General features: G+C 45.8%; 1 protein-coding gene across 4 annotated transcripts; it reads right to left on the reverse strand.

Annotated features, from left to right (window-relative positions):
• Positions 1–13,343: 13,343 nt before the first annotated feature.
• LOC106565701 (myoD family inhibitor) lies at positions 13,344–57,155 on the reverse strand. 4 transcript variants are annotated; one of them, XM_045691696.1, is made up of 5 exons: positions 56,610–57,155; positions 54,300–54,450; positions 33,815–33,952; positions 16,302–16,685; positions 13,344–16,118 (listed from the first exon to the last, which is right to left on the reverse strand). In XM_045691696.1, the coding sequence occupies exons 2-5, from the start codon at positions 54,436–54,438 to the stop codon at positions 15,862–15,864; spliced, it is 918 nt and encodes a 305-aa protein (XP_045547652.1). In that variant the 5' UTR covers positions 54,439–54,450; positions 56,610–57,155; the 3' UTR covers positions 13,344–15,861. The 4 variants fall into 4 exon arrangements, with proteins under 4 accessions (XP_045547652.1, XP_045547651.1, XP_045547650.1 ...); XM_045691695.1 differs by having other exon boundaries at positions 54,300–54,483; XM_045691694.1 differs by having other exon boundaries at positions 54,300–54,504.
• Positions 57,156–72,089: the final 14,934 nt, after the last annotated feature.

Below are 72,089 nucleotides of genomic sequence, written 5' to 3' on the forward strand. Positions count from 1 at the left end.
AGCTCCCCATCCAACCTGACAGAGATTGAGAGGATCTGCAGAGAAGAACGGGAGAAACTCCCCGAATACAGGTGTGCCAAGCTTGTAGCGTCATAACCAAGAAGACTCAAGGCTGTAATCACTGCCAAAGGTGCTTCAACAAAGTACTGAGTAAAGTGTCTAAAGACCTGTTTTTGCTTTGTCATTATGGGTATTGTGTGTAGATTGATGAGGGAAAACAACGATTGAATCAATTGTAGAATAAGGCTGTACCATAACAAAATGTGGAAAGTCAAGGGGTCTGAATACTTTCCGAAGGCACTGTAAATAAAACTAGTCTGCAATGGATATTCCAACCCTGAGCCCCGGCCCGCTCTGCTCTTTTTATGCTGCTAACCAATTCTGTGCTGTCTAGGCCTAAAGTGGCAGTTCAGGAGGAGGGTCAAAGAATTCTTTAGATGTTTTTATTTTATTAAGCCTAGTCTAAAAAATGCAATATGTTGAGCGTGGACTAGCCTATAGCCTATGTTCTGTTCAGTTTGAGAAAGTAGAGCGTGAAGATGAGGAGGACCGGAGGTCAACTTTGATAGCTTGCTACTACTATAATTCATTTGAATAAAAACTAAATGTTTCCTGCCCATAATATATTTATCAGAGTTATTGATCTCACAATGAGCCAGATTTGAGTAACTTCCATTATGGTGCTGAAACTTGAAGCAGCAGTCGTGGCACAATCAATTAGAAATGGAGCTGAAAGTAGGCAAATTCAAGTATGTATAATTCATTTAAAGTCTTCATTTTAATTAGACTTTACTAACGACAAGAGGGTATTGTTTTAGAGACTATTTCTTCCTATTTAAGAAATTTGGCTATAGGCTGCTATATTCAGTACATAGATTTGTCGACCAAATCTACCCACCATAACACTCTACGTTAAAACCAGGACTCAAATGAAGGTAATATGAGTAGGTATGCAATAGACCTACCTTTTATTAAAGAAAATTGCATATGGGATATCATTGTTTAGTTTCTTTGACATTCAGAATCTGAGCTACAACCTTCTATAGCCGAGGAGACCAAAAATTGACTTTGCTTATGAAGTAATTTAATTCTGTCACTGTCAATTGATTAAGCTATACACTTTCTGTACAATAGAAGATGTTCAAACCCAGACAGCTTTTAGGGAAACACTTGTGACCTTCTCTCGTTGGGTTAAGCTATGGAAGAAGAGTAGCCAGCAGTTAAAGCTGTCATTTTTCTGTATGCCTACTCTGTCTGGGGTGGAAAGGACAGGCGGGCCACTCGGGCTGGGCCGGAGGACAGGCGGGCCACTCGGGCTGGGCCGGAGGACAGGCGGGCCACTCGGCTGGGCCGGAGGACAGGCGGGCCACTCTGGCAGACCCGGGCAGTCGGGCCACTCTGGCAGACCCGGGCAGTCGGGCCACTCTGGCAGCTCCGGGCAGTCGGGCCACTCTGGCAGCTCCGGGCAGTCGGGCCACTCTGGCAGCTCCGGGCAGTCGGGCCACTCTGGCTGATCCGGGCAGTCGGGCCACTCTGGCATCTCCGGGCAGACGGGCCACTCTGGCATCTCCGGGCAGACGGGCCACTCTGGCATCTCCAGGCAGACGGGCCACTCTGGCAGCTCCTGACTAGCGGGCGGCTCTGGCGACTCCTGACTGGCGGACAGCTCTGGCGACTCCTGACTGGCGGGCAGCTCTGGCGACTCCTGACTGGCGGGCAGCTCTGGCGACTCCTGACTGGCGGGCAGCTCTGGCGACTCCTGACTGGCGGGCAGCTCTGGCGACTCCTGACTGGCGGGAAGCTCTGGCAGCTCCTGACTGGCGAGGCTGGGCTGACACACTAGACGCCTGATGCGTGGGGCTGGTACTGGATGTGCCAGCCTGGAGACATGCACCTCAGGGCTAGTGTGGGGAGCTGGTCTGGGGCTCCATTCTTGCCCCGCAAAACTGCCCTTGTGCCCCTCCCCCCAAAAATTCTTGGGGCTGCCTCTCGAGTTTACTTAACTCTTCCATAGCTCTGGAAACGCTCATCCTTATCTCCGCCCACGTCCATCCTTCTTCCTCGTTCCTCCGCTGCTTGGTCCTTTGGTGGTGGGTAATTCTGTCACATCTGTCGTCATGGAGAGAAGTGGACCAAGGTGCAGCGGAGTTAGCGTTCATAATTTTTAATTCAAAACGGAATACTATACACTTCCAAAACAATAAAACACTGACAGCTCAACAGTACTGACAGCATAACACACTGAACAGAAACAATTACCCACAACCCCAAAGAAAAACACACACTACTATATAGGACTCCCAATCAAAGGCAACTCAACACACCTGCCTTCAATTGGGAGTCCAATAACTAACTCACACGTAACACAAACCCCTCTGCCACATCCTGACCAAAACTAATACAATTGCTCCCTCTGCTGGTCAGGACGTGACACACTGCTCTTTGCAGATCTTCTCCAAGTTATTAAGGTTTCGAGGCTGACGTTTGGCAACTCAAACCTTCAGCTCCCTCCACAGATTTTCTATGGGATTAAGGTCTGGAGACTGGCTAGGCCACTCCAGGACTTAATGTGCTTCTTCTTGAGCCACTCCTTTGTTGCCTTGGCCGTGTGTTTTGGGTCATTGTCATGCTGGAATACCCATCCATGACCCATTTTCAATGCCCTGGTTGAGGGAAGGAGGTTCTCACCCAAGATTTGACGGTACATGGCCCCGTCCATCGTCCCTTTGATGCGGTGAAGTTGTCCTGTCCCCTTAGCAGAAAAACACCACCAAAGCATAATGTTTCCACCTCCATGTTTGACGGTGGGGATGGTGTTCTTGGGGTCATAGGCAGCATTCCTCCTCCTCCAAACACCGCGAGTTGAGTTGATGCCAAAGAGCTCCATTTTGGTCTCATCTGACTACAACACTTTCACCCAGTTGTCCTCTGAATCATTCAGATGTTCATTGGCAAACTTCAGACGGGCATGTATATGTGCTTTCTTGAGCAGGGGGACCTTGCGGGCACTGCAGGATTTCAGTCCTTCACGGCGTAGTGTGTTACCAATTGTTTTCTTGGTGACTATGGTCCCAGCTGCCTTGAGATCATTGACAAGATCCTCCCGTGTAGTTCTGGGCTGATTCCTCACCGTTCTCATGATCATTGCAACTCCACGAGGTGAGATCATGCATGGAGCCCCAGGCCGAGGGAGATTGACAGTTCTTTTGTGTTTCTTCCATTTGCGAATAATCACACCAACTGTTGTCACCTTCTCACCAAGCTCCTTGGCGATGGTCTTGTAGCCCATTACAGCCTTGTGTAGGTCTACAATCTTGTCCCTGACATCCTTGGAGAGCTCTTTGGTCTTGGTCATGGTGGAGAGTTTGGAATCTGATTGATTGCTTCTGTGGACAGGTGTCTTTTATACAGGTAACAAACTGAGATTAGGATCACTCCCTTAAGAGTGTGCTCCTAATCTCAGCTCGTTACCTGTATAAAAGACACCTGTGAGCCAGAAATCTTTCAGATTGAGAGGGGGTCAAATACTTATTTCCCTCATTAAAATGCAAATCAATTTATAACATTTTTGACATGTGTTTTTCTGGATTTATTTGTTGTTATTCTGTCTCTCACTGTTCAAATAAACCTACCATTAATATTATAGACTGATCATTTCTTTGTCAGTGGGCAAACGTACCAAATCAGCAGGGGATCAAATACTTTTTTCCCTCACTGTAAATCCCGACCCTTACCTATAAGTTGATTTTGTCCACCCACACCAGACGCGATCAGGACACGCAGGCTGAAATATCAAAACAAACTCTGAACCAATTATATTAATTTGGGGACAGGTCGAAAAGCATAAAAAATGTATGGCAATTTAGCGGCTAGCTTGCTGTTGCTAGCTAATTTGTCCTGGGATATAAACATTGGGTTGTTATTTTACCTGAAATGCACAAGGTCCTCTACTCCGACAGTTAATCCATATATACAATGGTCAACTGAGTTTGTTTCTAGTAATCTCTCCTCCTTCAGGCTTCTTCTTCTTCTTCTTTGGACTTTATATGGAGGTTGGCAACCAAATTTTAGGTATATTACCACAACCGACTGGAGTGTGGACCTTAGTTCATCTTTCAATCAGGTATATGCTTCTAAAAACCAATGAGGAGATGAGAGGCAGGACTTGCAGCGCATTGAGCGTCACAAATAGAACCAAGTTGTATTTTAGTGCCTGGCTACGCAGACGCTCGTGAGCAGTGTGGGTGCAATGATTGAATAACATGTAAAAAACTGTTATTGAGAAATCGACGTCACCATCGTTCATTATACAATATGCTCTTTGCACAGTATGTTCATTATATGTTCTCCTCTCTAACAATGCACTGCACTGTTTTACAACATGTATCCATGTTTAACTAATCCAAAATTATGGCAAGCAGACAAGCTTGGAGTCGGCACAAAAATGTCTGTGTATCCAGTTACTGTTTTGTGTGCCAGTAAGACTACTGAGGAGACCACAATCCAGCAGGCTCCCGTCCTCGGCCTGTTCTCTACTGTAGCAGGGAGAAAAGAAATTGGCATGAGTCAGCCGTTTGTTTCTGCTCGGGTCTCACGGAAGCAGCATAGGCCCTAGTGAGTGGGTGGAGCAGAACTAGTAGAGGAAAGAGCCCAAGTTTAAGATAGAAGGCAGCTTGCAAAGGCAGCTTACATCTGGCATAGGGGAGCCTTATTTTACATCATCGAGCTGGCCCCACACCATCATATACCAGTGGTGGAGGTGGTTATGCATAGAAGTGCAATAATTAGAACAGACAAAAGGTGCTATCTAGAACCTAAAACAGTCATTTGGCTGTCCCCATAGTAGAACTATTTTAAGAACTCTTGGTTCCAGGTAGAACCCTTTCCACAAAGGGTTCTACATGGAACCCAAAAGAGTTCTACCTGGAACCAAAAAGTGTTCTACCTGGAACCAAAAAGAGTTCTACCTGGGACCAAAAAGTATTCTACCTGGAACCAAAAAGAATTCCCTTATGGGGACAGACACATTTATTTTGTTCATGGTCCATCTAATATAGTGGGACAATAGAATTAGCCACTTGTGTATTTGTAACACTGAGAAGGACAAAGCATTGTGAGCCGTCATTTTAAAGCATTACAGCAGAGATGGCTGGCAGTGTACACACCACGTAACATTGGTTTGGATGGGAGTGTCAGCTCTACTAATTGTATTTCTGTGTGATTACGTCATTGCACCTCCACTGTTATTCCCTCTCTGTTCTGTGGTGTGTAATCATCATATATCTTCCTTATAGACGTCTGACAGTGAGATTAATCTATCCTAATTAGCTATCCTAATGTCCCTGGAGTGAGACGAACTGTCACATAATCAATCTATTGATAAACGAACAGATAGATTCCAGCCCGGTTTTTAATTGCAGTTCTGTGGTGTGACAATACAATACTATCACTGCAGCACATGACTGGAGAACATAGGTTAGGCCTTGGAATTGGTCTAGGATCAGTGTTGTATTTTTAACAAATCCTAATGATTAGGGTTATGGCTAGGGTTTGTGTTGAGCCGGGGTGTGGACACGAAGCTAACTTTAGGGTTGGGATTACTGTTTTACTTTAAGTACAATATAATACCAATACCTTAAAATGTACTTTGAAATAATGACACAATAATGAAGGCACTTTAAAAACAGAAAGGCGGTCTCTAAATGTCACCTAGTTTATCATAAGTTGAGCCATCCCACTAGGCACACACTGGTTGAATCAATGTTGTTTCCATGTCATTTTAACGAAATGATGTTGAAATAACGTGGAATAGACGTTGAATTGACATATGAGCCCAGTGGGATGTCTTTGAAAGCATATTGGTGAATGACTTTGGACTGTTTGAATGGTTTCTGTGTGTATGCAGCCTGTGAGGATAACTAGGCAGACGCAGAGCTTAGGCTGAGGACTAAAGACAGAGTCCTCATGGGTCCACAGCAGTCATGGTCCTGTTGTTTACATCAAACATCCAACAACCGTCTGTTCTCAGTCCACACACATGCTTTGTCTTATCTTAAATGTCTACTTATACACCATCCTATACTCTCTTTCTTGCTCTCTCCATCTCCCTCTTGCTTTGTGTGCATGTGTGTGCGTGTGTCAGTGGAGGCTCCTCAGAGGAGGACCATCCTACTCAGTGAATTTCAGAAAAATAAAAAGTGAAACATTTAAAAAGTTATCCTTTTTAGATAAGACTATACTAAATATCTTCACCCCACCAAATATCTGATTAAAACACACTTTTGCAATGGTCTACCGTAGCCTCAACAGCACCCTCTAGCGTAACACCATGGAATAGCCAGAGGACAGCTATTTTCCGTCCTCCTCCGTCCTCCTCTTCAATACAAAACCTAGGAGGCTCGTGGTTTTCACCCACTTCCATAGACTTACACAGTAGTTATGACAACTTTGGAGGACGTCCTCCAAACTATTGGCACTCTTGCAGCATGAACTGACATGTTGTCCACCCAATCAAAGGATCAGAGAGTTAATCTAGTACTGAAAGCATAAGCTACAGCTAGCTAGCACTGAAGCGTATAGAATGTGGTGAGTAGGTGACTCAAAGACAATAGTTGAACAGTTTTGAACAACAACAACAACAACAAAATTTAATGAAGGAGAAGCAGCGAGAGAGAAAGAGAGCCAGCTATATTTAGTTGTATTTTTTTTCACTTAGGCTGCTAGCTAATGCAGCTTATTTAGCCTACTCAACAAACTGACTCAAACAGAGAGGAACATTATTTATGTTAGGTAGCTGGCTAAGGCTATCCAACACTGCAACTCTTCCAAGTCAAGGTAAGCATTTGGTTTTATTAATTTATTGCCACAGGGGCCTGCCGGTGTAACTGCTAAACTGCTTGCTGTACACTGTCCTGTGTGATTGTACCCATGGATATGGTTTGTGGGTTTACTAACACATTCTAAGTTCTAGTTTCTTCACTATAACGTTAATATGGTGACAACGGTGTAGGATTGGTTAGCGGTTATGGTATGAAGTTTTGGCTTGGAGAGGTTTTTGCGCCTGGTCACAGACAGCTATTGTGTTGTGCACTGAAGTCCACAAGCGAAGGGGAAAGGTGAGAAGAGGAGAGTGTGTAGATGCGAGAAGGAATTATACAACAAGCCAAGTTATGATTCTGTGGCTGCTATGAAAGTGAACTGTGTGTGCGGTGATCAGGGGTGTATTCATTCTGCCGATTCTGTTTTAAAATGTTTCTTAAACGGAAGCAAAACGAACGAAACAGGGAGGCACCTATCTTAGTTTGTCCAATAGAAACTAGTTTTAGTTGCAAATGGAACATTTTGCAACTGTTAGGACTAATGATTACACCCCAGATCAGCTAGATGCAGACAGTAGTGTGCAAAGTGGTATTGAATGTGTCACTGTGTCGCCTTGATTACGCCAATTTGTCACTCGACCTGTGCACCTACGTTATAAACTTTCATTTGTAGGTTAGGTTGTAGCAACCTCATGATGGCTAAAGGGAAAATTAGAGTATCATGTAGTAGCCTAAACCTATCGATGTTACATTGAGTCGGGTGAATTTAATAGAAAGGCCATGCTCATGAAAACCACCACTGGCATGTGTGTTCTATAATACTGGTATGGTTTGGATACAAGCTCAGAGCACTAATAGTGTCTGCCTCAGACAGAGAGCCAATAGTTGTAGAGAATATTCAGTCTCATGTAAAAAGAACAGCAGCATCTACCCACAAATTTGAGAACAAAAAAGCACTTTAAGAGTCAGATGAAATGTCAAGGCATTTATTGAAAGTAGAAGTTTAATAACAACTTTAACAGTGCTTGAAGTGGAATTAAAAAGGTGACAGTACTCAATTTAATTGTACTATTTTTATAGAGTCAGTATTCTAGAAAGATGCGGGTTCTAGGGAGCTCTCCACACCACTCTAGACTGTCCCACTTCAACCACTAGCTCAAAAAGCTTTGTCTGATGAAAAGCATAGATCTCAATACATCAAACCATTCCACGACTGACCCTAACCTGATTACATAAAGGCCCTCACACTAAGCCCTCTACATGAACATCAAGATGAAGGTTAGGGGCTGTGTTCTTCTCCACAGCATCACCACAGTGTCTAACCGTATTGTATGTATGCACTCTCTGGCCATCGTTGCATTGACCTGCACATTAATAAAACACAGAGTAGATCCTTCACCCTCGTCTCCCTGACTCCTGGACAAAAAGGGAGAGATGAATTTACAGAAGCCAAAGGCGAGTCGCTCTTCATATCAGGGGTATTCATTTCTGATTTTCATCACAGCCTGTGACCCTGTCACCTCTATTAGAATGCAGCCGCTGTAATTTCATGGTTAATATTCAATAGCCACTTGTCCCCTGCGCCTGCTGTGTGCATGGAACATCTCTAGAGGGGATGTGTGTCATTTATGGTGTGTGTGACTGTATGTGTGTGTACGTGTGAGAAAGACTGTATTGCGTGTGAGTGACTGCAACTGTATTTGTGTATGTACTAAGAAATGGAAATGGCTTCCTCCAAAACAGTTGCAGATGTTGAGAGATGTTCTCTCTCTTTCTCTCCTCCCCATCTGAGGCCCAGTATGAATGGTTTCTCTGTGAGACCTGCAGGGCTGGCATCCAGTGCTGCTTGTGGCCCTGAGGCTAGACACTCACACACTGGCCCAGTTATCTCTGACCTCTACACAGGGACAGTGGGATGGACAGGCTGGGGTACTGACCTCACAGCCAACGCACACTGTACACACTGTACACACTGTACACACTGTACACACACACACACACACACACACACACACACACACACACACACACACACACACACACACACACACACACACACACACACACACACACACACACAACACAAGACTCTTTACGTCTGTTCACATCTGTGAGTATCTATGTGGGTATAGTATACAGACGGGGTTGGAGGAAGAGAGAGAAGCATGAGAGATGGGATTAAAAAAAGAGAACAACAGAGTGAGATCTCCCCCCCTCACTTTCTAGCAGAAAAAAGTCCCAGCGTTTCTCCACATATTGATGCATTGGCCCAAACAGGCATTCCTGCTCAACGACTGTGGTCTGTTCTGCATGAGCCCAGTTGTTGATCTGTTTTCTCCACAAAGAAAAGGAAGGGGGAGGAGGGAGTTGAACAGAACAGTGCAAAGACATGGTTATGAGGAAAACAAGATGAAGTAATCATTTTTCAGCAAAAATATAGGTGTTAAGATTATTGTCACCCCTGTTTTCAATACCCCGGTAACCTCCCCTTGTGAGAATAACGGCACTGGGCCTTTAAAAAATTTTTCATGAGATTGGAGAACACATTAGGAGGAATTCAGTATGGAGGAATGGTCTAAGATCCCTCCCAATGTGTTCTCCTATCTCATAAAACATTTTAGAAAGAGGCTCAGTGCCGTTATCCTCGCAAGGGGAGGGTACCAGAATATTGAAAACAGGGGTGACAATAATTTTGACCCCTATCTTTTTGAGGATATATATTTTTTTAACTTGTTAAACAAAATCTTTCTCTGAGCAATTGTATTAGTATAAAATAATATAATTCCCTTTTTTTCCCATAAAATATAGCTCAATATTTGTATTATTTATTTGATAGTCTGTTTTGGAAAGACATGGAGGGTGCTCAACCAATGTGAATTGAGATGCTCGCCAAAAAAATATGCTCACCATAAAAAAATATGTTTAATTTAAGAAAGGTTAAAAGATTAACGTTTCAGCATTCAATACATCAGAACAGTCTTTTTTTGCTCATCTTCATCAAGGGTGCCAATAACTTCCTTCATGACTGTACAGTCGTGGCCAAAGGTTTTGAGAATGACACAAATATTAATTTTCACAAAGTCTGCTGCCTCAGTTTGTATGATGGCAATTTGCATATACTCCAGAATGTTATGAAGAGTGATCAGATGAATTGCAATTAATTGTAAGTCCCTCTTTGCCATGCAAATGAACTGAATCCCCCCCAAAACATTTCCACTGTATTTCAGCCCTGCCACAAAAGGACCAGCTGACATCATGTGAGTGATTCTCTCATTAACGCAGGTGTGAGTGTTGACGAGGACAAGGCTGGAGATCACTCTGTCATGCTGATTGAGTTCGAATAACAGACTGGAAGCTTCAAAAGGAGGATGGTGCTTGGAATCATTGTTCTTCCTCTGTCAACCATGGTTACCTGCAAGGAAACACGTGCCGTCATCATTGCTTTGCACAAAAAGGGCTTTACAGGCAAGGATATTGCTGCCAGTAAGATTGCAACTAAATCAACCATTTATCGGATCATCAAGAACTTCAAGGAGAGCAGTTCAATTGTTGTGAATAAAGATTGGTACCAACACATCCTCCGAGAGCAACTTCTCCCAACCATCCAGGAACAGTTTGGTGATGAACAATGCCTTTTCCAGCATGATGGAGCACCTTGCCATAAGGCAAAAGTAAGAACTAAGTGGCCCGGGGCACAAAACATCGATATTTTGGGTCCATGGCCAGGAAACTCCCCAGACCTTAATCCCATTGAGAACTTGTGGTCAATCCTCAAGAGGTGGGTGGACAAACAAAAACCCACAAATTCTGACAAACTCCAAGCATTGATTATGCAAGAATGGGCTGCCATCAGTCAGGATGTGGCCCAGAAGTTAATTGACAGCATGCCAGGGCAGATTCCAGAGGTCTTGAAAAAGAAGGGTCAACACTGCAAATATTGACTCTTTGCATCAACTTCATGTAATTGTCAATAAAAGCCTTTGACACTTATGAAATGCTTGTAATTATACTTCAGTATTCCATAGTAACATCTGACAAAAATATCTAAAGACACTGAAGCAGCAAACTTTGTGGAAATTAATATTTGTGTCATTCTCAAAACTTTTGGCCACGACTGTAGATACTCTATTTAGGGCCTATCAAAATAAAGTGTTACTCAATACAACATGATTGAATCTTAAAGGTAATGTTCCAGCGTTAATGAAGACTGTATTCACGGTAAAAGCTGCATATGTCGGCTCAATCAGAAATTACCTTTACATTTCTATGGTGCAATCTGTTACACTTCAGCGATACAAATTGAATAGAGTCTGTTCAGAGAAGAGGCATTTAAGTAAATATGGACATAATGGTAGATACATAGAGGAAAGACCAGTCTGCATCGGTACCTGATGACAAAAATATAGACACCGTTTCACTTCTAACACGGTCATTTTATTACACATGGTACTGGGTAACCACTAAACACATGTACTGGACATAATGTTTGTATCAACTACTTTCACCAGAGCAAGCTAAGATTTCATCTTGACACCCATGAGATGTCTCAAGGCCCATTTCACGAGACAAGACATGAAAAAGGAAAAACTCAGAGAGATTGTAGTGGAGGGGAACCTTGCACTGTCAGGGAATGCAAAAAGTCACTGTTCACTCGGGCAGTATCAAGTTGATTATATTCCAGTTGTCTCCTAACTATTTAAGAGTTAACACCACAGTTTGACTACATTAGATACGGTTCCCTGTTTGATCCAGAGTGTATCCAAAACAACAAACATTATTACGGCTTCATATACGTATACAGTTGAAGTCGAAAGTTTACATACACCTTAGACGAATACATTTAAACTCAGTTTTTCACAATTCCTGACATTTAATCCTAGTAAAAATTCCCTGTCTTAGGTCAGTTAGGATCACCACTTTATTTTAAGAATGTGAAATGTCAGAATAATAGTAGAGAATTATTTCTTTCAGCTTTTATTTCTTTCATCACATTCCCAGTGGGTCAGAAGTACATACACTCAATTAGTATTTGGTAGCATTGCCGTTAAATTGTTTAACTTGGGTCAAACGTCTCCGGTAGCCTTCCACAAGCTTCCCACAATAAGTTGGGTGAATGTTGGCCCATTCCTCCTGACAGAGCTGGTGTAACTGAGTCAGGTTTGTAGGCCTCCTTGCTGGCACACGCTTTTTCAGTTCTGCCCACAATTTTGTATAGGATTGAGGTCAGGGCTTTGTGATGGCCACTCCAATACCTTGATTTTGTTGTCCTTAAATAATTTTGCCACAACTTTGGAAGAATGCTTGGGGTCATTGTCCATTTGGAAGACCCATTTGCCACCAAACTTTAACTTCCTGACGGATGTCTTGAGATGTAGCTTCAATATATCCACATAATTTTACTTCCTCATAATGCCATCTATTTTGTGAAGTGCACCACTCCCTCCTGCAACATGATGCTGCCACCCCGTGCTTCACGGTTGTGATGGTGTTCTTCGGCTTGCAAGCCTCCCCCTTTTTCCTCCAAACATTAACGATGGTCATGATGGCCAAACAGTTCTATTCATGTTTCATCAGACCAGAGGACATTTCTCCAAAAAGTACGATCTTTGTCCCCATGTGCAGTTGCAAACCGTAGTCGGCTTTTTTTTATGGCGGTTTTGGAGCAGTGGATTCTTCCTTGCTGAGCGACCTTTCAGGTTATGTCGATATAGGACTCGTTTTACTGTGGATATAGATACTTTTGTACCTGTTTCCTCCAGCATCTTCACAAGGTCCTTTGATGTTGTTCTGGGATTGATTTGCACATTTCGCACCAAAGTACATTAATCTCTAGGAGACAGAATGCATCTCCTTCCTGAGCGGTATGACAGCTGCGTGGTCCCATGGTGTTTATACTTGCGTACTATTGTTTGTACAGATGAACATGGTACCTTCAGGCGTTTGGAAATTGCTCCCAAGGATGAACCTTTTTTCTGAGGTCTTGGCTGATTTCTTTTGATTTTCCCATGATGTCAAGCAAAGAGGCACTGAGTTTGAAGGTAGGCCTTGAAATACATCCACAGGTACACCTCCAATTGACTCAAATTATGTCAATTAGCCTATCAGAAGCTTCTAAAGCCATGACATCATTTTCTGGAATTTTCCAAGCTGTTTAAAGGGGCAGTCAACTTAATGTATGTTAACTTCTGACCCACTGGAATTGTGATACAGTGAATTATAGCTTAAATAATCTGTCTGTAACCAATTGTTGGAAAAATTACTTGTGTCATGCACAAAGTAGATGTCCTAACGGACTTGCCAAAACTATAGTTTGTTTACAAGAAATTTGTGGAGTGGTTGAAAAACAAGTTTTAATGACTCCAACCTAAGTGTATGTAAACTTCCGACTTCAACTGTATCTCTCAAATTCCCACTTCTGATTTCTAGTTTTATTTTCAATTAAAAACACTATTGTTAAGAGTAGGCATATTTCCAGGGCTTTACTCAGCAATGACTTGGATGTACAATATGACACCTCTCTCCACATTATTTGTAATCCGGAATAAAACTTTAATGCATATTTTTAATCTTACCTTAATCTCCATGTAGATGTACAGTTAGCTCTTTCATCAGAGATTCCTAGTATTCCCAATAAGGCATGTCTTTCATTACTAGTTACACCCAGTAATACAATACAGATTATCTATCTGTAAAGTCTGTAGTCTTTGGAATCAAGCAATTGGCTAGTTTGATTAGCCATAGCCTACAACCAAGTTTAAAACCTTCCACAGAATATAGGATGTAAAGATTCAGCAACAGCAAACTCTTTGATTTGCTTTGGTATTTCTGAGAGACAAAGGGCCCTATTCAATCTGCATCGCGGAAGTTCAGCTCTACAGCATGATTGACTACATTCACGGTAAACGCTGCAAATGTCGGCCCAATCGGAAATTACCTTAAAATGCATAGCGCAGAATCTGTAACGCTTCAGAGTTTCAGATTGAATAGACCCCAAAGTCATAAGAGGACCAACACAGTTTTTGCTGAGGGCAATCAGAACCCACTGGGTATAAAATATACAAACATAATCTTAGTAGAAAAAGACATTATATCTCATGAGTTGCTGGGCAGAAAAGGGTATGTGTTGGAGTGTGCAGGATCTATTCTATTATGATAAAACTAATATACTTACCATTCAAAATGCTAGCATATGGATCATACTTAGCATAATATCCGCAGATATTCTAAATCTGGGAATGAAATGACATTTTGAAGAACGACTGCTTTGCAGGGAGAGAGGTTGGAACTGATAACATAGAAATGTGATTTCACATTGGAAGAGAAATGCAAATATCTAAACTAAAATCTACACAAAATAAGATGGATTAATAGAATTTTTGTTGCAAGGAGAGACAATCCAGGCCTGGAGTAAAGCAGAGGCCTTCCGTTCACATACTATACAGTACAAGAGAATGAGGAGGTAAAAGCATTGAGAGTTTGAATGATCTCTTCCAGTCTATCTGTTAGTAACCATCTGTGATCAGTTTACAGCCAGACATTTGGACAATTACAGAAAGATGAAAGACGAGCTCTCCTTTCACATGTTTGAGTCAGATGGAGGATGTGTCGATTGTTTGGTCTGTCAATAACGCCCCTACAAACACTGCAGACTTTCGTTCCAGCCCAGCACTACTCAATTCATCAACTAACCATAAAATCTCGATTAGCTGAATCAGGTGTGCTAATGCTGGCTACGGAAAAAAAATATTTGTAGCAGTAGCTAGGTTTCCATCCAATTTGAGACAGATGTTCATGCAAATATTCTGAATTTGCATAAAGAAAATATGCGTATAAAAATCAGTGCCTGATAAAGCAGTGACACAAAATGTACTTTTCCTCTCCAGCTTTCATGTACCAAATAAAAATCTAAATCTAACATCTAAAGTAAATCTAAAGTGTTTCCATCACATTTTCAACTCTACCAATAGTTTAGTCACAAAAACTGCTGTGTTAAATAGCAAATTTGCCAACTCTGGTCTTGGCAGATGCGCTGTAGCCATCAGCTCTCAGATACTGAGCAGATAGGCTCGTCTACATGATACGGTTATTATGGATAAGAGTGAGAATATCTGTACTTGTCAAATGGCAGTCAAGCGTCGATCATCACTTCACCATTTCTCGCATAATACATTTTACCGGCACAAAAATGTCGGCATTTTTTGTATTTTTGTATTTTTTCACAGCTGTCCTGATTTTTGTTTATACGGTATGACTTCACTTGCATAAACTGTGGATGAAAACGTGTTTAGTGTTGACATATTTCCATTGGTTTGTAGCCAAGCCCCCTACTCCCAGTCCTAGTCATCTACAGTAGACACACCCTCCACACAAACTGTGCACGCTGAGAAAAACGGTTAGCACTAAAACTGGAAGACTTTAACCTTGCCAAGGACAAACTAGGGTTCTGCTCCGATCTGAGCGACCATTTTCCTATTACTCTGCTGTCTTATCTACAGAAACACTGAAATCCTGTTAAATGGAGCCTTTTCTCATTTGCCTGCGAGGTCATTTTCATGCATGGAGAGATCCATTCATTGTGCTGCTGAGCCTCTGGAGACAGGGGGTTCTGCTGTAAGAAGAGACAGCTCACTGAGGCAGATCACTGAGGGTCCAAAGGAACAGTCCAGAGAGAGAAGCCGTTCAGAACCATCGCTGGATCACAGCTATCATGCAGTATACACATCTGCATAGCAATGGGTGGTAACAAGGGAGATATCCATAATTCTCCTTAGCAAACTGACAGGCAACACAGAAGAGAGGTGAGCAGGACAAGCCAAAGAGTAGTCCATGTCCTTAGATTGGTCAATTCCAATGGATTGTCCACAACATTGACCAATGCCAGCACTTGATCTTGGTCAAAGCCAATGATATGTCCTTACGTGGACCAATGGCAACTCTCAATATGTCCTCAATATTGGCCAATGGTCCTGCCCCTCCATTACCCTCTCTACTGAGCCTGGGCTGTGTGAGACAGAGAGATATCACCCACTGCAGTTTGGGAGGCTCAGGAGGAGAAACAGAGGCCGCAGCACTCCATACAGATCTCCAGGCAGTCTGCAGACTCGCAGCACGCGTCGATGATCCCACAGTCCATGTCACACGGCAGTTCACAGTCGCCGCACTCCTCCGAGGCGCAGCAGCAGCAGAAGCACGCCGAGTCGTCCCCCGCACACGAACCACAGGTGGCACAGTCCAACACGATGTTACACAGAGTCAGGAACTCACAGAACAGACAGGCCAGGATACAGTGAACACAACAGTCTGAGAGGGAGAGATGGGAGTTATTCATCTTTATTTGACCTGGTAAGTTGCTTGAGAATGCATACTGTTTGGACAAGAGGATGGGGGAGACGGGAGAAGGGATGGAGAATAATAGGAGATGAGACACAGGAGGAGGGAGGAAGTATAGGATACAGTGAGAGACTAGATCAGGTAACAACTCACCATCCTGTACCTCTGTAGGTATCTGGGAGCTGTTGCTCTTGGAGGAGCTCTTGCTCCTCTTGCTGCTCTGAGAGGTGATGGAGGGGTTGGACTGGAGCTTCTTGGAGTTCTTCATCCCCGACGAGGAGGAGGAAGAGGCTGCCTTAGGGAGGGAGCCAGGGGCCGGCCGATCACAGGGGCCTCCGTTCCTCACTCCGTTGGTGTGAGGGGCGTGCGTGCAGTTGGGGCCGTGTGTGTGGGGCTTGGCTCCGTCTCGTGGCTGGCTGGTTGACTGTGTTAGGGAGGGTTGTGTGTGGGGCTTGGCTCCGTCTCGTGGCTGGCTGGTTGACTGTGTTAGGCAGGGTTGGGTGGGGTGGATGTGGGTGGATCGAGCCTGGGGCTGACCTGAGGACAGGAACAAACATTTTAGTCATTTAGCAGACGCTCTTATCCAGAGCGACTTACAGTAGTGAATGCATACATTTCATACATTTTTTTTTTTTTTCTGTGCTGGCCCCCCGTGGGAATCGAACCCACAATCCTGGTGTTGCAAACACCATGCTCTACCAACTGAGCTACAGGGAATAAAAACATTTACAATAGTTGCTTTCGTTGTAACCGCGGGACACATGGGAAACGTAGTCATTGATACAGCAGGCCCCAATGGCTCCTGGGAAGGGCCATGTGTATTATGATGACTTCTGACCTGGCTCGTCTAGACGCTTACACGACAACCCACAGACACTCTCCTCTAACGTCCCCTCCTCCTCTCCTGTCCTCCCCTCTCACTGCCATGAATAAACAGGAACAAGTTGGTGGGAGAAACGGGTCTTGGACACATCATCATTACAGTTAATCCCCGTAAGAAATAGGCCTTCAGTTTGGCCAGGTCAAATTCCCAGAACATTAAGAATCTATTCAAATCATTTACCAAGGACAATTGGTACTTCATGGTCTACCACTGGCAGCTGCACATTGCTAGGTGCCCCCTGCATTCATACAGTATGTAACTCATGACTGTGATGCATATATGGTTGCTAGTTTTAGGGTTTTGATTTATGTGGACAGAGGGGCTGAAATGGCCTGGTTCTCACTCCTCACAGTCTCAAATGTAGGCCACACACACACACACACACACACACACACACACACACACACACACACACACACACACACACACACACACACACACACACACACACACACACACACACACACACACACACACACACACACACACACACACACACACACACACACAGCCCTGGTGTGTTTACAGCCTACAAACCCTCTCCTGTTCCTCCTTTAACTCAGACCAGGGTTGATGTTGGCTGTCCAACATGCACCTCTTCGTATATTTTACTCTGAGCAGTGCCACCAGTACTCATTTCCTGAGGTGTGAAAGCACACCACCTCTGTCAAAACAAACACCTTGAAAAATATATCATATATTATGATAATATTTAATACCATCCTTTCGAGGCCCTAAATATTTTCTTGACCTGAACACACAGATGGAGAGAGGTGTGACTTCACAGGGTAGAAAACCACTGCAGGATGTCCAGAGAGAAACACACACACACACACACACACACACACACACACACACACACACACACACACACACACACACACACACACACACACACACACACACACACACACACACACACACACACACACACACACACCGGGGGCTGAGATGCAGTGAAGCCTAGCGGGCAGTAAAACCGTCCATTAGACAATCATTCAGAGACAGATAACCCTGCTAGGGCTGTTTTGATTGGCCCATGGCCGGGGTCACACAACCAATCGAGTGTGATTAAAGATTCTTTCATTCAGCGTTTTCTAACCCCATTCCAGATGTCTGGCAACCCACGGGGTAGTGTGTGTGTGTGTGTGTGTGTGTGTGTGTGTGTGTGTGTGTGTGTGTGTATTGCGTCTTCTGAAGTATGTCATAAGTCAATACCTGCTGCTCTGCTGTTATGTCTCCTTTTTCCTCCTTCTCTCTCCTTCTCTCTCCCCCACTCTCTCTCCTTCTCTCTCCTTCTCTCTCCTTCTCTCTCCCCCACTCTCCTTCTCTCTCCCCCACTCTCCTTCTCTCTCCCCCACTCTCCTTCTCTCTCCCCCACTCTCCTTCTCTCTCCCCCACTCTCTCTCCTTCTCTCTCCCCCACTCTCCTCTCTCCTTCTCTCTCCCCCACTCTCCTTCTCTCTCCCCCACTCTCCTTCTCTCTCCCACACTCTCTCTCCTTCTCTCTCCCCCACTCTCCTTCTCTCTCCCCCACTCTCCTTCTCTCTCCCCCACTCTCCTTCTCTCTCCCCCACTCTCTCTCCTTCTCTCTCCCCCACTCTCCTTCTCTCTCCCCCACTCTCCTTCTCTCTCCTTCTCTCTCCCCCACTCTCCTTCTCTCTCCCCCACTCTCTCTCCTTCTCTCTCCCCCACTCTCCTTCTCTCTCCCCCACTCTCCTTCTCTCTCCTTCTCTCTCCCCCACTCTCTCTCCTTCTCTCTCCCCCACTCTCCTTCTCTCTCCCCCACTCTCTCTCCTTCTCTCTCTCCCACTCTCTCTCCTCTCTCCCCCACTCTCCTTCTCTCTCCCCCACTCTCTCTATCTCCTTCTCTCTCCCCCTCTCTCCCCCACTCTCTCTCCTTCTCTCTCCCCCACTCTCTCTCCTTCTCTCTCCCCCACTCTCTCTCCTTCTCTCTCCCCCACTCTCCTTCTCTCTCCCCCACTCTCTCTCCTTCTCTCTCCACCACTCTCTTTCTCTCTCCCCCACTCTCCTTCTCTCTCCTTCTCTCTCCCCCACTCTCCTTCTCTCTCCTTCTCTCTCCCCCACTCTCCTTCTCTCTCCCCCACTCTCTCCTTCTCTCCCCACTCTCTTTCTCACTCCCCCACTCTCTCCCCCTCTCCTTCTCTCTCCCCCACTCTCTCTCTCTCCCCCTCTCCCCCACTCTCTCCCCCCCTCGCTCTTTGTCTCTCCCCCTCGCTCTCCCCCGGTCTTTCACTTGAACCATTCTCACATTTTCAAAGATACAGTACAATGCTATGTAGTACATTACAGCATAACGGTTTGGTTCTGTCTAGAGGAGGAGAGAGCGAGGGATGGTGAGTAGAGGAGGGGTCAGGATGTGTGGCCACCATTGTTCTCCAAATGATCGGTAAGGAGGAACAGTCAGACCCATCCAAACCCTGGACCCCAGAGAGAGAGAATCTGCCCTAAAAAACATGTCTCAGCTTTTCACTTCACTAGAAAACACGCACACACACACACACACACACACACACACACACACACACACACACACACACACACACACACACACACACACAGACAGAGAGAGACATAATTGCAGCCATCAACCCTAATCAGAGTCAGTTTTAGTGAAACCACACAGAGTGATGCCTTTACCCCACATCTCTGGTAGTCATTCTCTAAGTAGCACAGTGAAAGTCCATGTCTGGTTAAAAGTACATTCCTATGGTTGGTAAAGACAACATCAGCAGGAATACAATATTGTTTGTTTACTGAATGCCATTGGAGTCTTTAAAAAAGGATTGCTGGAAATGGAGCAAGGGGTAACTTCCTTCTAACTGGACAGAGAGTTCAAATGGTGTCTGGGTATTATTTAGAGAGGTAGGAGAGTTCATTCCCCCCCTCCCCTGTGTGGGTGTCTGTTACGTTCCCCAGTTTCTGTGTTATAGTTTGTGTTTCAGGTAATGGCTTCCTGAAGTTCTCCAAGCAGCTGATTGGTCGGCCCCATTGCTGATTGGAGAGCTGACCCCGCCCCCTCGTCAGGACACAGCTGTCTCCAATTAACAACCCCACCTAAAGCTATATAAGCCAGTGTGCTGTTGCTCAGAGGAGGAGACACACAGATGATGGCAGAGAGATATTTGCTGGGAGACACAGATAATGGCTGAGAGTTATAGCATGTTGGTTGTTGCTAAGACATTTGGTATGTACTGTGTAGTTGTTGCTGTGAGAGCTGATTGTAATTTTCTGTGTTAGTTTGTTGCTCAGAGAGAGCTTCTTTAATGTCCTGAGGTTTTCTCAGATTAGTTGTGAAATTGTTTGTTATTCTGTTTCATTTGTTCCCAGGGGGGAAGGGGAAGGCACCTAGGGAGTGTTTAGGCAAGAGGCCCGCGGGCATACATATACCCGTAGTAGTTTACTGTCTATGCACACTAGGAAAGACCTGGGCGGACCATCCCCTGTATTTTGGTTAGTGCACCAGGTGGTGCTAGTTAGGTAAGTAGTGGGTAGGCAGGTAAGGTAGGAGAGGGGGCTTTGATATTTACTTTCTTTGCTTTGGTTCCGTCCAGCCCCTTTTCCCCAAACTTACCGTGTCAAGGAATAAATTCCCTGTTAACGGTATTCTCTGCCTAGTTGTCATCCTTACTCACACCTACAGTCCATACCTCTTTCACACCACGGAGAGTTAAGTTGTAGCAGGGTGTTGCGTTCCCTCTTTCTAGAGGCGTGCGTAACAGTGTCAGTATGAGAGTTCATTCCCCCCTCTCCCCTGTGTGGGTGTCAGTATGAGGGTTCATTCCCCCCTCTCCCCTGTGTGGGTGTCAGTATGAGAGTTCATTCCCCCTCTCCCCTGTGTGGGTGTCAGTATGAGGGTTCATTCCCCCTCTCCCATGTGTGGGTGTCAGTATGAGAGTTCATTCCCCCCTCTCCCCTGTGTGGGTGTCAGTATGAGAGTTCATTCCCCCTCTCCCCTGTGTGGGTGTCAGTATGAGAGTTCATTCCCCCTCTCCCCTGTGTGGGTGTCAGTATGAGAGTTCATTCTCCCCTGTGTGGGTGTCAGTATGAGTGTTCATTCCCCCTCTCCCCTGTGTGGGTGTCAGTATGAGAGTTCATTCCCCCCTCCCCTGTGTGGGTGTCAGTATGAGAGTTCATTCCCCCCCTCTCCCCTGTGTGGGTGTCAGTATGAGAGTTCATTCCCCCTCTCCCCTGTGTGGGTGTCAGTATGAGAGTTCATTCCCCCCCTCCCCTGTGTGGGTGTCAGTATGAGAGTTCATTCCCCCCTCCCCTGTGTGGGTGTCAGTATGAGAGTTCATTCCCCCTCTCCCCTGTGTGGGTGTCAGTATGAGAGTTCATTCCCCCTCTCCCCTGTGTGGGTGTCAGTATGAGAGTTCATTCCCCCTCTCCCCTGTGTGGGTGTCAGTATGAGAGTTCATTCCCCCTCTCCCCTGTGTGGGTGTCAGTATGAGAGTTTGTTCCTCCCCTGTGTGGGTGTCGGTGGGGGTGGTTGTGTGTGGGTGTCAGTATGAGGGTTTGTTCCCCCCCTCCCCTCTGTGGGTGTCGGTGGGGGTGGTTGTGTGTGGGTGTCAGTATGAGGGTTCATTCCCCCCCCTCCCCTGTGTGGGTGTCAGTATGAGAGTTCATTCCCCCCCTCCCCTGTGTGGGTGTCAGTATGAGAGTTTGTTCCCCCCCTCCCCTCTGTGGGTGTCGGTGGGGGTGGTTGTGTGTGGGTGTCAGTATGAGGGTTCATTCCCCCCCCTCCCCTGTGTGGGTGTCAGTATGAGAGTTCATTCCCCCCTCCCCTGTGTGGGTGTCAGTATGAGAGTTCATTCCCCCTCTCCCCTGTGTGGGTGTCAGTATGAGAGTTCATTCCCCCTCTCCCCTGTGTGGGTGTCAGTATGAGAGTTCATTCCCCCTCTCCCCTGTGTGGGTGTCAGTATGAGAGTTCATTCCCCCCCTCCCCTGTGTGGGTGTCAGTATGAGAGTTCATTCCCCCTCTCCCCTGTGTGGGTGTCAGTATGAGAGTTCATTCCCCCCCTCTCCCCTGTGTGGGTGTCAGTATGAGAGTTCATTCCCCCTCTCCCCTGTGTGGGTGTCAGTATGAGAGTTCATTCCCCCCTCCCCTGTGTGGGTGTCAGTATGAGAGTTCATTCCCCCTCTCCCCTGTGTGGGTGTCAGTATGAGGGTGCATTCCCCCCTCTCCCCTGTGTGGGTGTCAGTATGAGGGTTCATTCCCCCTCTCCCCTGTGTGGGTGTCAGTATGAGGGTTCATTCCCCCTCTCCCCTGTGTGGGTGACAGTATGAGGGTTCATTCCCCCCTCCCCTGTGTGGGTGTCAGTATGAGAGTTCATTCCCCCTCTCCCCTGTGTGGGTGTCAGTATGAGGGTTCATTCCCCCTCTCCCCTGTGTGGGTGTCAGTATGAGAGTTCATTCCCCCTCTCCCCTGTGTGGGTGTCAGTATGAGAGTTCATTCCCCCTCTCCCCTGTGTGGGTGTCAGTATGAGGGTGCATTCCCCCCTCTCCCCTGTGTAGGTGTCAGTATGAGGCTTCATTCCCCCCTCTCCCCTGTGTGGGTGTCAGTATGAGAGTTCATTCCCCCTCTCCCCTGTGTGGGTGTCAGTATGAGAGTTCATTCCCCCCTCCCCTGTGTGGGTGTCGGTGGACAGTAAACAGGCGGGTCTCTTGGGCATCTAGCAGCCAGACAGACTGACGAGGTTTCAGAGGAGTCATGACTGTCTCCATACAAAGCCTAAGGACAAACAACAAGGCTGGCACACACGCACACGCACACGCGCACGCGCACGCACACGCACACGCACACGCACACACACACACAGAGAGCGAGAGACACAGAGAGAAACAGCTCAGACTGCGATAGAGTGTGTGTGTTTGTGAGATAGAGAAACAGACGACAGTGTGTGAAAGGATATACAGCCCTAAGCTTCGGCTGTCTTGTCTATTTTGGGTCAGGAGTGATGTAAGGGCGTGCCACACAAACACAATGATTCAGCAGCCCATAGTTAAAAATAACAACAAATAAAAAGCCAAACGACTGTGGGCTTAGCATGATGAAACTGGCACACCACAAACTGAAGGAGGGGAGAAACACAGAGCAGGAAGGAGCGTGAGTCAATAGTGTAGTCTGGGCCAGAGAATGCAAGAATATATACAAAACAGTGTGTGAGAGAGACAGAGCGAGAGACAGAGAGTGTTAATTTTGATTGTTTATTTCACTTTTGTTTATTATCTATTTCACTTGCTTTGTCAATGTTAACATGTTTCCCATGCCCATAAAGCCCTTGAATTGAATTGAGAGAGACAGGGTGAGAGAGGGTGAGAGAGGGTGAGACAGGGAGAGATAGGGAGAGACAGGAAGAGAGAGGGAGAGACAGGGAGAGAGAGGGAGGGAGAGAGAGGGAGAGACAGGGAGAGAGAGGGAGAGACAGGCCCAGTGCCCAGCCTGTTGCCTGCAGCGATGGGGGTGTGGTATGTCTGGCCTGAGAGAGGGTGAATCACAGTCGGCTGAATGCTCACCTCCTCCCCCCTCTCTCCCCAAATCCCTCCATTCACTCACCTCCTCCTCCCTCTCTCCCCAAATCCCTCCATTCACTCACCTCCTCCTCCCTCTCTCCCCAAATCCCTCCATTCACTCACCTCCTCCCCCCTCTCTCCCCAAATCCCTCCATTCACTCACCTCCCATTACCCTCCTACTGATCACTGCACCTCTCTACCTTTCCAACCTCCTCCTCACTTCCTCCCCCTCCCTCTCTCTCCAAATCCCTCCATTCACTCACCTCCCATTACCCTCCTAATGATCACTGCACCTCTCTACCTTTCCAACCTCCTCCTCACTTCCTCCCCCTCCCTCTCTCTCCAAATCCCTCTCCTCCCACCACCTCCCCTTCAGTCACCCCCCTCCCACCACTCTAGACTTGAGGCTATGATTACTACTGATCACTGCACCTCTCTACCTTTCCAACCTCCCTCCTCCTACCTCCCTCTTCCCCCCCTTTTCCTCCCTCTCTCCCTCAGTGACTCAGCAGTCTGACCAGTAGACAGTAAACAGAGTGCTGTTTATGCCAGCTCATCGGCTCAGACCAGGCCAGCTGAACTCGGTCAGAGCTGTGAGGGACCTGCTGGGCCCCTGTTTTCCCTCCCTACATATAGAACAGAACAGAACTGTTACTACAGATCACAGCTAATCACAACTAAGTGCTTTACATGGTAAGTACTGTCACCTTGTCCTTCCACTGTCACCTCATTCACCACCAATGGGACTTGATGAGGACTGGGAGGTGGGGGGGGGGGGGGTGTTAAAATGGGTGACCCCTCAAAAACACTGACCTCATAAGCCCCTGGCTACTTCAGCTCATTTTAATAACAATCTCTACAGGGATGGGGAATCTAATCTCAGAATAACAGAGTGTGGTATTTCTAAAGACTGGTATTCCAATGGAAGTGTAGCTTATTTCCCTATACAGAGTGGGCAATGGGGGCTGAGAGAGGATAAACGCTCTACTTAACTGGGAGAATGGGGTGAAAATAGGGAGAGAGGGAGGGAGGAGAGATGGAAGGAGGAGAGAGGGAAGGAGGAGAGAAGAAAGGTGGAAAAGGTGAAAGGTAAGACAGAGGAGAGAGGGAAGGAGGAGAGAGGGAAGGGGAAAGAATGGGTCAGAAGTAAAGTTGGGGTTAGGTGCCACTCTTTCCAGACTGTGTGTGTGTGTGTGTGTGTGAGAGAGAGAAGAAAGAGGAAGAAAAGGAGAGATTAATCAGACTAGTGTGTGCGTGCGTGTGAAGGAGGAGGAAGAGGAGGATGAGGACAGATTCATCACAGACTGGTGTGTAATTAAAGGCACTGTGTCACGATCCTGTTACATTTTACACCGGCGACACTCTAACCTGGTCCACATCCCCTTTAATGAGCCCATCATCATACTGACCTCACCAAGCTGTCAACTCAGCCTTTCCACTGCACTGTTGTGTGTGATACGCCTTACAACTAAAACGTTAACTAAATATTGCTCCATTTCAGCTGTTATTAACTTGTCTGTATGGAGCATTTTCTAACTGAAGTTGTACAAATGAGTCATGAGGACTGATGAATCCCTGTGGGTCCTTAACTCTCTGTGTTCCACTGTGGCGCCAGACAAAGGGAGTGAGGGAGTGAGGGAGTGTGAGTGAGGGGTCTGACAGTGAGGGGTCTGACAGTGAGGTGGTGGTGATGGTGCAGACCTGAGGTTTGGATGAAAACAGTTGAAAACATACAAGAGCACCCCAAAGGAGAGGTCAGTCATGAGTCAGACAGCTGTTCACCCCCCATGCTACTTACTGGCAGGGTGTATAGGACTGTGACAGCTGGACTGATGCTTTACTGAATCACTGTGCTAGAGACACAGAAACACACCACTCAACTACTGAAGAGAACAGCATACACACACGCAGGCACAGCACACACTCGTGCACACACAGCATACACACACACACACAGGCACAGCACACACAAACCCGTGTACACACTCATGCACACACACACGCGCCACATTAACACAAACCCGTTAACGGCTCTCTGCACATTAGTCTCAGACAGCTTGTCAGAGGCCCTGCGCCAGACACATGCTACAGCCATGATGTCATCACTGTGAGACAGAGCATCTGAGTTGCAGAATGCAATCTCGCTTCTGTTTTCCTCCACACACACACACGTCATGTACATGATGACATCACCACACACACACACACACACACACACACACACACACACACACACACACACACACACACACACACACACACACACACAGACATCTAGTCATTTAGTAGCAGCAAAAGCCACTAGTTCATATTTGATATTTATTTGATATATTTTTATTTCACCTTTATTTAACCAGGTAGGCCAGTTGAGAACAAGTTCTCATTTACAACTGCGACCTGGCCAAGATAAAGCAAAGCAGTTCGACACACATAACAACACAGATTTACACATGGAGTAAAACAAACATACAGTCAATAATACAGTAGAACAAAAGAAAACAAAAAGTCTATATACAGTGAGTGCAAATGAGGTAAGTTAAAGCAATAAATAGGCCATGGTGGCGAAGTAATTACAATATAGCAATTAAACACTGGAATGGTAGATGTGCAGAAGATGAATGTGCAAGTAGAGATACTGGGGTGCAAAGGAGCAAGATAAATAAATACAGTATGGGGATGAGGTAGATAGATGGGCTGTTTACAGATGGGCTATGTACAGGTGCAGGGATCTGTGAGCTGCTCTGACAGCTGGTGCATACGGGGGATATAATCTCTCTTTCTGGCTGTGGTTGTAGCAGGTAAGAGGATCTAGAAAGTTAGTCACAGTGTTGCTGATGATACAATAGTGTTCAATTTACAACTTCCACACACACACAATACGAGCCCCCAGACTGACTCACCAGCCACCTGCATCAGCAGAGAAAAGCAGGCGGAACAGAGATGACATGGCTTGTAGATGCTGATCTAAGGTCTGTTTTGATTTCGTCCCCTAATGGTTAAGGTTAGGCTTGGGGAAGGGAAAGCTGATCCTAGATATGTACACCAGAGTGGGTCTAGGGTTTGAAAGGAGGTGTAGAGGATGGATGGAGGGAGGTATAGGGGATGGAAGAAGGGAGATATAGGGGGATGAAAGGAAGGAGGTATAGGGGGATGGAAGGAGGGAGGTATAGGGAGATGGAAGGAAGTAGGTATAGGGGGATGGAAGGAAGGAGGTATAGGGGGATGGAAGGAGGGAGGTATAGGGGGGATGGAAGGAGGGAGGTATAGGGGGATGGAAGGAAGGAGGTATAGGGGGATGGAAGGAAGGATGTATAGGGGGGATGGAAGGAGGGAGGTATAGGGGGATGGAAGGAAGTAGGTATAAGGGGATGGAAGGAAGGAGGTATAGGGGGATGGAAGGAGGGAGGTATAGGGGGGATGGAAGGAGGGGGGTATAGGGGATGGGAGAAGGGAGGTATAGGGGAATGGAAGGAGGGAGGTATAGGGGGATGGAAGGAGGGAGGTATAGGGGATGGAAGGAGGGAGAAATAGGGGGATGGGAGGAGGGAGGTATAGGGGGATGGAAGGAAGGAGGTATAGGGGGATGGGAGGAAGGAGGTATAGGGGGATGGGAGGAAGGAGGTATAGGGGGATGGGAGGAAGGAGGTATAGGGGGATGGAAGGAAGGAGGTATAGGGGGATGGAAGGAAGAAGGTATAGGGGGATGGGAGGAAGGAGGTATGGGGGATGGAAGGAAGGAGGTATAAGGGGATGGAAGGAAGGAGGTATAAGGGGATGGAAGGAAGGAAGTATAGGGGGATGGAAGGAGGGGGTATAGGGGATGGGAGAAGGGAGGTATAGGGGGATGGAAGGAGGGAGGTAGGTATAGGGGATGGAAGGAGGGAGGTATAGGGGGATGGAAGGAAGGAGGTAGGTATAGGGGATGGAAGGAGGGAGGTATAGGGGGGATGGAAGGAAGGAGGTATAGGGGGATGGAAGGAGGGGGGTATAGGGGGATGGAAGGAAGGAGGTATAGGGGGATGGGAGGAAGGAGGTATAGGGGGGATGGAAGGAGGGAGGTAGGTATAGGGGATGGAAGGAGGGAGGTATAGGGGGGATGGAAGGAAGGAGGTATAGGGGGATGGAAGGAGGGGGGTATAGGGGGATGGAAGGAAGGAGGTATAGGGGGATGGAAGGAGGGGGTATAGGGGATGGAAGGAGGGGGTATAGGGGATGGGAGAAGGGAGGTATAGGGGGATGGAAGGAGGGAGGTATAGGGGGATGGAAGGAAGGAGGTATGGGGGATGGAAGGAGGGAGGTATAGGGGGATGGAAGGAGGGAGGTATAGGGGGATGGAAGGAAGTAGGTATAAGGGGATGGAAGGAAGGAGGTATAGGGGGATGGAAGGAGGGAGGTATAGGGGGGATGGAAGGAGGGGGGTATAGGGGATGGGAGAAGGGAGGTATAGGGGGGATGGAAGGAGGGAGGTATAGGGGGGATGGAAGGAGGGAGAAATAGGGGGATGGGAGGAGGGAGGTATAGGGGGATGGAAGGAAGGAGGTATAGGGGGATGGGAGGAAGGAGGTATAGGGGGATGGGAGGAAGGAGGTATAGGGGGATGGAAGGAAGGAGGTATAGGGGGATGGAAGGAAGAAGGTATAGGGGGATGGGAGGAAGGAGGTATAGGGGGATGGAAGGAAGGAGGTATAAGGGGATGGAAGGAGGGGGTATAGGGGATGGGAGAAGGGAGGTATAGGGGGGATGGAAGGAGGGAGGTATAGGGGGAAGGAAGGAGGTATAGGGGGATGGAAGGAGGGGGGTATAGGGGATGGGAGAAGGGAGGTATAGGGGGGATGGAAGGAGGGAGGTATAGGGGATGGAAGAAGGGAGGTATAGGGGGGATGGAAGGAGGGAGGAATAGGGGGATGGACGGAGGGAGGAATAGGGGGGATGGAAGGAGGGAGGTATAGGGGGATGGAAGGAGGGAGGTATAGGGGGATGGAAGGAGGGAGGAATAGGGGGATGGAAGGAGGGAGGTAAAGGGGGATGGAAGGAAGGAGGTAAAGGGAGATGGAAGGAGGGAGGAATAGGGGGATGGAAGGAGGGAGGAATAGGGGGATGGAAGGAGGGAGGTATAGGGGGATGGAAGGAGGGAGGTATAGGGGGATGGAAGGAGGGAGGTATAGGGGGACGGAAGGAGGGAGGTATGGAGGAAGGTGTGAGATGGATAGAGGGAGGTATAGAGGGTAAGGAGGTACAGGGGGATGGAGGAAGGTGTGAGATGGATAGAGGGAGGTATAGAGGGTGAGGAGGTACAGGGGGATGGAGGAAGGTGTGAGATGGATAGAGGGAGGTATAGAGGGTAAGGAGGTACAGGGGGATGGAGGAAGGTGTGAGATGGATAGAGGGAGGTATAGAGGGTGAGGAGGTACAGGGGGATGGAGGAAGGTGTGAGATGGATAGAGGGAGGTATAGAGGGTAAGGAGGTACAGGGGGATTGGAGGAAGGTGTGAGATGGATAGAGGGAGGTATAGAGGGTAAGGAGGTGCAGGGGGATGGAGGAAGGTGTGAGATGGATAGAGGGAGGTATAGAGGGTAAGGAGGTACAGGGGTATGGCAGAAGGTGTGAGATGGATAGAGGGAGGTATAGAGGGTAAGGAGGTACAGGGGGATGGAGGAAGGTGTGAGATGGGGCTTGTACATTTTGTCCGTAGTCTAGTAACTCTTGCAGCACAGTGTATGGAGCTCGTTTTATAGGGGACATAAAATAAGAGAAGAATGTTGAATACAGACAGACACACACACACACACTCGCTAAAATCCCACAGAAACCTGTTTCATAAGTATTTCAACATTACCTGGCCCAATTCCCCCATAACCCTAAACCCAGTCCCTCTCCTAGTATTACCCAATCTCTCTCTCTCTCTCTCTCTCTGTCTCTCTCTCTGTCTGTCTGTCTGTCTGTCTGTCTGTCTGTCTGTCTGTCTGTCTGTCTGTCTGTCTGTCTGTCTGTCTGTCTGTCTGTCTGTCTGTCTGTCTGTCTGTCTGTCTGTCTGTCTGTCTGTCTGTCTGTCTGTCTGTCTGTCTGTCTGTCTGTCTGACACAGCCTCTTAAACACACCATCATTACAGCTCCTGGAGTTACTTTGCGGTAACTCAGTAACTATCAGGAAGTGGCTCACGTTGCTTGGAGCAGAGGACCCCTGGCCGGACTACACTGGGATGATGTGTGTGTGGTTAGGGGTTTAGGGGGAGACAGGAATGTATGTGTGTATCAGTATGTTAGTGTACAGTATCTGTATGTTATTGATGCCAGGGCTGCTTTTCCAGCAGGAAGTGAATGCAGCACTGTATTGAGGGACCATATGGTGTTTAGGGGTCAGTGAAGGACATTTGTTCAGCTCTGTGATCCACCTTTACCGTTTGGACTTCTTGTGACCCATCAATGAAACAAACCAGTGTTTCTAGCCAGGACGAGGCCTTGAACTGTGACCCCCCTAATCCAAAAGGTCTGATGATAAACTGTCAGCCCAGGTAATGGTCTATATTACTACATAAACATGGTTCATACTTCACAAAGATGCCCAAGAGAATACGGGGGAGAGACGGACACAGCCAAAAACTATACTGTCTGAGTCACTTAGGTATAGTAGTCATAGCGACTCCCAGCAATCACAGTTACCACCAAACAGACAGGAAATAGTCAAATGGAGGAGAGGTGTTTCATTTGGCCGCAGCATGTGGCGTTTTGCATGTAGACACGTGTGCTTTAGCAATTCAGAAACTAACAGGCAGGTAGCCTAGTGGTTAGAACGTTGGACTAGTAACTAACAGGCAGGTAGCCTAGTGGTTAGAACGTTGGACCAGTAACTAACAGGCAGGTAGCCTAGTGGTTAGAGCGTTGGAACAGTAACTAACAGGCAGGTAGCCTAGTGGTTAGAGCGTTGGACCAGTAACTAACAGGCAGGTAGCCTAGTGGTTAGAACGTTGGACTAGTAACTAACAGGCAGGTAGCCTAGTGGTTAGAGCGTTGGACCAGTAACTAACAGGCAGGTAGCCTAGTGGTTAGAGCGTTGGACCAGTAACTAACAGGCAGGTAGCCTAGTGGTTAGAGCGTTGGACCAGTAACTAACAGGCAGGTAGCCTAGTGGTTAGAGCGTTGGACCAGTAACTAACAGGCAGGTAGCCTAGTGGTTAGAGCGTTGGACCAGTAACTAACAGGCAGGTAGCCTAGTGGTTAGAACGTTGGACTAGTAACTAACAGGCAGGTAGCCTAGTGGTTAGAACGTTGGACCAGTAACTAACAGGCAGGTAGCCTAGTGGTTAGAACGTTGGACCACTAACTAACAGGCAGGTAGCCTAGTGGTTAGAGCGTTGGACCAGTAACTAACAGGCAGGTAGCCTAGTGGTTAGAATGTTGGACCAGTAACTAACAGGCAGGTAGCCTAGTGGTTAGAACGTTGGACCAGTAACTAACAGGCAGGTAGCCTAGTGGTTAGAAAATTGGACTAGTAACTAACAGGCAGGTAGCCTAGTGGTTAGAACGTTGGACTAGTAACTAACAGGCAGGTAGCCTAGTGGTTAGAGCGTTGGACCAGTAACTAACAGGCAGGTAGCCTAGTGGTTAGAACGTTGGACTAGTAACTAACAGGCAGGTAGCCTAGTGGTTAGAACGTTGGACTAGTAACTAACAGGCAGGTAGCCTAGTGGTTAGAACGTTGGACCAGTAACTAACAGGCAGGTAGCCTAGTGGTTAGAACGTTGGACTAGTAACTAACAGGCAGGTAGCCTAGTGGTTAGAGCGTTGGACCAGTAACTAACAGGCAGGTAGCCTAGTGGTTAGAACGTTGGACTAGTAACTAACAGGCAGGTAGCCTAGTGGTTAGAACGTTGGACCAGTAACTAACAGGCAGGTAGCCTAGTGGTTAGAACGTTGGACCACTAACTAACAGGCAGGTAGCCTAGTGGTTAGAGCGTTGGACCAGTAACTAACAGGCAGGTAGCCTAGTGGTTAGAACGTTGGACCAGTAACTAACAGGCAGGTAGCCTAGTGGTTAGAACGTTGGACCAGTAACTAACAGGCAGGTAGCCTAGTGGTTAGAACGTTGGACCAGTAACTAACAGGCAGGTAGCCTAGTGGTTAGAGCATTGGACCAGTAACTAACAGGCAGGTAGCCTAGTGGTTAGAACGTTGGACCAGTAACTAACAGGCAGGTAGCCTAGTGGTTAGAAAATTGGACTAGTAACTAACAGGCAGGTAGCCTAGTGGTTAGAACGTTGGACTAGTAACTAACAGGCAGGTAGCCTAGTGGTTAGAGCGTTGGACCAGTAACTAACAGGCAGGTAGCCTAGTGGTTAGAACGTTGGACTAGTAACTAACAGGCAGGTAGCCTAGTGGTTAGAACGTTGGACTAGTAACTAACAGGCAGGTAGCCTAGTGGTTAGAACGTTGGACCAGTAACTAACAGGCAGGTAGCCTAGTGGTTAGAACGTTGGACTAGTAACTAACAGGCAGGTAGCCTAGTGGTTAGAACGTTGGACCAGTAACTAACAGGCAGGTAGCCTAGTGGTTAGAACGTTGTACTAGTAACTAACAGGCAGGTAGCCTAGTGGTTAGAACGTTGGACCAGTAACTAACAGGCAGGTAGCCTAGTGGTTAGAACGTTGGACCAGTAACTAACAGGCAGGTAGCCTAGTGGTTAGAACGTTGGACCAGTAACTAACAGGCAGGTAGCCTAGTGGTTAGAACGTTGGACCAGTAACTAACAGGCAGGAAGCCTAGTGGTTAGAACGTTGGACCAGTAACTAACAGGCAGGAAGCCTAGTGGTTAGAACGTTGGACCAGTAACTAACAGGCAGGTAGCCTAGTGGTTAGAACGTTGGACCAGTAACTAACAGGCAGGTAGCCTAGTGGTTAGAGCGTTGGACCAGTAACTAACAGGCAGGTAGCCTAGTGGTTAGAACGTTGGACCAGTAACTAACAGGCAGGTAGCCTAGTGGTTAGAACGTTGGACTAGTAACTAACAGGCAGGTAGCCTAGTGGTTAGAACGTTGGACTAGTAACTAACAGGCAGGTAGCCTAGTGGTTAGAGCGTTGGACCAGTAACTAACAGGCAGGTAGCCTAGTGGTTAGAACGTTGGACCAGTAACTAACAGGCAGGTAGCCTAGTGGTTAGAACGTTGGACTAGTAACTAACAGGCAGGTAGCCTAGTGGTTAGAACGTTGGACCAGTAACTAACAGGCAGGTAGCCTAGTGGTTAGAACGTTGGACTAGTAACTAACAGGCAGGTAGCCTAGTGGTTAGAACGTTGGACCAGTAACTAACAGGCAGGTAGCCTAGTGGTTAGAACGTTGGACTAGTAACTAACAGGCAGGTAGCCTAGTGGTTAGAACGTTGGACCAGTAACTAACAGGCAGGTAGCCTAGTGGTTAGAGCGTTGGACCAGTAACTAACAGGCAGGTAGCCTAGTGGTTAGAACGTTGGACTAGTAACTATCTTGCAGGTAGCCTAGTGGTTAGAACGTTGGACTAGTAACTAACAGGCAGGTAGCCTAGTGGTTAGAACGTTGGACCAGTAACTAACAGGCAGGTAGCCTAGTGTTTAGAGCGTTGGACCAGTAACTAACAGGCAGGTAGCCTAGTGTTTAGAGCGTTGGACCAGTAACTAACAGGCAGGTACCCTAGTGGTTAGAACGTTGGACCAGTAACTAACAGGCAGGTAGCCTAGTGGTTAGAACGTTGGACTAGTAACTAACAGGCAGGTAGCCTAGTGGTTAGAACGTTGGACCAGTAACTAACAGGCAGGTAGCCTAGTGGTTAGAACGTTGGACCAGTAACTAACAGGCAGGTAGCCTAGTGGTTAGAATGTTGGACTAGTAACTGAAAGGTTGCTAGATCGAATCCCCGAGCTGACAAGGTAAATATCTGTCATTCTGCCCCTGAACAAGACAGTTAACCCACTGTTCCCTGGTAGGCTGTCATTGTAAATAAGAATTTGTTCTTAACTAAATGGCTAAATAAAAAAATCCCTCTGTTGACAATTCAATTCAGAGGTGTGAGAGTGTGTATCTGACCTACTTCTTAGGGCTGTGTGTGTTCATTCAGGGTCCAGACGGTGTGACTCACAACACCGGGGCTCAGTAATGGAACCCAAACATTCAAAGCCATTTATGTATTTGTATGTATGTATGTGTGTGCGTGAGAGAGTGTGTACATATGTGCAGACAGATGTGTGTGTGTGTGTGTGTGTGTGTGTGTGTGAGAAACTCACAGGTAATGCTCTTGCTAGGTGTCGTCAGGTCCGGCTGTGAGAGACTGTTGTTGTTGTTGCCGTTCTCTGTGTCTCCTAGCAACCCCTCTGGTTTAACCTTTGGCATCTCGATGAGGGGCTCCATGCTCCTGTCCAAATCTGGAGGTAACAGAGAGAGAGGAGAGACAGACAGAGGGACAGGACCAACGTTCCCTCTAAGCTGCGTGAGCGCACAGCTACCCTCAGACTGCCACACCGAAGAAAAAAAAAAAAATGTAAATGTAACATAGAAATACAAAACATAGAACATAGACCAAAACCCGGAAATAATAAATCAAACACCCTACTACATACACCACCACCCCGAACCACATAAAACAAATACCCTCTGCCACGTCCTGACCAAACTACAACAACAAATACCCCTTAATACTGGTCAGGACGTGACAACATGGTGATCAAATAGCCACAATAGCCTACTTGGCCACTGTTAAAACTAATTTGAAGCAGGTACAGCAGTAAACACGTGCCGGAAGATGCACTAAAGCTCAGCAGACCTGAAATTTGCTCAGTGATTAAACATTTTTGAGGGAACATTGGACAGGACACACATTCATCTGGAGGTAACAGAGCGAGGAGAGAGACAGACAGGACACACATTCATCTGGAGGTAACAGAGAGAGACAGACAGGACACACATTCATCTGGAGGTAACAGAGAGAGGAGAGAGACAGACAGGACACACATTCATCTGGAGGTAACAGAGAGAGACAGACAGGACACACATTCATCTGGAGGTAACAGAGAGAGGAGAGAGACAGACAGGACACACATTCATCTGGAGGTAACAGAGAGAGGAGAGAGACAGACAGGACACACATTCATCTGGAGGTAACAGAGAGAGGAGAGAGACAGACAGGACACATTCATCTGGAGGTAACAGGGAGAGACAGACAGGACACACATTTATCTGGAGGTAACAGAGAGAGGAGAGAGACAGACAGGACACAAATTCATCTGGAGGTAACAGAGAGAGGAGAGAGACAGACAGGACACACATTCATCTGGAGGTAACAGAGAGAGACAGACAGGACACACATTAATCTGGAGGTAACAGAGAGAGGAGAGAGACAGACAGGACACACATTCATCTGGAGGTAACAGAGAGAGGAGAGAGACAGACAGGACACACATTCATCTGGAGGTAACAGAGAGAGGAGAGACAGACAGGACACATTCATCTGGAGGTAACAGAGAGAGACAGACAGGACACACATTCATCTGGAGGTAACAGAGAGAGACAGACAGGACACACATTCATCTGGAGGTAACAGAGAGAGACAGACAGGACACACATTCATCTGGAGGTAACAGAGAGAGGAGAGAGACAGACAGGACACACATTCATCTGGAGGTAACAGAGAGAGACAGACAGGACACACATTCATCTGGAGGTAACAGAGAGAGGAGAGAGACAGACAGGACACACATTCATCTGGAGGTAACAGAGAGAGGAGAGAGACAGACAGGACACACATTCATCTGGAGGTAACAGAGAGAGGAGAGACAAACAGGACACACATTCATCTGGAGGTAACAGAGCGAGAAAGAAGAGAGACTGAGACAAAGGCAATAGACATTCACAAAGCCTTTATGAAGGCTACTTAAAAAGGCTATGAACTGTTATACTTGAATTCTTCTCAAGTTATTGAATGTCTCCTCTTCCTCCAGACAAGTTGCTGAGAACAGCTGAAACATCACTATTTTATCACTGTAGCTGCTTTGTTCTGTCTTTGATAGAGTTGCCAATGTACTCAAGGACTACCACATATAACACTCATACACATGGACCGAGAACACACACACACACCCTTTCATATTGTAGATTCCACTAACAGGACATTGAACGTCTACTGCTAGTCATTCCAACCTTCAAGCTGTTCACTGGATGGAACACAGACTGTATAATTACTCCTCTCCCTCAAACAGAGAGTGAGTGAGAACATCATTGTGTGAGGGAGTGTATGAGTATGTGTGTGTGTGTGTGTGTGTGTGTGTGTGTGTGTGTGTGTGTGTGTGTGTGTGTGTGTGTGTGTGTGTGTGTGTGTGTGTGTGTGTGTGTCTGGAGACAGTACAATCCAACCCCTTTTGACTGTTTAGGGGTGTATGTGCATGCCTGTGAAACCTGTATGGGGTATGTGAGGACATATGTAGTGCATTAAATGTACGTGAGTACATATATAGAGCATTAAATGTATGTGAGGACATATATAGAGCATTAAATGTACGTGAGGACATATATAGAGCATTAAATGTATGTGAGGACATATATAGAGCATTAAATGTATGTGAGGACATATATAGAGCATTAAATGTACGTGAGTACATATATAGAGCATTAAATGTATGTGAGGACATATATAGAGCATTAAATGTACGTGAGTACATATATAGAGCATTAAATGTACGTGAGGACATATATAGAGCATTAAATGTACGTGAGGACATATATAGAGCATTAAATGTACGTGAGGACATATATAGAGCATTAAATGTACGTGAGGACATATATAGAGCATTAAATGTACGTGAGGACATATATAGAGCATTAAATGTACATGAGGACATATATAGAGCATTAAATGTACGTGAGGACATATATAGAGCATTAAATGTACGTGAGTACATATATAGAGCATTAAATGTACGTGAGGACATATATAGAGCATTAAATGTACGTGAGGACATATATAGAGCATAAAATCTACGTGAGGACATATATAGAGCATTAAATGTATGTGAGGACATATATAGAGCATTAAATGTACGTGAGTACATATATAGAGCATTAAATGTATGTGAGGACATATATAGAGCATTAAATGTACGTGAGTACATATATAGAGCATTAAATGTACGTGAGGACATATATAGAGCATTAAATGTACGTGAGGACATATATAGAGCATTAAATGTACGTGAGGACATATATAGAGCATTAAATGTACGTGAGGACATATATAGAGCATTAAATGTACGTGAGGACATATATAGAGCATTAAATGTACGTGAGGACATATATAGAGCATTAAATGTACGTGAGGACATATATAGAGCATTAAATGTACGTGAGGACATATATAGAGCATTAAATGTATGTGAGTATACATGTTTAATATGTGCCTGCTGGAGCCAGGCGGTCCATAATGAAGCTGTAATTATGCAGGGCTACACACACAGGTTGTGGGCCTCTGAGAGGTGCAGACTCATTCCTGGGCAAATGGGAGCCAGCTGGGTTTGATCTGCCATCTGACACACACACACACACACACACACACACACACACACACACACACACACACACACACACACACACACACACACACACACCATCTTCTCTCTACTACAGACGCCATATCTCTACTACAGACGTCATGTCTCCACTACAGACACCATGTCTCTACTACAGACGCCATATCTCTACTACAGACGTCATGTCTCTACTACAGACGCCATGTCTCCACTACAGACACCATGTCTCTACTACAGACCCCATGTCTCTACTACAGACGCCATGTCTCTACTACAGACGTCATGTCTCCACTACAGACACCATGTCTCTACTACAGACGCCATGTCTCTACTACAGACGCCATGTCTCTACTACAGACGCCATGTCTCTACTACAGACGCCATGTCTCTACTACAGACGCCATGTCTCTACTACAGACGCCATGTCTCTACTACAGACACCATGTCTCTACTACAGACACCATGTCTCTACTACAGACACCATGTCTCTACTACAGACGTCATGTCTCTACTACAGACACCATGTCTCTACTACAGACACCATGTCTCTACTACAGACGCCATGTCTCTACTACAGACACCATGTCTCTACTACAGACACCATGTCTCTACTACAGACACCATGTCTCTACTACAGACGCCATGTCTCTACTACAGACCCCATGTCTCTACTACAGACCCCATGTCTCTACTACAGACACCATGTCTCTACTACAGACGTCATGTCTCTACTACAGACCCCATGTCTCTACTACAGACACCATGTCTCTACTACAGACACCATGTCTCTACTACAGACGCCATGTCTCTACTACAGACCCCATGTCTCTACTACAGACACCATGTCTCTACTACAGACCCCATGTCTCTACTACAGACGTCATGTCTCTACTACAGACCCCATGTATCTACTACAGACACGTCTCTACTACAGATGTCATGTCTCTACTACAGACCCCATGTCTCTACTACAGACGCCATGTCTCTACTACAGACCCCATGTCTCTACTACAGACACGTCTCTACTACAGAAACGTCTCTACTTCAGACGCCACGTCTCTACTACAGACGCCACGTCTCTACTACAGAGCCCATGTCTCTACTACAGACCCCACGTCTCTACCACAGACCCCATGTCTCTACTACAGACGCCACGTCTCTATTACAGACGTCATGTCTCTACTACAGACGCCATGTCTCTACTACAGACCCCATGTCTCTACTACAGACCCCATGTCTCTACTACAGACGCCATGTCTCTACTACAGACGCCATGTCTCTACTACAGACCCCATGTCTCTACTACAGACCTCATGTCTCTACTACAGACGCCATGTCTCTACTACAGACGCCACGTCTCTACTACAGACCCCATGTCTCTACTACAGACGCCATGTCTCTACTACAGACGTCATGTCTCTACTACAGACCCCATGTCTCCACTACAGACGCCATGTCTCTACTACAGACGCCATGTCTCTGCTACAGACCCCATGTCTCTACTACAGACCCCATGTCTCTACTACAGACGTCATGTCTCTACTACAGACCCCATGTCTCTACTACAGACCCCATGTCTCTACTACAGACGTCATGTCTCTACTACAGACCCCATGTCTCCACTACAGACGTCATGTCTCTACTACAGACCCCATGTCTCTACTACAGACCCCATGTCTCTACTACAGACCCCATGTCTCTACTACAGACCCCATGTCTCTACTACAGACGACATGTCTCTACTACAGACGCCATGTCTCTACTACAGATGTCATGTCTCTACTACAGACCCCATGTCTCTACTACAGATGTCATGTCTCTACTACAGACGCCATGTCTCTATTACAGACCCCATGTCTCTACTACAGACGTCATGTCTCTATTACAGACCCCATGTCTCCACTACAGACACCATGTCTCTACTACAGACCCCATGTCTCTACTACAGACACCATGTCTCTACTACAGACCCCATGTCTCTACTACAGACCCCATGTCTCTACTACAGAACCCATGTCTCTACTACAGACACCATGTCTCTACTACAGACCCCATGTCTCTACTACAGACGCCATGTCTCTACTACAGACACCATGTCTCTACTACAGACCCCATGTCTCTACTACAGACACCATGTCTCTACTACAGACCCCATGTCTCTACTACAGACCCCATGTCTCTACTACAGACCCCATGTCTCTACTACAGACACCATGTTGTTTCTCTGTGGTTTATAAAAACCCAAAGTGCCTCGCTCGCTCATATTTTCTACTTTTTTAACAGCTTATTTAAAACTGCTGTTGAGAGAACTTTAAAAGCCATCTTTAAAACTACTTTAAAACTACTAAAACTACTAACGTCTGCTTTTACGGAAAAGATTGGTTCCTTTGTCCGAAACCACGTTGCAGTATATTCTTTAACTGTGTTGTTGCAAAAACATATGTATCATCACAGTCTCGTTGTGTGTTAACTTTGCTTAAAAAGGCTTCTGGGAAGCGGTGTCTTACAAACAGTACACATGAACTACAACACAGTAGCCATTTTCAAGGTGAGAATGCCTGCACTGTTATCTCTTCTTTCCTTTATATTTTAGTTAGCAAAATCAAATACTCTCAACTAAAATCCATATTTGACTTTTGAGACATCAAAAACCCTCAAACAACATGGTAGAAGTAAACATGTTTACACAGAGAAACTAATCATCATCATTATTATTAATATCAATATACTCTTCATCTTTAATGGAAAATATCAAAGCCATCAAAACAACATGCTAGGATAAACAGGAAAAGTGTGTGTGTGTGTGTTCTCACTGCGAGTGTTGACCTGTATGTGAGCAGGATCATAGAAGAGGGGAAATGCTTCCTCTACACCCTGTCTCTCCCCCTCTCACACACTGCCCCATATACAGAGACACTCCCTGTGTCCCTCCTCCGCATGTGGAAAACATTTCAAAGGCAGCGGCCGCCATGCTGCTTCCATTATAGTCAATCAGGACCTGAACCAGATATAAAAGCACTAGTCAGGGGAGCCGCCATCAATACACTGACTGTTCTCTCTCTGTGTGTGTGTGTGGTTCTGAGGTATGTGTGTCTGAAAATCAGGGCATCTATTGTTCAATCTATTGTTGTATCATTCTTTCTATCTATACTGAGCACAAATATGAACACAACATGTAAAGTGTTGGTCCCATGGTTCATGAGCTGAAATAAAAGATCCCAGAAATTTTCTGGAGGCACAAGAATATTATTTGGCTAAAATTTTGTCCACACATTTGTTTACATCCCTGTTAGTGAGCCTTTCTCCTTTGCCAAGATAATCTGACAGCTGTGGCATATCAAGAAGCTGATTAAACAGCATGATCATTACACAGGTGCATGTTGTCCTGGAGGCAATAAAAAGCCAATCTAAAATATGCAGTTTTGTCACAACACAATGCCACAGATGTCTCAAGTTGTGAGGGAGCGTGCAATTGGCATGTTGAGTGCAGGAATGTCCACCAGAGCTGTTGACAAAGAACTGAATGCTAATTTCTCTTCCATAAGCCACATCCAACGTCATTTTAGAGAATTTGAAAGTATGCCCAATCAGCATCACAACCGCAGACCACGTGTAACCACGCCAGCCCAGGACCTCCACGTCCGGCTTCTTTACCTGAGAGATTGTCTGAGACCAGCCACCCGGACAACTGATGAAACTGAGGAGTATTTCTGTCTGTAATTAAGACCTTTTGTGGGGAAAACTACTTCTGATTGACTGGGCCTGGCTCCCCAGTGGGTGGGCCTGGCTCCCCAGTGGGTGGGCCTATGCCCTCCCAGGACCCCCATGGCTGCGCCCCTGCCCAGTCATGTGAAATCCATAGATTAGGGCCTAATGATTTTATTTCAATTGACTGATTTCCTTATATGAACTGTAACTCAGTAAAATTCTTGAAATTGTTGCATTTATATTTTTGTTCAGTATATCTAGCATTCTATCAATAATTATATCGTTCAATATCTTGTTCTATCATTCTTTTTCTCTATCCTGTAACTTGAACAGTTCTTATGGTTTCTCATAGACATGTGAGGGTTAAACACCAAAACAAATGGATTGTATCTCCAAGCCCTTGTCTGCCCTTAGTAAGCCACCACCATTGGACCAAAACAAATCTGAACCCATTATCAAATGTGACTAGAGCCAATTCTATGCTGGCACTCATGCCAAACCACCAAACCGTGAAGCGATTTCCGAGGTCTGAGAACGATGAATCTCTAATTCAAATCAGACCAAAGTAATCAAGCAATGCTGGAGCTAGCTGTGTATACACACACATGTTGGTGTGTGTCTGTGTGTGCGTGTGTCTTTGTCTGTCTGTCTGTGTGTGTGTGTGCGTGTGTGTGTTTGTGTGTGCGTGCATTAGTAAAGTGGCAAAAACATCAACACAGATACATATGGAGATATTATTTTTGCCTCGATGGGGAGGAGGATGGGGTGGTGATGGGTCATTGGATCAGCAAAAACTTGCAGTACGGACTGTTTGTTATGCAGATGTACAAAGGAGTGAAGATGGATGCCGTATAAATACTATGAGGGTGGTTGATTAATCAAGAGTGAGGCGGACTTGTGGTTAATGAAGATTGGATGCAGGTGTGCAAATTACCGTAAATTCCGGACTATAAGCCGCAACTTTTTCCCCAGGCTTTGAACCTCGCGGCTTAAACAATGACGCGGCTAATATATGGATTTTTCCCGCTTTCAATTTTTTTTCTCCAAAAAAACACATTCTGTGACGTGCTCAGTTTTTTGGCAGCATGAAGCTTTCATTAGACCAATGAAATTGCCGAACGGGTTAAGGTCAAACAACTTTTTTGTTTACGGTTTAGATTAAATCGAGCGCTCTCAAACTTCCCATCATTCTGATTACGGTAGTCATTTTGTCACCCTCATCATGGCAAAGACACGGAGAAATGCATATGATGCAGCTTTCAAGTTGAAGGCGATTGATCTGGCTGTTGGAAAAGGAAATAGAGATGCTGCACGGGAGCTTGGTCTTAGTGAGTCGATGATAAGACGTTGGAAACAGCAGCGTGAGGAATTGACTCAGTGCAAAAAGACAACTAAAGCTTACTGCTAATTTGTAATTTTTTGTTACAAGCCGTGTTTCGTTAAAGCCTATTTATTTTTTGTTACAAGCCGTGTTTCGTTAAAGCCTATTTATTTTTGTTACAAGCCGTGTTTCGTTAAAGCCTATTTATTTTTGTTACAAGCCGTGTTTCGTTAAAGCCTGTGTAAAGTTCATTTGTTTCAATGTACCGGTAGGCACCTGCGGCTTATAGACATTATTTATGTTCAAAATAATAATTTTTTTTTTAAATTCAGTGGGTGCGACTTATATTCAGGTGCGCTTAATAGTCCAGAAATTACGGTAGAGAATGACCGATAATCTGTTGGGCTGATATGTTTTAGCGATATTAGCCTTTCCTTGGGTTCCGGACTGTAGGGCGACTCTGGCTGCGCCGGTTCCGGACTGTGGGCCGACTCTGGCTGCGCCGGTTCCGGACTGTGGGCCGACTCTGACTGCGCCGGTTACGGACTGTGGGCCGACTCTGGCTGCGCCGGTTCCGGACTGTGGGCCGACTCTGCAGGCTCTGGACTGTGGGCCGCCTCTGCAGGCTCCGGACTGTGGGCCGCCTCTGCAGGCTCCGGACTGTGGGCCGTCTCTGCAGGCACCGGACTGTGGGCCGTCTCTGCAGGCTCCGGACTGTAGAACATCGCCGGAAGCACTAGACGGGGAACTGTCGCCGGAAGCTCTAGACGGGGCACTGTCGCCGGAAGCTCTGGATGGGGAACTGTTGCTGGAAACTCTGGACGGGGAACTGTCACCGGAAGCTCTGGATGGGGAACTGTTGCTGGAAACTCTGGACGGGGAACTGTCATCAGAAGCTCTAGACGGGGAACTGTCATCTGAAGCTCTGGACGAGGAACTGTCGTCGGAAGCTCTGGACGGGGACTGCGCACTGAAGGCCTAATGCGTGGGGCTGGCTTTGGAGGCGCCAGACTATTTTCACGCACCACAGGGCTAGTGTGAGGAGCAGGAGCAGGACGAACTGGACTGGGCTGATGCACTGGAAGCCTAGTGCGTGGGGCTGGTACTGGAGGTACCAGACTGGAGACACGCACCCCAAGGTTAGTGCGAGGAGCGCGAACAGGACGTACTGGACTGGGCTGATGCACTGGAGGCCTGGTGCGTGGTGCTGGCTTTGGAGGCGCCAGACTAGAGACACGCACCTCAGGGCTAGTGCGAGGAGCAGGAACTGGATACACCGGGCCATGAACAAACACTGGAGGTCTGGAGCGCACAGCCTGCACCACCCGTCCTGGCTGGGTAGTCACAGTAGCCCTGCACGGGCGGAGTGCTGGCACAGGACGAACTGGGCTGTGCAGAGACCTGATGGCTGCCGTGCGTAGAGCAGGCGCAAGGTAGCCTGGAGGGGGGCTGGTATCGCTCGCACCGGACTGTGCGTGCGCATGGGCGAGATCGTGCGCACATCCGCATAGACCGACGCTCTTCTCCCCACCAAACTCTCCCCATAATAATCACGGGGAGTTGGCTCAGGTCTATTGCCTGACCTAGCCACACTCCCCGTGTGCCCCCCCCCAAATAATTTATTGGGGGTGCCTCTCGCACTTGCCAATCGGCGCGTATAATGCCTCATAACGGCGCCGCTCCGCCTTGGCTGCCTCCAGCTCCTCCTTAGGGCATCGGTACTCCCCAGCCTGGTGCCATGGTCCTGCCCCATCCAAAATTTCCTCCCATGTCCATGACTCCAAATCCCTCTGCTGCTCCTTCCTCCGCTGCTTGGTCCATTGGTGGTGGGTAGTTCTGTCAAGCTCGTCGTAAAGATGGGACCAAGGCACAGCGGGAATGTGTATGCTCATCTTCTTATTTATTTGAGAAGAAAACGAAACAAAAACACTTAATCAAAACAACAAGGACGAAAAAACTGTCCTGTGAGACACACAGCTTACATACAGAACAACTACCCACAAAAACCCATAGAAAAACACCCCTACTAAATAGGACCTTCAATTAGAGGCAACGAGAAACAGCTGCCTCCAATTGAAGGTCAAACCAATAAACTAAGCATAGAAATAGATAAACTAGACACAGACATAGAAATAGACTAACATAGAACATTGCCCAACAAACCCCGAAACACATTAAACAAACACCCCCCTGCCACGTCCTGACCAAACTACAATAACAAATAACCCCTTTACTGGTCAGGACGTGACACATACAATGAGGGAAAAAAGTATTTGATCCTCTGCTGATTTTGTACGTTTGCCCACTGACAAAGAAATGATCAGTCTATAATTTTAATGGTAGGTTTATTTGAACAGTGAGAGACAGATTAACAAAAAAAATTCCAGAAAAACGCATGTCAAAAATGTTATAAATTGATTTGCATTTTAATGAGGGAAATAAGTATTTGACCCCTCTGCAAAACATTACTTAGTACTTGGTGGCAAAACCCTTGTTGGCAATCACAGAAGTCAGACGTTTCTTGTAGTTGGCCAACAGGTTTGCACACATCTCAGGAGGGATTTTGTCCCCTCCTCTTTGCAGATCTTCTCCAAGTCATTAAGGTTTCAAGGCTGACGTTTGGCAACTCGAACCTTCAGCTCCCTCCACAGATTTTCTATGGGATTAAGGTCTGGAGACTGGCTAGGCCACTCCAGGACCTTAATGTGCTTCTTCTTGAGCCACTCCTTTGTTGCCTTGGCCGTGTGTTTTGGGTCATTGTCATGCTGGAATACCCATCCATGACCGATTTTCAATGCCCTGGCTGAGGGAAGGAGGTTCTCACCCAAGATTTGACGGTACATGGCCCCGTCCATCGTCCCTTTGATGCGGTAAAGTTGTCCTGTCCCCTTAGCAGAAAAACACCCCCAAAGCATAATGTTTCCACCTCCATGTTTGACGGTGGGGATGGTGTTCTTGGGGTCATAGGCAGCATTCCTCCTCCTCCAAACACGGCGAGTTGATGCCAAAGAGCTCCATTTTGGTCTCATCTGACCACAACACTTTCACCAGTTGTCCTCTGAGTCATTCAGATGTTCATTGGCAAACTTCAGACGGACATGTATATGTGCTTTCTTGAGCAGGGGGACCTTGCGGGCGCTGCAGGATTTCAGTACTTCACGGCATAGTGTGTTACCAATTGTTTTCTTGGTGACTATGATCCCAGCTGCCTTGAGATCATTGACAAGATCCTCCCCTGTAGTGCTGGCCTGATTCCTCACCGTTCTCATGATCATTGCAACTCCACGAGGTGAGATCTTGCATGGAGCCCCAGGCCGAGGGAGATTGACAGTTCTTTTGTGTTTCTTCCATTTGCGAATAATCGCACCAACTGTTGTCACCTTCTCACCAAGCTGCTTGGCGATGGTCTTGTAGCTCATTCCAGCCTTATGTAGATCTACAATCTTGTCCCTGACATCCTTGGAGAGCTCTTTGGTCTTGGCCATGGTGGAGAGTTTGGAATCTGATTGATTGATTACTTCTGTGGACCGCTGTCTTTTATACAGGTAACAAACTGAGATTAGGAGCACTCCCTTTAAGAGTGTGCTGCTAATCTCAGCTCGTTTCCTGTATAAAAGACACCTGGGAGCTAGAAATCTTTCTGATTGAGAGGGGGTCAAATACTTATTTCCCTCATTAAAATGCAAATCAATTTATAACATTTTTGACATGCGTTTTTCTGGATTTTTGTTGTTGTTATTCTGTCTCTCACTGTTGAAATAAACCTACCATTAAAATTATAGACTGATCATTTCTTTGTCAGTGGGCAAACGTACAAAATCAGCAGGGGATCAAATACTTTTTTCCTTTGTATGTATGTCCATTCATTCACTCTCCACATCCACTCTCTCACTGGATTATTCTCCCTTACAGAGAAGTTTAGGCCATTCACATCTGCCAGTTTCCTGGAGTCAGTTCCCAAGACAAGTCCTGTCATCACTCAAGCCCAGGGAGTGAGTGAGCACAGACCATTATCCAAACATCTGTATCTCTGTCCCTGAGCCAGCAGCCATCCATAGCATAGACATGCAGAGCAGAGATCCCTCACACATAAGACCTCTCAAACCATCCAAACGTCCAATGATCAATCCAGATGCCTCCAGTCAATTAAGCTTTGTCATATAACGTTACATCCAACCCTGACTAACCATAAGCTCCCATAGTAATTACACATGCAAACATATACACACACACAACATACACAAATCCTACACGCACACACACAGAGAAACACACAGAAACACACAGAGAAACAGACAAAGAAACACACAGAGCAACACACACAGAGAAACACAAAGAGACACACACACAGATAAACACACACAGAGAAACACACACAGAGAAACACACAGAGAAACACACACAGAGAGACACACACAGAGAAACACACACAGAGAAACACACAGAGACACACACACAGAGAAACACACAGAGAAACACACACAGAGAGACACACACAGAGAAACACACACAGAGAAACACACACAGAGAGAAACACACAGAGAAACACACACAGAGAGACACACACAGAGAAACACACAGAGAAACACACAGAGAAACACACAGAGAAACACACAGAGAAACACAGACCCTAGCTATATGTCTCTAATGGTGTTGGTCACGGCGTGTTGGTCACGGGGCGTGTTGGTCACAGCGTGTTGGTCACGGGGCGTGTTGGTCACGGGGCGTGTTGGTCACGGCGTGTTGGTCACGGGGCGTGTTGGTCACGGCGTGTTGGTCACGGCGTGTTGGTCACGGGGCGTGTTGGTCACGGGGCGTGTTGGTCACGGGGCGTGTTGGTCACGGCGTGTTGGTCACGGGGCGTGTTGGTCACTGTGTTGGTCACGGGGCGTGTTGGTCACGGCGTGTTGGTCACGGGGCGTGTTGGTCACGGCGTGTTGGTCACGGCGTGTTGGTCACGGCGTGTTGGTCACGGCGTGTTGGTCACGGGGCGTGTTGGTCACGGTGTTGGTCACGGGGCGTGTTGGTCACGGGGCGTGTTGGTCACGGCGTGTTGGTCACGGCATGTTGGTCACGGGGCGTGTTGGTCACGGTGTGTTGGTCACGGTGTGTTGGTCACGGTGTTGGTCACGGGGTGTGTTGGTCACGGGGCGTGTTGGTCACGGTGTGTTGGTCACGGGGCGTGTTGGTCACGGGGTGTGTTGGTCACGGCGTGTTGGTCACGGTGTTGGTCACGGGGCATGTTGGTCACGGGGCGTGTTGGTCACGGCGTGTTGGTCACGGGGCGTGTTGGTCACGGTGTTGGTCACGGGGCGTGTTGGTCACGGCGTGTTGGTCACGGCGTGTTGGTCACGGTGTGTTGGTCACGGTGTTGGTCACGGGGTGTGTTGGTCACGGGGTGTGTTGGTCACGGGGCGTGTTGGTCACGGTGTGTTGGTCACGGGGCGTGTTGGTCACGGGGCGTGTTGGTCACGGCGTGTTGGTCACGGGGCGTGTTGGTCACGGCGTGTTGGTCACGGTGTTGGTCACGGGGCATGTTGGTCACGGGGCGTGTTGGTCACGGCGTGTTGGTCACGGCGTGTTGGTCACGGCGTGTTGGTCACGGGGCATGTTGGTCACGGGGCGTGTTGGTCACGGCGTGTTGGTCACGGTGTTGGTCACGGGGCGTGTTGGTCACGGGGCGTGTTGGTCACGGCGTGTTGGTCACGGTGTGTTGGTCGCGGTGTTGGTCACGGGGCGTGTTGGTCACGGTGTTGGTCACGGGGCGTGTTGGTCACGGGGCGTGTTGGTCACGGCGTGTTGGTCACGGTGTGTTGGTCACGGGGCGTGTTGGTCACGGTGTTGGTCACGGGGTGTGTTGGTCACGGTGTGTTGGTCACGGGGCGTGTTGGTCATGGCGTGTTGGTCACGGCGTGTTGGTCACGGTGTTGGTCACGGGGCGTGTTGGTCACGGGACGTGTTGGTCACGGGACGTGTTGGTCACGGGGCGTGTTGGTCACGGCGTGTTGGTCACGGCGTGTTGGTCACGGCGTGTTGGTCACGGGGTGTGTTGGTCACGGGGCGTGTTGGTCACGGGGCGTGTTGGTCACGGCGTGTTGGTCACGGGGCATGTTGGTCACGGCGTGTTGGTCACGGTGTGTTGGTCACAGTGTGTTGGTCACGGCGAGTGGGATGGTAAACAGGTGGCGTCGCTTAGCAAAATACATCTCATAGATTAAATGCACCACCAGCAAATACATTCATCACACACATTTTGTTTTATTATCCTTGTGGGGACCAAACAATTGATTCCCATTCAAAATCCTATATTCCCTAACCCCTTACCCTAACCCTAACCTTAACTCCTAACCCTAATTCTAACTGTAACTGTAATTGTAACCCTAAACCAAAACCAAAACCCGTAAACATAAAATAATAGGCAAAATGTTCCTACTTGTCTGAATTGTCCTTGTTTTACTATATATTTACTATGAAGACTTCTGGTCCCCACAAGGATTGTAAAACCAAACACACACACACACACAAATGCAACCCCACACTCTGTCAAACAATACAGAACAATTCCCACAATAATTCCTCAGAGATCCTTAAGAGAGTGTGTGTGTGTTGTAATTAAGAAATTAATAAGACAAAAAGGAAAACAATTAGTCATGGAGATACAGTCACGTCAATGAACACACACACACACACACACACACACACACACACACACACACACACACACACACACACACACACACACACACACACACACTCACACACGCACTCACGCACACACACACTCACACTCACACACAGCATAGCCTAATCTGCCCTGAAACCCAGCCAGGACTCAAAGACACACTTGAGAGAAAAGCGCTTTCTGAGGGGAGTGCTGGATAGAGTCCAGAAAGGCAGATTATTGTTGCTTAGAGAGAATGAAGCAGTGTCAGCTCATTAAAGACTGAAACGGTCTGCTGTTTAACAGGCCTAAGAGGAATTTCATTGTGTTACTTTGTCTCAGAGATTCTTCTTCTGGGAAAAACTGAGGCTAGTGTTTAGTTAGCGTCTCCTTTGTGGCATGCATCTAAACACACACAGAGGTCATGACAGGTCAGGTTCTCTTTGATGTGTAGAAACACACAAACACATGTTTGAGAGACCACGCATCTCTGTTTGGTCAACGGAATCAACAGCCAATCTCTGCTAACGAGGGTTCAAAGGTCTCCTTTATAGCCACATTTCCTATGTAACCGTTTGACACACCACCTCAGGGTTGCTCTGTGCCTTCAGTAGGGGGGAAAGTATGTCTAGATTCTCTACACTCCAAGGACCCGTTATGGTTGAGGAGCAACACAACCTCTGCATCGCTGCTGTCCTGCATTCTCCAGAGGAGAAGCTACCGTAGGCCAGTTCAGCGAGGGCCAAATGTGTGTCAGAGTTGGAGAGGTTGGGAAAACAAACTCTCATGCTTTTTCATAGTTCAACTATGTTGTAAAAATGCCTCAAACTGCACCACGTTTATTTCCGTCAGTGAGAGAAAGCAAATTACACACCCAGCCTCTAACACACATGAAGAGAAAACACACACTAACACACACAGCCTAACACGGGGGGAGAGAGAGAAGGGATAAACTTGTTGGTATTTAGAATGGTAGAAAGATTCCCATGTAAACAAGCTCACTGATTGCATCTTCACGGCAGAGAGAGAGAGAGAAAGAGAGAGAGAGAGAGAGAGAGAGAGAGACAGAGAGAGAGAGAGAGAGACAGAGACAGAGAGACAGAGAGAGACAGAGAGAGAGAGCGAGAGAGTAACAGAGAGAGAGAGAGAAACAGAGAGAGAGAAACAGAGAGAGAGAGAGAGAAACAGAGAGAGAGAGAGAAACAGAGAGAGAGAGAGAGAAACAGAGAGAGAGAGAGAGAGTATGTAGTGATAGAAGGCAACACCTGGACAGCAAGCCTTGAATCAGCAATCCTGCAGTTAACTGTACAAGCACCTGTGCTGTAAGCCCTCTAGGCACATGCCGTAGACGGAAAGAGTAGACCGTTACATTGCCATATGGAACCAGGATGGTAGCAGATTTTCTGGGCAGAGCACAGCACAAATAGACCAAATAAGTCAGGACCACTCTCCACACACGAACACACATCCCTGTGGTGCCAGCCCAGCTAGCAGAAATCAATGGGCCCTGTGTGTGTGTGTATTCTCCACGTCTGATACACACGGGGCGCAGTGCTGGTCTGGGATTCTGGGAGGGTGAAGTTAGGGGTGGGGGTGGGGAGCTGGTGGGGTGTGGGGAGCTGGTAAGTGATGAAAGCAAGTCCTTGTTGCCCTCTATGGAAGTGAAGCCAGTTCTCATTCCATTCCTCATTCCGCCCTCCCATCCCTTCCTTTTCTTCACCCACCTAAACTCATTCCGCCCTCCCATCCCTTCCTTTTCTTCACCCACCTAAACTCATTCCACCCTCCCATCTCTTCCTTTTCTTCACCCACCTAAACTCATTCCACCCTCCCATCCCTTCCTTTTCTTCACCCACCTAAACTCATTCCACCCTCCCATCCCTTCCTTTTCTTCACCCACCTAAACTCATTCCACCCTCCCATCCCTTCCTTTTCTTCACCCACCTAAACTCATTCCACCCTCCCATCCCTTCCTTTTCTTCACCCACCTAAACTCATTCCACCCTCCCATCCCTTCCTTTTCTTCACCCACCTAAACTCATTCCGCCCTCCCATCCCTTCCTTTTCTTCACCCACCTAAACTCATTCCACCCTCCCATCCCTTCCTTTTCTTCACCCACCTAAACTCATTCCACCCTCCCATCCCTTCCTTTTCTTCACCCACCTAAACTCATTCCACCCTCCCATCCCTTCCTTTTCTTCACCCACCTAAACTCATTCCACCCTCCCATCCCTTCCTTTTCTTCACCCACCTAAACTCATTCCACCCTCCCTCCCATCCCTTCCTTTTCTTCACCCACCTAAACTCATATCCGTCCTCCCAAATCAACTCACCCCCTTTACACCCCTTCTTAGGTGGTTATGGGTAACATTTACCCGGAGCTAGTGGTTAGGGAGAACTGCATGTTGGGACAACCTCTGTGAAGACTGAAACTAAAAACAACACAACTGAATTACCTTAAAAAATATTACTCATTATCTGATGGCCAACTTACATTTCTGATGGTTAGCCTCAAAGGTCTGTGTGTGTGTGTTGAGGGGGGTGTACAGTGCATTCGGAAAGTATTCAGACCCCTTCCCTTTTTCCACATGTTGTTACGTTACAGCCTTATTCTAAAATTGATTAAATAATTTTTTTCCCTCATCAATCTACACCCAATGCCCCATAATGACAAAGCAAAAACAGGTTTTTTGAAATTTTTGCAAATGTATTAAAAATGTAAAACAGAAATACCTATTTTACATAAGTATTCAGACCCGTTGCTATGAGACTTGAAATTGAGCTCAGGTGCATCCTGTTTCCATTGATTATCCTCAATGTTTCTACAACTTGATTGGAGTCCACCTGTGGTAAATTCAATTGATTGGACAAGATTTGGAAAGGCACACACCTGTCTATATAAAAGATCTGGGGAAAGCTACCAAAAAATGTATTCAGCATTGAAGGTCCCCAACAACACAGTGGCCTCCATCATTCTTAAATGGAAGAAGTTTGGAACCACCAAGACTCTTCCTAGATCTGGCCGCCCGGCCAAACTGAGAAATCAGGGGAGAAGGGCCTTCTTCAGGGAGGTGACCAAAAACCAGATGGTCACTCTGACAGACCTCCTGAGATCCTCTGTGGAGATGGGAGAACCTTCCAGAAGGACAACCATCTCTGCAGCACTCCACCAATCAGGCCTTTATGGTAGAGTGGCCAGATGGAAGCCACTCCTCAGTAAAAGGCACACGACAGCTCACTTGGAGTTTGCCAAAAGGCACCTAAAGACTTTCAGACCATGAGAAACATTATTCTCTGGTCTGATGAAACCTAGATACAACTCTTTGGCCTGAGTGCCAAGTGTGGAGGAAACCTGGCACCATCCCTACGGTGAAGCATGGTGGTGGCAGCATCATGCTGTGGGGATGTTTTTCAGTGGCAGGGACTGGAAGACTAGTCGGGATTGAGGCAAAGATGAACGGAGTAATATACAGAGAGATCCTTGATGAAATCCTGTTCCAGAGCGCTCAAGACCTCAGACTGGGGTGAAGGTTCACCTTCCAACATGACAACGACTCTAAGCACACAGCCAAGACAACGCAGGAGTGGCTTCAGAACAAGTCTCTGAATGTCCTTGAGTTGCCCAGCCAGAGCCCGGACTTCAACCCAACTGAACATCTCTGGAGAGACCTGAAAATAGCTGAGCAGCGACGCACCCCATCCAACCTGACAGAGCTTGAGAGGATCTGCAGAGAAGAATGGGAGAAACTCCCCGAATACAGGTGTGCCAAGCTAGTAGCGTCATACTCAAGAAGACTCGAGGCTGTAATCGCTGCCAAAGGTGCTTCAACAAAATACTTAGTAAAAGGTCTGAATACTTATGTAAATGTGATATTTCCGTTTTTATTTTTTATACTTTTGCAGAAATGTATAAAAAGTTGAACAATTGAATCAATTTTAAAATAAGGCAGTAACGTAACAAAATGTGGAAAATGTAAAGGGGTCTGAATACTTTCCGAATGCACTGTATGTGTGGTAGGCAGTAGACACACGTGCATCCACATGTTCCTATGTTACTGTATTCTTCTAGAATATAGATCCTAGTGTTCTGGGTCCAGGCTTGCCCTATAGAAGACTCCTCCCACCATGGAGGATGTTTGTGGCTTGTTCCCATGGCAACAAATCACTTGACATCCCAGTTGACTTCCCTAACCCCGCCTCCCTCTATCCTATCTTAAACAGCACTGTCCTCTTACCAGGACTTCCTGGAGCTTTAGGATGCAAATAGAGATGAAACACGCAGCTAATAGAGTTAGAGCAAAGGTGGGATAAAGACACTTCTAGCCAATCAAAACACAGAATCATTCACACACGCCTACCTCCTCCCTCACGCCCATCAATAAATCTCTCCACAAATAAATCTCACCATGACCAATCAGGCTTTATGTTGGCTCTTTGTTGCCCAACTCCAAACCTCAACCGGAAACCCAACAGCGGGATAGAAGAGGGAGCCCTGAGCTGTCCCTACAAGCACCAAAGGTTGCCATTCATTCAGGCTCTTTGTTACACTGCACACACACAGTATCCCTGCTGTACTTCATACTGTTGCTTTGACAGTGAGCTGAGTTAGGTGTCCTGGTAGGAAGAGAGTACAGAGACAGATCTGGTCTTCATTATGACCTACTGTACTGTACAGACTTTCACTATGTCTACTCCACAGGGAGAACAAACACATCGTTCAGGACTTTTTTAACACACACACACACACACACACACACAATACAGACATACTGTACACATACTCACACAGTATGCACACATCGGTCCCTTTCAACACTCCATGTGTGTACAGTCTCTCTCTCTCTCTCTCTCTCTCTCTCTCTCTCTCACACACATGAATGAATGTATGCATGTACACACACATGCACAAGCATACATGCACACATACACACGAGCACACCAACACACAACAATACACACACACACCGCTCATCTCCCTATCTTAGTTAAGCTCATACACAAACACACTCTAAAAGCATCCAGACAATCAGTGTTGATGGTAATCACTTCCCCCATCCACTGAGACAGGCATGTCCCAACCCACCACACACACAGCCCCTCTCCCCTCTTTCAGACTCCAAGGATGGGATGGACAGGAAGGGTACATGTTTATAGTGTTTGAATAGGGCCTCCTTCCTTTCTGTCCTTTCCTTACGTACAGGATGGCACTTGATAAAGCAGCTTAGCATCATGTAATGACATTAGAATGACATTAGCTTCCCCTAAACCAGGGGTGTCAAACTCATTCCAAGGAGGGCCGAGTGTCTGCTGGTTTTTGGCTTTTCCTTTCTGTTAAGACCTAGGCAACCAGGTGAGGGGAGTTCCTTACTAATTAGTGACCTTAATTCATCAATCAAGTACAAGGGTGGAGCAAAAACCTGCAGTCACTCGGCCCTCTGTGGAATGAGTTTGACACATGTGCCTTAGACCTTCAGTACTGTCAATGCCACAACAGTTCACTCACCTGTGGTGTGTGTGGGGGTTGAAATAGGGGTGGAGGCTGGGATGTCCGTGGAGGGGTTGGGATGCGGAGTGGGGGGAAGTGGGTCCCTATCATCAGGGGGCTCAGGTGAGCTGACAGGGGGGCTCCTCTCCTCATCCATGGGTGTGGCTCACTAGGGGGTGGGGGGGGGGGACAGGTGTCAAGCCTGACAGAGACACAGAGAACCCTGTCAGACAACACACACAGAGAACCCTGTCAGACAACACACACAGAGAACCCTGTCAGACAACACACACAGAGAACCCTGTCAGACAACACACACAGAGAACCCTGTCAGACAACACACACAGAGAACCCCGTCAGACAACACACAGAGAGAACCCTGTCAGACAACACACACAGAGAACCCTGTCAGACAACACACACAGAGAACCCTGTCAGACAACACACACAGAGAACCCTGTCAGACAACACACACAGAGAACCCTGTCAGACAACACACACAGAGAACCCTGTCAGACAACACACAGAGAACCCTGTCAGACAACACACACAGAGAACCCTGTCAGACAACACACACAGAGAACCCTGTCAGACAACACACACAGAGAACCCTGTCAGACAACACACACAGAGAACCCTGTCAGACAACACACACAGAGAACCCCGTCAGACAACACACAGAGAGAACCCTGTCAGACAACACACACAGAGAACCCTGTCAGACAACACACACAGAGAACCCTGTCAGACAACACACACAGAGAACCCTGTCAGACAACACACACAGAGAACCCTGTCAGACAACACACACAGAGAACCCTGTCAGACAACACACAGAGAACCCTGTCAGACAACACACAGAGAACCCTGTCAGACAACACACACAGAGAACCCTGTCAGACAACACACACAGAGAACCCTGTCAGACAACACACACAGAGAACCCTGTCAGACAACACACACAGAGAACCCTGTCAGACAACACACACAGAGAACCCCGTCAGACAACACACAGAGAGAACCCTGTCAGACAACACACACAGAGAACCCTGTCAGACAACACACACAGAGAACCCTGTCAGACAACACACACAGAGAACCCTGTCAGACAACACACACAGAGAACCCTGTCAGACAACACACAGAGAGAACCCTGTCAGACAACACACAGAGAGAACCCTGTCAGACAACACACACAGAGAACCCTGTCAGACAACACACACAGAGAACCCTGTCAGACAGAGAGAGAGAGAATTGACCATGCTTAGAACCCCAATCAGCAGAGCACCACAGCGTGGAAACAGAAAAAGGATAAAATCAACCAAACAAACAATCTTCCATAAAATCAAACTACCATACAGTGTTTGTATCTTGACCCTTTCCTCCGAATGTTTGAGAAAAGTTCCAGAATCCTAACAGAGTATGCAGAAGTTGGCCAGCATCGGGGGATTAGAGAGCACCAGCTCAGCTGCATGTGCGTGACCATCTCTGTGGGACAGCTGTGCTCTGGTGTGCTCCTCAAGCAACACAGACGGCAAGGCCTCTGTCACAGCTCGGTATGGAGCACGACCAGCCAGCCATTGACATGTTCATATTTCATGTATTGCACTCACATGGGACATTCATTTTATTTCAGAAAACCCATCTCCACTTCTTCCTTCTCATGACTGTCTGGATGCATTCTAGAACCTTCCGGGCTAGAATTTATTTTGGCCTGGTTGAGATAACTGGATAACCTTTTATTCAATGGGCTTCTACACTTTTGGCACTTTTAGTAATCTAAACTGGCTGTAGCCTACACTAAACACTTACAGTAGCATAGTATCTCAATATCGTGTCTGAAATATGTGCATTCTCTATACAAAGATGATCTGCTAATAACATTAAAATGGTATCAAACTTTGAATTACTTATTTTAAAACATTTAAGGATGTTAGAAAACTTTCTGAAGTTGGCAAAGTTCTCAACTAAACTGCTGTGTTGATCCTTGATCACAATTAAAGGCATCTGATCATTACCTTAACCCTGACCTGAACCCTGACCTGGGCTTGAGGAGAAGAGGTACTGGTTCAACCCTGACCCTAACCTTAACCTAGTGTTAAACAATTCTGAAATTAAAAATCGGTTTGCAGGTCAGGAGTGTCCATATAGTTGTCATTATATTTACATTGCATTACATGCCTGCCTGGTTTCTTCCTCCTGACGAGTCCATGCACGCTCCCCCAGCCAGCCGACTCAACCATGTGGTCCTGTTCAAACTCAATCTTTATTGAAGCAAAAGGCGAGGAGTTAGACAACAACATGGTTTAACTCCTCAAAACCACTTACCTTACTGTTGGCTGCGACACAGGGCACTCGTTGTTCGCTAATTCATTCTCTGACCCCTTTCCCAGGTAGACTAGATTCTCCTCTCTGACTTTCCCGTGCTCTCCACTCTTCTGCTCTACTCTCCTCTAACTTTCCCCTCTCGTTGTCACCACAACTCTTCTTCTCGTCTCCATAAACTCCTTTGTGCGTAATTTTAGGGCATTTCTTGATGCAGAAGTGGACTGTTAGGATTTTTTCGACAAGTTTTTCTCTCCTTCCAAACTCTCTCCGCCTGTCCCGTTCCTCCGCCTGTCAGTGTGAATGTGGGTTCGAGCTCTACGGGCAGTCCCCAGAACAGTCTTTGTCTCGGGTTCAAGAGGTTTGACATAGGCTACAATGCTCTCTTTACAAAGTAACAAAAAAAAACATTTATAACTTTCCAAACTCACGAGTTGTCTGTTGCTGTAGATGATTCAGCGTTGAAACATTGGATGTCATCAGCCTTGCCCGTACTTCACTCACTCCTGCCTGTCCCTCCTCTCTCCCCTCAAACGCTTGTCTGGTGAAAGCTCCAGTCTGTTAGAAAATAAACTATAGTCAACACTGATTACCATGCTTCCTCCAGGCACACATTTAGAATTACCCCAAACTAGAACCACGGATTGACTAACATGGGATCTCAGATGAGTTCTATTATTATATAGACGCATACCTCGAAGTGATATTTAGGATTATGATAACAATGTTTATTATCACCATAGTAGGATAATATAGCTAGGCCTAGTATTAAGCAATAATTATAAATTATAACATGTTGAAATTGTTGGACTAGCCTATGCGTAAAAACAGTAGCCTATATTATGATGTATAAAACAAGCCTAATAATAGGTCTAATAATAATCATAAATCATTCTTTTTTTAAATAATTTTTATAGGAATAGTCTTGGTGTCAGATCCTCTCACGTTAACAAATGGTTCATGTTCAAAGTGCGTTTAGGTAGGCGACACAAACAATTAATTGTGCATAGCCTAGGCTAACCACAGATGTGATTACCATGCATCAAACAGTTGAAAAGGCCTGCCTCATCCATTCTCGCCATTCGCGCAGCCTCATCCATTCCCGCCATTCGCGCAGCCTCATCCATTCCCGCCATTCGCGCTGTCTCATCCTCGCGCCCGTACAGGGGTCACATTTATTAAATGTGTGTACGCACCAAAAATACTCTGGCATGCGCCATTTTTCCGCCACTGTTGTTATTTATCAGTTTTGAACTTTCAGGAAAGTGTATGCATCTCCAAGCACAGCACAGACCATGCCTTAGCACAACTTCTATCGGTTGATCAATTGTATTGCAAGCAGATATTGCTCTTATGGGGAAATGGAGGCGTTTGATGCAGGGGAATTATTATAATGGTCGGCTAATACAAACATTAAAACACTAACACTAATGATAAAACAGATGCACTTGCCATTGGTAAGGACATTTATTATTTGTACTTTTATTATATAGGCCTAAATCCTAATCATAAATTGCAGGATGTCTCCTTTTCTGACATGGTTTGTTTATTCCCACTGTACAACTAATATTAGCCAACCATTTATCCATCGCTCATTCAATAGCCAAGCATGCTCGAAAGTAAATAGACCAGTAGTTTACTTAACATGTTTGACAGTATGGATAAGCTATACTTATTGCTGTGTGGTATGAGCACGGTCTCATAGACTAGACGTAACATAGTAAATGTAAATCCAGGACACACAAAGTAGTATTATATATTATGTTTGGTATCGCTTTATAAAACAGAAAGTCACTTAATTCTAAAACGAAAGGAGGGTGGTTGGTTGGTCAGTTATTTTTTCCCCCAGATCTCATCATGGACAACTTAAGCTAATTAGCTAATTTTCAACTACTTACTACTTTTTAGCTACTTTGCAACTATGTATGTTAGCAAAACCTTCCCCTAACCCTTTAACCTAACCCCTAACCTTAACCCTTTAACCTAACTCCTAACCTTAACCCTTTAACCTAACTCCTAACCTTAACCCTTTAACCTAACTCCTAACCTTAACCCTTTAACCTAACCCCTAACCTTAACCCTTTAACCTAACTCCTAACCTTAACCCTTTAACCTAACTCCTAACCTTAACCCTTTAACCTAACTCCTAACCTTAACCCTTTAACCTAACTCCTAACCTTAACCCTTTAACCTAACTCCTAACCTTAACCCTTTAACCTAACCCCTAACCTTAACCCTTTAACCTAACTCCTAACCTTAACCCTTTAACCTAACTCCTAACCTTAACCCTTTAACCTAACTCCTAACCTTAACCCTTTAACCTAACCCCTAACCTTAACCCTTTAACCTAACTCCTAACCTTAACCCTTTAACCTAACTCCTAACCTTAACCCTTTAACCTAACTCCTAACCTTAACCCTTTAACCTAACCCCTAACCTTAACCCTTTAACCTAACTCCTAACCTTAACCCTTTAACCTAACTCCTAACCTTAACCCTTTAACCTAACCCCTAACCTTAACCCTTTAACCTAACCCCTTACCTTAACCCTTTAACCTAACTCCTAACCTTAACCCTTTAACCTAACTCCTAACCTTAACCCTTTAACCTAACTCCTAACCTTAACCCTTTAACCTAACCCCTAACCTTAACCCTTTAACCTAACTCCTAACCTTAACCCTTTAACCTAACTCCTAACCTTAACCCTTTAACCTAACCCCTTACCTTAACCCTTTAACCTAACTCCTAACCTTAACCCTTTAACCTAACCCCTAACCTTAACCCTTTAACCTAACTCCTAACCTTAACCCTTTAACCTAACTCCTAACCTTAACCCTTTAACCTAACCCCTAACCTTAACCCTTTAACCTAACACCTAACCTTAACCTTAACCTTTACACTGGGTGAAAAGGGTCAATATCAGGGGATATCTTTAGCTTTATATTTCCGGATATCTGACATTTTACTACATATACAGTGGCAAGAAAAAGTACTGTATGTGAACCCTTTGGAATTACCTGGATTTCTGCATAAATTGGTCCTAATATTTCATCTGATCTTCATCTAAGTCACAACAATAGACAAACACAGTGTGCTTAAATTAATAACACACAAATGATTGTATGTTCTTGTCTATATTGAATACATAATTTAAACATTCACAGTGTAGGTTGGGAAAAGTACGTGAACCCCTAGGCTAATGACTTCTCCAAAAGCTAATTGGAGTCAGCTAACCTGGAGTCCAATGAATGAGAGATGTTCTTTAGAGCTGCCTTGCCCTTTAAAAACACTCACAATTAGAGTTTGCTATTCACAAGAAGCATTGCCTGATGTGAACCATGGCTCGAACAAAAGAGATCTCAGAAGACCTAAGATGAAGAATTGTTCACTTGCATAAAGTTGGAAAGGGTTACAAAAGTATGTCTAAAAGCCTTGATGTTCATCAGTCCATGGTAAGACACATTGTCTATAAATGGAGAAAGTTCAGCACTGTTGCTACTCTCCCTAGGAGTGGCCGTGCTGCAAAGATGACTGCAAGAACACAGCGCAGAATGCTCAATGAGGTTAAGAAGAATCCTAGAGTGTCAGCTAAATACTTACAGAAATCTCTGGAACATGCTAACAACTCTGTTGACGAGTCTACGATACGTAAAACACTAAACAAGAATGGTGTTCATGGGAGGACACCACGGAAGAAGCCATTGCTGTCCAAAAAAAACTTTGCACCACGTCTGAAGTTTGCAAAAGAGCACTTGGATGTTGCAAAGCGCTACTAGCTAAAAATTTGGTGAACAGATGAAACTATAGTTGAGTTGTTTGGAAGGAACATACAACTTTATGTGCGGAGAAAAAAAGGCACAGCACAGCACACCAACCTCAAAACCTCGTCCCAACTGTCCCGATTGAGATGCTGTGGCAATACCTCACACCAGACATCCCAAGAATATTGTTAAACTGAAACAGTTTGGTAAAGAGAAATGGTCCAAAATTCCTCCTGACCGTTGTGTGCAGGTCTGATCTGCAACTACAGAAAACATTTGGTTGAGGTTATTGCTGCCAAAAGAGGGTCAACCAGTTATTAAATCCAAGGGATCACATACTTTTTCCACCCTGCACTGTGAATGTTTACATGGTGTGTTCAATAACGACATGAAAATGTATAATTGCTTGTGTGTTATTAGTTTAAGCAGACTGTGTTTGTCTATTGTTGTGGCTTAGATGAAGATCAGATCAAATTTTACGACCAACTTATGCAAAAAAACAGGTAATACCAAAGGGTTCATATAGTTTTTCTTGCCACTGTAAGGAGTAGACATGCTCCAGATATGCATGTCCTTCATTTCAAATACGAAGTTAGGATATTCTCCTTAATGGACCAGTTTCTACATGCATCCAATCCGGACCTCAGAAATCCCCCTGCTAGTGAATGAGTCCAGGGAGATATCTAGGGTAAGATATGTGCACCTGTTTACAAATGTATACAATATTCTAACTCTGGAAAGGGTGTGTCAACATGCTGACATATCTAAGCCTTCATACTTAGCCATGAACAAATCCATATATTTTCAGAAATGTATCATATCTGTAGTCATTACCTGATCATTTCAATAGATATCCTTACATGATATGTAATATTCATCCTCATATGTCTGATCGAAAATGGGCTAAATCCAACTCATGTCCAATGTCCAGCACCCAAATAATTGTACCTGTTCAGGCGCTAGAAATCATCAGCTATGTCACCTTCATGTGAAGGTGATTATCTGAGCATACATTTGCACCATATTCAGTAGTAGGCTACAAAGCACAGGAAGGCAAACATCGTCATATTTAATCTAAGTTGCTATTTCTAAAGCAAATCTCTGCTATTTCTGTTTCAAACATGAGGCGTTGCAAATCCAGAGCTCCAATCACAGCGCATGTTTTCTGTAAAGATGCAAACATAGGCAATTCTTTGGAAAACAAAAAATAAAAGTTGCACACCCTCAATACCCCTGCCTGCCCTGTTTGTTATGGACGATGGATGCAGATTGGGTCATCAGCAGCAGTCCCTCGCAGTCCAGACCCAACGTAGCGGCAGTGTTGGTCTGTGATCCACTCCAAACCATCAATGTATAAATCACGGATCAAAATTGTGTTGATATTGCAAGAAAATATTGTCATGTCACTTAACCATACCATAAGGTAGCTACTCTACCTGCTTCATTCATGACGAGAAAACTAACTGGAACTAGCTAGCCAAGTTGATTGTTAGCTAGCTAGCTTACATTAACGAGTCATAAAAAAATACACCTAAATGTTTTAAAATGTTAGCTGTCACCTTGAGGCTTCAAAAAAAATCCCTACAGGAAAAGCAATGTCATTATTTGTTAGCTAGCTAGGCTGCCAACCAGTTAGCTTTTAACCCCCTATCAAGCCTAGCTAGCAAGCTAGCTAACCCTACTGGCTGCTGGCCAAATTAGCTAACGATCCTTGATTCTAGTTTTTTATTTATTTTTATTTAACTAGGCAAATCAGTTAAGAACAAGTTCTTATTTACAATGACGGCCTATCAAAAGGCAAAAGGCCTCCTGCGGGGAAATAAATACAATATAAATATATGACAAAACACACATCACAACAGGAGAGACAACACTACATAAAGAGAGACCTAAGACAACAACATAGCAAGGCTGCAATACATGACAACACATCATGGTAGCAGCACAAAACATGGTACAAACATTATTGGGCACAGACAACAGAACAAAGGGCAAGAAGGTAGAGACAACGATACATCACGTAAAGCAGCCACAACTGTCAGTAAGAGTGTCCATGATTGAGTCTTTGAATGAAGAGATTGAGATAAAACTGTCCAGTTTGAGTGTTTGTTGCAGCTCGTTCTAGTCGCTAGCTGCAGCGAACTGAAAAGATGAGCGAGTTACTACAATAAATAAAACATCTCAAATTAGCTACTTACTTTTGCATTAACTTCTTTAAAGTATTTTCGGGAACAGCTTCTCACTGCTTTGTTTCTCCAGTTGTCAGTTCGACCACACACATTTTACACACTCATTTGTGGCACCCAAATCAAATAAAATGACAGTTGGAACTCCACGGTTTGCATGCACCTTTATGCAGAGGAAAGTATAGCTAGTGTCTTAAAGAATGAGGCTTGAGCGTGTCCTCAAAACTCAAATAAGCATCAAAAATGGTCCTTATTTAGCATATCAAAACGCATCAAGATCCTGACATGGACCTCAGCCAAGAGCATATGCATTGTGCTGAGAACATATACTGTGTAGGTCTACTGTCAGTATTTGTCATCATATAGAGAAAATAAGAAGTCAACATAGGCCTATCTCAGGATTTCTATCTGGCCATACAGTGCTTGATATCTGGAGGGAATCCAAAAATGATTTGTGCATGATAGAAAAACATGGATTTCATATTTGTCAAATTATTGAGCATGTGCCGAAAACTCAGAAATGCATCGGAAATCTTCCTTATTTTCAGCATATCAAAAATCATATCAAGATCTGGATATGGACCGTCCTCTGCCAAGAGAAGGTTCTACAGCTCCACCATCGAGAGCATGCGCTGACCAACTGGCAAGTGTCTTCACTGACATGTTCAACCTCTCCCTGTCTGAGTCTGTAATACCAGCATGTTTCAAGCAGACCACCATAGTCCCTGTGCCCAAGAACACTAAGGTAACCTGCCTAAATGACTACCGACCCGTAGCACTCACGTCTGTAGCCATGAAATGTTTTGAAAGGCTGGTCATGGCTCACATCAACACCATTATCCCAGAAACCCACTCCAATTTGTATACCACCCCAACAGATCCACAGATGATGCAATCTCTATTGCACTCCACACTGCCCTTTCACACCTGGAGAAAAGGAACACCTATGTGAGAATGCTGTTCATTGACTACAGCTCAGTGTTCAACACCATAGTGCCCTCAAAGCTCATCAATAAGCTAAGGACCCTGGGACTAAACACCTCCCTCTGCAACTGGATCCTGGACTTCCTAATGGACGAGACAGCCTACAAGGAGGAGGTCAGAGACCTGGCTGTGTGGTGCCAGGACAACAACCTCTCCCTCAACATGATCAAGACAAAGGAGATTATTGTGGACTACAGTAAAAAGAGGACCAAGCACTCCCCCATTCTCATCGACTGGGTTGTAGTGGAGCAGGTTGAGAGCTTCAAGTTCCTTGGTGTCCACATCACCAACAAACTATCACAGTTCAAGCACACCAAGACAGTCGTGAAGAGGGCACGACAAAACCTTTTCCCCCTCAGGATACTGAAAAGATTTGGCATGGGTCCTCAGATCCTCAAAAGGTTCTACAGCTGCACCATCGAGAGCACCCTGACTGGTTGCATCATTGCCTGGTACGGCAACTGCTCGGCCTCTGACCGCAAGGCACGACAGAGGGTGATGCGTACGGCCCAGTACATCACTGGGGCCAAGCTTCCTGCCATCCAGGACCTCTATCCCAGGCAGTGTCAGAGGAAGGCCCTAAAAATTGTCCAAGACTCCAGCCACCCTAGTCATAGACTGTTCTCTCTGCTACCGCATGGCAAGCGGTACCTTATTGCCAAGTCTAGGTCTAAGAGGCTTTTAAACAGCTTCTACCCCCAAGCCATAAGACTCCTGAACATCTAATCAAATGGCATCTCAGAATATTTTCATTGCCCCCATCTTTTACGCTGCTGCTACTCTCTGTTATTATCTATGCATAGTCACTTTAATAATTCTACCTACATGTCACACATTACCTCAATTACCTCGACTAACCGGTTCCCCCGCACATTGTACCGGTACCCCCTGTATATAGCCTCGCTATTGTTATTTTACTGCTGCTCTTTAACTATTTGTTACTTAAATTAAAAAAAAAGTTCTTAACTGCATTGTTGGTTAAGGGCTTGTAAGTAAGCATTTCACTGTAAGGTCTACACCTGCTGTATTCGGCGCATGTGACAAATAAAAAATTATTTGAAATTTCGTATGTTGAATGTACTGCGAAAACACAATATTTGTCAATATGAAGAGACAGAATAGGATGTCACATATGTCATTATATTGAATGAGTCCATGTCCGGCCATAGGAAATGTCCATGTGTGATATTCGGAGTAGTCTAATCCCAGTATAATATATGTCTAAAACACACTGGATCTGGGTTCAGAATTGGTCAGGATATGGTGCAGATCCACAAAACTCAAAATATGCATTGGAAATGGTCTGTATTCTCTAGAATATCAAAAAAGTGTAATGTAAAGATATCCCCTAATATATCCCCTTTTTTCCCAGTGTAACCCTAACACTAACCGCTAGCCTTGCTAGCGTTAAGCAGCTAGCTAATGCTAGTGTTAGCCACGAATTCGTAACATAACATACATTTTGCAAATGCATAAAACAGTCTATTGTACATTTTACAAATGTGTAACATAGGCTATTGTACGAATTGCAATTTGTAGCATATTGTACAAGTTGTCATTTGTAAGATACTATACAATACGAACTGTAACATATCATACTCAATGTAGTATGTGGATTTACTTACAGAATAATACAAAATGCTCTGAGACCAGGTTGCAGCAGGAGCAGGAAATATTTCATCTTAGAGCCTATACCGAAGCAGGAGATATAAACACAACCATGTACTAATAAGCAAAATATTGAACAACAATTCGTATTTTGCATAGAAGTGTGGGTTGAAGCATTTATACTTTTAAATTGTTCGAATAGACAATCAGTCTCGCAGAATGCAAGGCCAGTGTTTGACTCTCGCTATAGGTAGCATGCATTCTTTTGTTTGAAAGTCACTGCAACAGATGAACACATTCTGCCCACACCTCTACAGAAATGTGATCAAACTTGCCATACAGCAATTTAGGACGTTTTTGTTACCATAAAAGTATAATGGAGGGCGTCTTCCTACTATTTCTAGTAGTAGTGGGAATAATTGAAACCCGTTATGTCAGAAAAGGAGAGACATGTCCTACAACATGGTTCTGATTTAGGCCTATAGGTCTATAATAAAAGTCAAATAAATATATCAGGCGACATGCAATCTCCTTACCAATGGCAAATGCATCTGTTTTATTATTATGCCTATGTTTGAATGTTTTTATTAGCCTACCATTATTATAGGCTAATAACCGTGCATCTCCCATTTATCCCAAACAAACAATAAGCATATTTGCTTGCAATAAGCCTACAGTTGATCAACCTTCTAAAAGTTGTCTACAAGCATGGTTTGACATTTGCAGGAAGATACGTTCATTTTTCCGTCAAGTTCAAAATGGATAAATACCAACTTCTGTGGGAAAAATGCCGCATGCAAGGTTTAGAGTCTTTTTTGTGCTCACGCACCTTTGATAAATGAGGCACCTGGCCTGGTAGCGGGACTGATGAGAGTCGTTGGTGTGATTGACGTGTGGAGGACTGGCGAGGCCACGAAGTAAATCGGTGCGGTTAATCAAATGATGCATTCAAACAAAACAGCCTGCATTTTTCAGAGAGAGGTGCGTGAGGTTCAACAACACACACGCCCAATCATATTCAATTTGTCTCACAAATAAAAACCTCCTGACACTGAATCCTGACACGAGGCCTGACACTAGGCCTGACACTGAATCCTGACACTAGGCCTGACACTAGGCCCGACACTGAATCCTGACACTAGGCCTGACACTAGGCCCGACTGAATCCTGACACTAGGCCTGACACGAGGCCTGACACTAGGCCTGACACTAGGCCTGACACTGAATCCTGACACTAGGCCTGACACTAGGCCTGACACTAGGCCTGACACTAGGCCTGACACTGAATCCTGACACTAGGCCTGACACTAGGCCTGACACTAGGCCTGACACTGAATCCTGACACTAGGCCTGACACTAGGCCTGACACTGAATCCTGACACTAGGCCTGACACTAGGCCTGACACTAGGCCTGACACTAGGCCTGACACTGAATCCTGACACTAGGCCTGACACTAGGCCTGACACTGACTTCTGACACTAGGCCTGACACTAGGCCTGACACTGAATCCTGACACTAGGCCTGACACTAGGCCTGACACTGAATCCTGACACTAGGCCTGACACTAGGCCTGACACTGAATCCTGACACTAGGCCTGACACTAGGCCTGACACTAGGCCTGACACTAGGCCTGACACTGAATCCTGACACTAGGCCTGACACTGAATCCTGACACTAGGCCTGACACTAGGCCTAACACTAGGCCTGACACTGAATCCTGACACTAGGCCTGACACTAGGCCTGACACTAGGCCTGACACTAGGCCTGACACTGAATCCTGACACTAGGCCTGACACTGAATCCTGACACTAGGCCTGACACTAGGCCTGACACTGACTTCTGACACTAGGCCTGACACTAGGCCTGACACTGAATCCTGACACTAGGCCTGACACTAGGCCTGACACTGAATCCTGACACTAGGCCTGACACTAGGCCTGACACTAGGCCTGACACTGAATCCTGACACTAGGCCTGACACTGAATCCTGACACTAGGCCTGACACTAGGCCTGACACTAGGCCTGACACTGAATCCTGACACTAGGCCTGACACTGAATCCTGACACTAGGCCTGACACTGAATCCTGACACTAGGCCTGACACTGAATCCTGACACTAGGCCTGGGCCAACTGTAGCCTATCATATCTCTTATGAAGATGTTTAGGCTACCGCACAGCTGTTATGAACAAATTTAATTTCATCAATCCAGCAGTGAAATTATATTCGTTGACACATTTCACCCATTTGAAGCAGCTGAATACAAAGCAGCAGGAAGAAAATAGAGAACCCTGAATGTGCATACTGAGGGTTGGCCTATTTAGAAATAGCATGGTTACATACACTCAATTCGTTTAAGACATTTACATGCTTTGCAAGAAGAACGATTTCCCTATTAATCCTGTTTACATAGACACATCTGAAATCAGGCTTGGGACTTTTGATAAGGGACAGTTCGAAATTATTGTGGGGGGGGTGTTGTGTGTTTTTTGGGGGGGCACAGGGGAGTTACCCCTGGACTACATTTGCCCTTTTGCAGCTTTTACTACCGTAAATTCTGGACTATAAGCCGCAACTTTTTCCCCACGCTTTGAACCTCGCGGCTTAAACAATGACGCGGCTAATATATTTTTTTCTCCCCAAAAACACATTCTGTGACGTGCTCAGTTTTTTGGCGGTATGAAGCTTTCATTAGACCAATGAAATTGCCGAACGGGTTAAGGTCAAACAGTGACGAGGGCGACAATGAAAACGATCCAATATCGGATGAAGCAATTCTGAGGCTATTCAACTCCGACACCGAAGGAGATGACTTCAGTGGTTTCAGTGCACAGGAGGAGGAAGATAGTGACCAATGACTTTCTTGGTAGGCTACTGTTTACTGCTAATTTTAAATTTTTTGTTACAAGCCGTGTTTCGTTAAAGCCTATTTATTTTTGTTACAAGCCGTGTTTCGTTAAAGCCTATTTATTTTTGTTACAAGCCGTGTTTCGTTAAAGCCTGTGTAAAGTTCATTTGTTTCAATGTACCGGTAGGCACCTGCGGCTTATAGACATGTGCGGCTTATTTATGTTCAAAATAATACTTTTTTTTAAATTCAGTCGGTGCGGCTTATATTCAGGTGCGCTCAATAGTCCGGAAATTACGGTATATATTTTCTCCATTCTAGCTAAATTTCCTCATCTGTTTGCATGTGCCTCCCCTATATTAAGGTGTTTTGGTAATTCCCTTATGCACTATGCTTTTCCATGCACTAAATATTACTACACTACAGATCAATATACACTGAGTGTACAAAACATTAGGAACACCTTCCTAATATTGAGTTGCACCCCCTTTTGCCCTCAGAACAGCCTCAATGTGTCGTGGCATGGATTCTACAAGGTGTTGAAAGCGTTCCACAGGGATGCTGGCCCATGTTGACTCCAATGCTTCCCACAGTTGTGTCAAGTTGGCTGAATGTCCTTTGAGTGGTGGGCCATTCTTGATACACACGGGAAACTGTTGATTGTGAAAAACCCAGCAGCGTTGCAGTTCTTGACACACTCAAACTGGTGCACCTGGCACCTACTACCATACCCTGTTCAAAGGCACTTACATAATTTGTCTTGCCTATTCACCCTCTGAATGGCACACATACACAATCTACACTATGTCTCAATGGTCTCAAGGATTAAAAATCCTTCTTGAACCTGTCTTTTCTCCTTTGTCTACACTGATGGAAGTGGATTTAACAAATGACAACAATAAGGGATCATAGCTTTCACCTGGATTCACCTGGTCAGTCTATGTCATGGAAAGAGCAGATGTTCCTAATGTTTTGTACACTCAGTGTATACGGTATAAATGTATTTATTTGATGTATTTTTTGCCTCTCGGGCCCTCTACGGGCATGGGCCCAGAGGCTTCAGCCCTGTAAACTCCTGCATTATTCCGGCCCTGCTTTTCAGTACGTTTATATGCATACTAATAATTGGATATTAAACTGATTATGGTATGGCACTAGTCATGTAAACACTTTACTCTGCTTATGTTAATTGGTGTAATCAAAGTAAGCATACACCGATTAAAACCTGTTTTTCTGAGCAATGTTTTGAATTATTAGGACGTTTAAACAGCTTAATCAGCGTTCCAGCGGTGTATTTGATCTACACATGTGCCAGCACCGGTAGTACATGCCTGGTAGTGCACGCCTGGTAGTGCACGCCTGGTAGTGCACTTCTGGTAGTGCACGCCTGGTAGTGCACGCCTGGTAGTGCACGCCTGGTAGTGCACTTCTGGTAGTGCACGCCTGGTAGTGCACGCCTGGTAGTGCACGTCTGGTAGTGCACGCCTGGTAGTGCACGTCTGGTAGTGCAAGCCTCCCTCTTATACTTGTGTGAATCTGTGAAGAATCAAATATGATTCACAAAAATAACATGGTTGCTGTATTCATCAAAGTCCCATCAGGTCTGATTTCAGATGTCCATGGAAACAGGATTATTAGGAAGTCGGTCTTCTTGCAAAGCATGTACATTTTTAAATTGAACTATTATATGAATCTGACTATTCATAATAGTCCTATTATTGTGTGCATGTAAATAACCATATTCAATGTCCCTGTATTATCCTACTGATGTTTTTAGGTCATAGGCTACTCTGAAAGACCATGACTTATGGAATGATAGGGTCTGCACAGTGCTAATGTAGTTCTTTAACCCAAAACTAAAGTATTGTGTAATTGGTCAGCTGCTCAATTATGCTTATGTATTCTGTCCACGAGAGATACTCAGTGCATACTCAACTGATCCAACAGAAGCCTTTACTATAGTAACGAGAGAGATACTCAGTGCATACTCAACTGATCCAACACAAGCCTTTACTATAGTAACGAGAGAGATACACAGTGCATACTCAACTGATCCAACACAAGCCTTTACTATAGTAACGAGAGAGATACTCAGTGCATACTCAACTGATCCAACACAAGCCTTTACTATAGTAACGAGAGAGATACTCAGTGCATACTCAACTGATCCAACACAAGCCTTTACTATAGTAACGAGAGAGATACACAGTGCATACTCAACTGATCCAACACAAGCCTTTACTATAGTAACGAGAGAGATACTCAGTGCATACTCAACTGATCCAACACAAGCCTTTACTATAGTAACGAGAGAGATACTCAGTGCATACTCAACTGATCCAACACAAGCCTTTACTATAGTAACGAGAGAGATACTCAGTGCATACTCAACTGATCCAACAGAAGCCTTTACTATAGTAACGAGAGAGATACTCAGTGCATACTCAACTGATCCAACACAAGCCTTTACTATAGTAACGAGAGAGATACTCAGTGCATACTCAACTGATCCAACAGAAGCCTTTACTATAGTAACGAGAGAGATACTCAGTGCATACTCAACTGATCCAACACAAGCCTTTACTATAGTAACGAGAGAGATACACAGTGCATACTCAACTGATCCAACACAAGCCTTTACTATAGTAACGAGAGAGATACTCAGTGCATACTCAACTGATCCAACACAAGCCTTTACTATAGTAACGAGAGAGATACTCAGTGCATACTCAACTGATCCAACACAAGCCTTTACTATAGTAACGAGAGAGATACTCAGTGCATACTCAACTGATCCAACAGTTTAGTATAGTAACGAGAGAATGTTTGAGAGCTGCCAAACATCAGTTGGGTCCACACTGTCTGGTTACTGGCCCACAACAGGGTGTGTTTAACTCTATTATCACACTCCTCTCTGGTCTGCACCACATGATTGGGGCCAGGAGTAGCCAAATATGTCACTGGCCCGAAAAATTCCACACCTCTGCCTTCTCCGATCAAATCACTTTCCAGTGGATGAAACATAAAACACAGCACAGGAAGCTGCTACCCGGCATGCAGCTAAACAGATATAGGATCAGACTACTTGTTAAACTATTACACCAGGTTAGCCTAGATAGGGTCTGGGCTCTTGGCAGTATGCTCAAATGTTGGACTAGCCACATGTCCATGCAGCTTATATACTGTACTATACTACCCTGGGGAAAACTTTCCCATATATTTGGGATGGAAGCCTGCAGATTTCTCCTAATGCATATAACTGGGTCTACACAACAGTGGTCAATGGACTCAGCTCAACTTTAAACAACATGAGGTATGGAAAGGTCTAGCAAACAGGTTTTGGAGTACAGTATTGCTCTAAAGATTGAGTATTTACACCATGAAAGCCAGTTGTTCTCATCTAGTGGCTAACGCCTGGAGGAAGTCTTATTTTTTAGCACTACAAATAACACAGGAAAATGCAACACAACATACGCAATACAACACACTGACCTCCAGCAGACAGGGAGAGGGCAAGGTAAAGAGGGAGCCAGTGGAAGGGTGTATTAGGGAAGGAAGGGAAAGGAACTAGAGAGGGAGAGAGAAAGAGAGTGACTGTGCAAGAATTAGAAGAGGAGGTCAGGTTAAAAGTGAGAATTTGGTAGAGCTAAAGGTGTTGGCAATACTGTGTGTGTGTGTCTGTGTGTGTGCGAGACTTTGACCACCGCTACGTGCTGCAGATATCTGCAGGGAGGTTTTGGGGAGTATTATTTTAAACTTTTGACGTTGATTGTTTTCAATGGGTTTGAATAGTCTGGCGTCACTGGGGAGAGGAGAGTGGGAGAAAGAGAGGAGAGAGGGAGGAGGGTGAAAATGTGGTTCCAATCACTCACAAAGATGCTTTTGTTCTACGGCTGAGGCCCTCACTCTCTTAGTGAGCCCTCAGGAGCCTGCAGACTGGAGCTCTCCTCTCATCACAGGCCTTATTATACTGAAGATGACTGCACTTCCAGTTCCAGTTTGGGTGGCTGCTACAGCATGGACCTGGGAGGGGGCATTTATTACAACTAGCTGCAAACTGGGTGACATAAGGTGACATTTAGCTGACATAGGGT

Source organism: Salmo salar, chromosome ssa12, assembly GCF_905237065.1.
Source record: "Salmo salar chromosome ssa12, Ssal_v3.1, whole genome shotgun sequence".
Lineage (NCBI taxonomy): Eukaryota > Metazoa > Chordata > Actinopteri > Salmoniformes > Salmonidae > Salmo > Salmo salar.

Coding starts and splice junctions, on each gene's coding strand:
- LOC106565701 (XM_045691693.1), bottom strand. CDS start 34,103: ATGTTCTATGTTTTGTATTTCTATGTTACATTTACATTTTTTTTTTTT. Junction 16,686..33,814: donor ACCTAGCAAGAGCATTACCT/GTGAGTTTCTCA, acceptor TCCTGTCCTCAG/GTCAGCCCCAGGCTCGATCC. Junction 16,119..16,301: donor ACCTACAGAGGTACAGGATG/GTGAGTTGTTAC, acceptor TCTCCCTCTCAG/ACTGTTGTGTTCACTGTATC.